This window comes from Cervus elaphus, chromosome 27 (assembly GCF_910594005.1).
Source record: "Cervus elaphus chromosome 27, mCerEla1.1, whole genome shotgun sequence".
Taxonomy (NCBI): domain Eukaryota; kingdom Metazoa; phylum Chordata; class Mammalia; order Artiodactyla; family Cervidae; genus Cervus; species Cervus elaphus.
The window spans coordinates 32,902,603-32,974,691 of NC_057841.1; the positions used below are offsets into that span (position 1 = coordinate 32,902,603).

Sequence of the window (72,089 nt, forward strand, 5' to 3'; positions counted from 1 at the left end):
TTCTAAACAACAACTCATATTTTTTAAACAGAATTTATTTTTTATTTACAATCATTTTACTTCCTCATTTCACTGCCTAGAACATATGATATAATGTTGAATAAAAGTGGTGAGAATGAACTTCCTTCTCTTGTTCTTTATAGGAAGAAAAAAGTGGTAAATATTCCACCATTTAGTTTGATGTTGGCTGTGTGTATTTCGTAGATGGTCTTCGTCAGGTTGACAGATTCACCTCCAAACTTAGCTTGCTGTCTTTTAGGAATAAATCTTGAATTTTGTCAGACCCTTTTCCTTTATCTATTGAGGAAATCACAGACTCTCCTTTTCCTGTTAATAGGGATAGTGAAAATGTAGTGAACAATTTTTTTAAATAAATAAATCAGTTTTAGATTCCTGTGACAAGCTTCAACTAGACGTAATGAATTATTCTATTTTCAGATATTTTAGTATTCAAGTTAAGAATATTTTGTTAATATTTGCTTCTGTGCTTATGAATAATATTGACCTATAATCATGATGACCATATAACATAAGTTGGGAAAAACTCCCATCACTTCTAATTTCTGAAAGATTTTTTGTAACATTAGCATTATTTCTGTCTTAAATGCCTGATAAATTCACCAGTGAACCCAGCAAGGCATGAAGTTTTCTTCTCAACCAGTTTTTTCTTTATTATTATAAATTAAATTTCTTTAATATGTAAAGAACTATTCTGTTTTCAATTTATATGCTCGGTTTAAGAAGTTACGTTTTTATTTTATTTATTTATGTATTTATTTTTGGCTATGCTGAGTCTTTGTTGCTGCATGGGCTTTTCTCTAGCATGGCAAGCAGGGGCTATTTTCTGGTTGTGGTGCTCAGGCTTCTCACTGCAGTGGCTTCTCTTGGGGAGCCCATGCTGTAGAGAACCTGAGCTTCAGTAGTTGCAGCAGATGGGCTCCGCAGTTGTGGCTCTGGGCTGTAGGGGACAGGCTCAGTAGTTGTGGCCTAGGGGCTTAATTCTCCAGGGCATGTGGGATTTTCCCAGACCAGGGATCAAACCCATAACACTTGCATTGGCAGGCAGATTCTTTAGCACTGAGCCACCAGGCAAGCCTGAGAATGTATATTTTTAAATAAATTTTCCAATTCACCTAAATTCTTGAATTCACTGCCATAAATCTCTTAATATTTTCAATGTCTATAGGATCTGTATTGATGTTCATATTGTTAATAAGTATTTGCCCTTTATTCTTCTTAGTTTGGCAAAAGGTTTATAAATTCTGTTACACTGCTCAATAATCAGATCTTAAGTTTTTTTGCTTTTTATTTCTACTCTTTATTTTTAACTTAGGGTTTAGTTTGCTCTTCTTTTTTTCTAGATTCTCCGTGAATAAACAGATTTTTTTACTTCATAAATTTGTGTTATATTTTTATTATCAGGATATTTTCTAGCTCTCTTAATTTTTTCTTTTGTTTATGAATTATTTAGAAGTTTCTTGTTTCATTTTCAAAAAATGTAGGAATTTTCTGGATAATTTATTATCTTTGTTCGCTAATATTATTCTGCTTTAGTCAGATAAAATATTCTGTAGTATTTCATTCATTTAAACTTATCGATACTTATTTTATAGCCCACTGTAAGTTCTATCTTGAAAACAGTAAATGTGAACTCAGCAATTATTGGGTGTGTGTGTGCATGTTGTCGTTTCACTCGTGTCCAACTCTTTTGCGACCCTACGGACTGTAGCCCGCCAGACTCCTCGGTCCATTGGATCCTCTAGGCAAGAATACTGAAGTGGATTTCCATGCCCTCCTCCAGGTGATCTTCCTGACCCAGGGATAGAACCCATGTCTCTTATGTCTCCTGTATTAACAGGCAGGTTCTTTACCACTAGCACCAACTGCGAAGCCCAATTATTGAGTGTATCTTATAAATATCCTCTAGGTCAAGGTAGTTTATTGTATTTGCAAATATTCTATGTCCTTATGTTATGGGCGGAGTCTGATTTTTTTTATTAATTACTATAAAAAGATTATGAAATTTCTAACTATAATTATGGATTTGTGTATTTGTCTCTTTTTTAAAGTTATCTAGTGATGGCATTTTATTTAATCTTTCATTTATTTTATTTCACTTATTTATTTAGATTGTGCGGGATTTTTGCAGTGCATGTTTTTTGTTGCAGTATATGGGCATTTCATTCCCTGACCAGGGATTGAATCCAGACCCCTTGAATTGGGAGCATGGACTTGTAACCACTGAACTACCAGGGAAATCTCTATTTCTCTTTTTAGTTCTGTCAGTGTTACATATTTTAGAGTGCTGTTATTAGGTAATACACATTTGGATTATAGTGTCTTTCTAATGAATTAACCATTTTATCAATATAAAATGACATTTTTTATCACTAGTAATACTCTTTTTCTTGATATCTACTTTATCTGACATTAAACACTGACTTTTTTATGCTTACCATTTATATTTACCATTCACATTCTAAACCTCTTTTATTCTTTTATTTTCAACCTATCAGTGTCATTAAAGCACATCTCTTATAGTAAGGGTACAGTTAGGTAATGCTGTTTAAATTGGAGTTTCTACTCCACTTACATTAAATGTGATTTTGCTATGCTTGGATTAATTTTGCCAAAGTTTTGTCTGCTTTTTTATTTGTCCTATCTCTTTTTGGCTCTTTTGTTCTGCCCCTTTCTTTTGTTTGTTTGTTTAAGATATATATTTTTGTGAACTGTATATTTTTATCTTTTAAGTTTTAATTGGAATATACTTGTTTTACAATGTTTTGTGTTTCTGCTGGACAGCAAAGTGAATCAGTTATACTGATATATACACATATATACAGATGTATACACATATATACAGATATATACACATATCTGCTCTTTTATAGATTTCCTTCCCATTTAGATCACCAAGGATCATTGAAGAGAGTTCCTTGTGCAATACAGTAGGTTCTCAATTGTTATCTATTTTATATATAGTAGTATATATGTGTCAATCCCAGTCTCCCAACTTGTCCACCCCTTCCCCCATCTTGGTAACCATAAGATGTTTTCTACATCTGTGACTCTGTTTCTGCTTTGGCAACAAGTTCATCTGTACTATTTTATTCTTCAGTTTGTTAATATGATATAAATAGTGGCGCAATGAACATCAGGGTGCATGCATGCTTTTGAATTATGATTTTCTCCAGATATATGCTTAGGAATGGGATTGCTGGAGCATGTGGTAGCTCATTAAGGAAACTGCACACTGTTCTCTGTAGTGGCTGTACTAGTTTGCATTCCCACCAACAGTGTAAGAGGATTCTCTTTTCTCCACACCCTCTCCAGCATTTATTGTTTGTGGATTTTTTTTGATGATGACCATTCTGACTTGTGTGAGGTGATGTGTCATTATAGTTTTGATGTGCATTTCTCTAATAGTTAGTGATGTTCAGCATCTTTTCATGAGCTTTCTGGCTATCTGTGTGTCTTCTTCGGAGAAATGTCTACTTAGATCTTTCCCTCATTTTTTATTAATATGGGGTAAAATATAACACACCTCCCTGTAACTAGGTAGGACAAAAGGAAAAAGAAGGAATTACGTTGGGGCCTGTGCCCCTGGGAGAAAGCTGTGCAGGGGGAAATGTTCACATGATTTTTATGATTTCTCTCCATTTTACATTTTATGGGAGACCTTCTGTTGGCACTCAGTAGCTGTTCAGTGTGAATCGTTCCACTTGAAGAAGTATTTTCAATGTTTCTGTGCATTCTGCTTTCTGCTCCTCTGCCATATTGATCCCGACTCTCACCCCTGCTTTCTTTTCTCTCTCTCTCTCTCTATATATATATATGTGTGTGTGTGTGTATTATATTTGCTACTTCCATCGTGTTTTAGTTTTATACACACACACACACACACACACACACACACATATATATATATATTAGTGCTACTAGGGATTATAAAGTGCATCCTGAAATTTTCATTGTCTACTTAAAATTAATGTTGGATTAGTTTATGCAAAACATAAGAACCTCATAACAGTTTAATTTCATCTATTCCTTATCCTTTGTGCTTTTGTTGCCAAAATTTTATTTCTATATAGATGTAATAAATGCTATTATTCTTACTTGAAATAGTCTTTCAGCCTTTAAGGAAATAGAGTCCTTTTTATTTGCCACATATTGACCATTTCTCTTAGTTTCTTACCTAATTATAACTTAATCTAATTCTTAACAGTGATAAGTTTCCATCTGCCAATATTTGCCTTCAGCTTGAAGAATTTCCTTCAGCATTTCCTTTGGTACAGCTTTGCTGGCAGTCGATTTTCTGAGAAATTAGTTAACTGAATATCTTTGGATGATACCTTCATTATGGAAGGTGAGATTTCTGACCCTAGAATTTTTTTCCAGCACGTTACGTGTGCTGTTCATAGGCTTCTGGCAGCCATAACATCTATTGGAAGTTAGCCATCACTTGTAGTATTGTTCATCTGGACATAATGTGTGTTTTCTCTCTGGCTACATTTAAGATTTTCTGTTCAGCTCTAGTTTTCCGCAGTTTGACTATAATGTGCTTAATGTGGTTTTGTTTGGCTACTGGACATTCACCTGAGTTCCAGAAAGGCCGTGTGATGAGAATGTGTGTGTGTGCTAAGTCGCTTTGGTTGTGTCTGACTTTGCAACGCTATGGACCATAGCCTACCAGCCTCCTCTGTCTATGGGATTCTCCAGGCAAGAATACTGGAGTGGGTTGCCATGCCCTCCTCCAGGGAATCTCCCTGACCCAGGGATTGAACCCATGTCTCTTATGTCTCCTGCATTGGTAAGCAGATTCTTTACCACTAGTGCCAGTTGGGAGGCCCCGTGATGAGAGTAAGGACCATATTTTAGGACAGAGGAAAGAAAACGCTGTAGACCTAGATTGACTGAAGACAACACCAAGCCTGACTAGTTCAGTAGGATACACCAACAACCTAACCAGCTTCCAGAGCACAATTCACCACTTCTCCAGGTGGGCCAGACCACTAGCCTCTCCCAGCAGTGTCTGGCCTCCCGTGTTTCTGGGCAGCTCTCACCCTGTGGCACATGTTGTCCACCGAGCCTTCCAGGCTCCCCCTGCACAGGCAGACAGCAACTTTCAGCTGGGGTTTGACAGGGAAACCCTGCACCATCTTTTGTACCACCATCTTCACAATTCCTTCCTTCTCCAGTTGCTCCAGCAGGTCCCAAACTGCCCTCTGGATCTTCTCTCTTCAACTCAGAGAGAGAGATCTCTCTGCTTAGACTCGACTTCCCTGTTCTGAGACTGGGAAAGGAGTGCCAGGCAAAAACTTGGGCAAAATGAATCACATCCCTTGTGTTTTTATACTCTGAAATATCACAGTCCTTTGATTCTGATTGTCCAATACACAGAAATGGTTCTCTCATATGCTCGGTCCCATTTTATACTTATTCACAAACAGTATAATAAGTTAGATACCAATTTTTCCATCGTGGCCAGAAATGGGAATCCTCTTTTGTTTTTAGACAACCCCTTAAGAGCTTTTTTACCTACGGCTGATTCAGGTTGAGGTTTCACAGAAAACAACAAAATTCTGTAAAGCAATTATCCTTCAATAAAAAAATATTTTCTTTTAAAGATTTACTTATTTATTTATTCTTTATTTTATTTTTTGGTTGTGGCGGGTCTTCATTGTTGCACACAGGCTTTCTCTGGTTATGGAGAGCGGGGGCTACCCTCTAGTTGCAGTGTGTGGGCTTCTCATTGCGGTGCCTTCTCGTGTTGCAGAGCACATGCTCTAGGCGCTGCAGGCTCAGTATTTGTGACTCACAGGCTTAGTTGCTTTGCCTCATGAGGGATCTTTTGGATCAGGGATGGAACCAGTGTCCCCTAATTGCAAGGCAGATTCTTAACCACTGGACCACTAGGGAAGGCCTCCATTGATTTTTAATGTGTAGACTAGAAAGAGGAGTGACAGCTCCTGGATGAGGGAGAGGCTGTCAATCTCTTTGTGAGCTGGGCATGCCGGGGTACTGGGGGACCAGGGCAGGAGGAAAGGTTATTAGAGAAGAGAGTCCAGTGGGAGAGGATCCAGTCTGCCTTTCCTGGAAGTCTCTTTCCATGTTACACATTTCTGAGATGGCACGGTATAGTGGATATGTGTGCTCAGTCAGTCATGTCTGACTCTCCGCGGCCCCATGGACCCCATAGCCTGCCACGTTCCTCAGTGCATGGGATTTCCAGGCAACAATGCTGCAGCGGGTTGCCATTGCCTTCTCCAGGAGATCTTCCTGACCCAGGGATCAAACCCGCATGTCTTGCATCTCCTGCATTGGCAGGCAGGTTCTTTACAATTCTCCGAGTGAAGAAGCTTGGATTTTAGTTCTGGTTCAGCAGACAGCGGCTGGATGCCCATCGTTGACCTTGTCTTTCCTCATCTGCAGAATCAGGAAGTCAGATTTAGAATGCTTACATTTCCCCTCTCATCTAGAGTCTGAGAACCATAAAATATTAGGCTATAAAGACTTCTATAACCAAATTACACAAGGGAAGGCATACAAAAATCAGGTTCTTGTTACAAAAAAACTCAAAAAAAAAAACCTCAAAAAAAAAAAAAAAAAAAAACCAAAACCTTTCATGGAAGGAATCCCTGTACCACTAAGGAAATGAAATGATAAGATATAAATTAAAACTGACCATAAGAGGCTACAAGGGGTTTTGATATATTGTCGGGAACTCATTGCCGAATTTCAAGGTTTTCTGAAGCAGACACCAACTGAATCCTTAGTAATTAAGATGATAGATACTTTAAATTCCTGTTTTCTCCTTCAAATCTGCTCTATTGTTAAGAGGGCAAGTGAATCCATTTTTAACTGATGATAGCTGAATGCAACCATGGCCAATGAAGAAAAGGGGCATATGCAGGATGATTTTTAAACCTTACATGAATTAATTATTTTAAAAAAGCACAACCAGAATACCTAATGGTCAGTCCAAACTCATCACACTCACGTGCTTTGGTACTGAACTTGTATGTTGAAATATTAATAATAAACATTTTTTCCCTCTTCAGATTTGTATTTCTCACATTTCTGAAGGGCTAAGGAAATCTCTTCCAAAAGCATTTGAACTGGTTTCTGGGCTCAGCATTCTGATACTCATAACAAACATCCCAAGATAAAATAATCTGGAAATCTACAGTTAGGTAAAATTTTTGGCATATGTTAAGTTGAAAAAACAAGACATATTTGTCTTTTAGGGCATGTCTTTGATGACAAGACTGATGTTCTAACAAAGTTTAGGTTCTGTGCATCCTTGTCCCTTAAAAATCTTAATTTCCAGGGGGAGATTTCCCTGGTAGTCCAGTGGCTAAAACTGCATGCTCTCAATGCAGGGGACTGAGGTTTGATCCCTAGTCAGAAAACTAGAGTTTGCTTGCCACAATTAAGACCCAGGGCAGCCAATTAAATAAATAAGCAAAAAGAAATATTTCAAGAAAATCTTGATTTCCAGCTTTTCTTCTAACATACTTGTATACTTTCTCTACTATTCCAACTTTCTGAGACTCTAATTTTGCCTTTGCTTAGATTATATTTCCTGAATCAGTAAGAAACGCATTCAATTGTAAAGAAAATTCAGCTGGGCTTTCATGTCTTTCAAGAATTAAGACAACACAAAGGGAAATATTTATGGAAATATATTTTGAGGCTCATCTTAGTCTGTCTTTAGAAAGCACTTTGTGTATAAGGTGAAGGAGGCCTAAACGTGGCAGAAACTCAGTAAACTCATACACTTTTAAAGAAAGGCATAGGTGTTAGGGTTAATGACAATTTCCAATCAATATCTGGCAGCATGCTATTTACAATAATAATATATCATGAGAACTTGTAGTTTCATTTTAAGAAATGAAAATTGATGTCAGTAGCATATAGAAGCAAATTATGCTCTAATGATTTCCTAATAAAGTAATTTGCTCATAGGTCACAAGGGATACAAGCCAAAAGAACTGCCTATACTGAGGCCAAAGTAATTATTTTTCAGCCTTTAAATAAATATTAGGCAAGTTGCCTAAGGCTTCTCCTGGCATGCTAAATGACGTTTTCCTGTCCCACCTAGCTCTTGGGGAGTCAGAATAGGTCAAAGACAGAACTTCAGAGATAATTGAATGCACTTAAAATGCAAATGTTTACCAAGAATGAGCAGGTTAAGTTTGTTCTTTTCCTGTGACTAAGTCAGTTTTCCACCTGCAGCCCAATGCTTAACCAAAGAGAAAAAAAGATCACTTGGCAGAATCTTTATTTGGTAGAACTTTTACCAAATAAAATCGACTCACCACTCCCTCAACTACAACCTAATTTAATTCCAGGGTTGGTAAACATGAAGATTACATTAAATGATATATATGAAAGTGCTTTGACAGTTACAAGATAGTGTATAAATCAAAGCTAGTAAGACATATTTGGCTAGAAAAGACAAACTATTATCAACACCTAATTACATTTCCCTCTGCATTTCTAAAAGTAAGCCCTCTTGCGATTGTGTATTAAGGAATAGTGACTAATGGTGTTTGCATTCAATCAATATGGTGGAAATTATGTTTCCATTTAATGGACTTTCAATCAAGCAACCAAACTGACAAATAATTGAAGCCACTACAAATGGACATGTGTAGCAGTAAAGCATTTTTGCATGTTTTTCTTCATTATTGTTTTTTTTTCCTTACTTTGGGTTGCTTCTAGAGTTTATTTTAAAAGGCAAAAAAAAAAAAATTAAGAAAGGAAGGAAAACTAAGAAGGCAGATGGCTTGTCAAATCAGAAACAGGAAACCTTTCCAAAAACAGACTAAAGAATATGGTGAATTATAAGATCTAAATGTTTGTGGTGTGTCTACTGTAATTCCTTTGGATGCTAAAGCAGGATGTTGTTCTCCTATGGAGATTTGTAAAGTGCATTCTCCTGGTCACCATACTACTGTTCTTAAAGCTCTGGCCAGAGAAAGAGAGAGAGCAATGAATATATACACTGATTTATGTAGACCATGAAAAGTGAAAGTTTTAGTCTCTCAGTTGTATCTAACTCTTTACAACCCCATGGACTGTGTCCCTCCAGGCTTCTCTGTCCTTGGGATTTTCCAGACAAGAATACTGAAGTGGGTTACCATTTCCTTCTCCAGGGGATCTTCCCGACCAGGGATTGAACCTATGTCTCTTGCATTGCAGGTAGATTCTTTACCATCTGAACCACCAGGGAAGCCCAAAGTAGACCTTACTTTTTGAGAAAAGGACTTGGAATATGTAAGTAAAATAGCCCCATGGGCTATTTACTATTTTAGAGATCTGCACCAAGAATTACATTTAGATCTCCATTTGCTAAGCTAGTGAACATGAGACATAGTTTTCAGAAAGAAAATAGAGTTATTCACAAACTAATGGTAAGAAGTATTGTGCATATTTCCAATAAACGTCAGCAACAATCATCACCACTCCTGTATTTTCATCTAAAGAGATATTTGTCTGATTGCTAAATTTCTCTTACTATGGGCATGAATACAACAACCACAGGAGCCAGAAAACACAGTAGTTGGAAAATTTTTTCTTTTATATGAACAGTAGTTTTAAAGCTGTATAGAAATCACCTAAGAGAAAAAAATAAACACTGAGGATTATGTTGAGTCTTGTCGATTTTGAACTAGACCAGTCAGAGTTAAGTGTAAAGTGTAATAGCTATTGCTGAGCATAATACTTAACTAAATGAAAGTATTCTGTATTTCATACCTTCCCTTTACTCAGAATGCCCAGGCCATTCAGAAAGACTGAGAAATCCAGAGAAAATTGTCTCCTGGCATCATCGACTTTTCCCTGAGATTAATGCATGTGTTTGTGTAAAGCAGTAGTTTATTCTTGACTCACTGATCTACACAGTTCCTGCAGCTGTTGTATTTAGAAATTGGTTGTTGAACCCCTAAAGCTACCATAACAGAATGGGTGTGCCTACAATTGTGAATCATGGAATCTAGTGTAAGAGTTTAAAGCAAATTCTGTAGATCTCTCAGGAGTTCATATTTGGTGTTCAAGTAGCTGATGATCCCTTCAAAATTCTCCTTAAAATTTGTGTCAAGTTAAATGCATTTTTCTGGGGGAGAAAAGCCATTTCTTTTATCAGGTATATTAATACGTTTGTAACTCAAAAGATGGAGTTTCTGGTGTGGTAAGTCTATCTCAACAAGATTCCAGCAGACTTTCTGTGGTTTTGCTTCTTCCAGCAAATCCAAACCCTAAGCCTTTAGTTTGCTTAAACTGTTCCCATTGTCTTACCCTCTGACCAGAACAGTGGGATTTCCAAGACAAATACAGAAAGAATGATTGAGAAAGGTAGTAGGTATAAATGAAGCAGGTCAGACAAAGAAAGGCAAATATCATGTGATATCACTTATACACAGAATCTAAAAGATAATACAAATGAACTTATTTACAAAACAGAAAGAGACTCACAGACATAGAAAATAAAATTATGGGAACCAAAGGGAGTCCCTTGGACTGCAAGGAGATCAAACCAGTCAATCCTAAAGGAAATCAACCCTGAAGAGTCATTGGAAGGACTGATGCTGAAGCTGAAGCTCCAGTACTTTGGCTACCTGATGTGATGAGTTGACTCATTAGAAAAGACCCTGATGCTGGAAAAGATAGAAGGCAGGAGGAGAAGGGGATAACAGAGGATGAGATGGTTGGATGGCAACATCGACTCAATGGATGTGAGTTTGAGCAAGCTCTGGGAGTTGGTGAAGGACAGCAAAGCCTGGCAAGCTGCAGTCCATGGGGTCACAAAGAGTCGGACATGACTGAGCGACTGAACAACTCCAAAGGGAAAAGTGGGAGGAGGAATAATTTAGGAGTTGGGGGGTTAACAGATACACACTAATATATACAAAATAGATAAACAGTAAGGACCTACTGTATAGCACAGGGAACTATATTCAATATCTTGTAATAACTTGTAATGGAAAAGAACCTGAAAAGAATATATATATATATATATATATATATATATATATATATATAAAACTTGATACTCACCTGAATGTGTTCAATCTCTTCTCATCCAGCACTGAAAATGAATTTAACAAATGGACTCTTTTCATCATTTGAATTTTTACCTTTTTGGAATATTTGCATTTTAACAGGAGTATGTCTGAAAATTAAGTCTTTGCTAGAGGGAATGTATTACTAATGTGAAAATGTTAGGCGTCTGTTACAATTTAGTCGAAGAGGGATTTAAGATGAGTAAGCTTTCCTGTCCCACTGTCACACGGAGGTGCCCAAATCACGTTGTCGTCTCCGTAGGCCTCATAAAATTCTCTACTTGTCTGACTGAAAAAGTTGCTCTTTGGAACAAAACGGCGGCACACACAGTTGCCACTTGGTGTGGTGACAAGGACCCCTAACACAGCCTTCCAAGACTATAGTCCAAATCACAGGTCTGCACACAGTCTGCTGTGATCTTGGGCACAGTGGTTAATCTCCCAGAGATCAAGTCTGCTTATGGATAATGCTTAGATCATGATGCTGGCATAAACACTTTAGCAAGTGAAAGGTGTTTTACAAACTTAGATGGTATTATGTCATAAACACGCCCCGATCACCCCATGTGACCTCATCTAAACCTCATCTGCGGTTTACAAAAACATTTCTTGAACACTCAAAATGGCAATGATACTGAGATGACAGTTTTGAAACGAAGTCCTGTTGGACTTTGGAATGAAAGAGGAGGAAAAAGGAGTTGATGAAAAGAGATTCTGCTATTTTAAACATTTTTGTAAGAGTATAGCTGATTTATAATGTCATGTTGATTTCTACTGTAAAGCAAAGTGAATCAGCATATATATACATATATCTGCTTTTTTTTTTAGATTCTTTTTGCATATAGGTCATTACAGAGTATTGAGTTCCCTATGCTATAAAGTTGGTCCTTGTTAGCTATCTGTTTTATGTATAAGCACTGTGTGTGTTAATCCCAATCTCCCAACTTATTCTTTGATCCCTCCCTTTCCCCCAGTAACCTTAAGTTTGTTTTCTCTTGTATTATTGTTACCCAGTGTATTATCAATATATCTGTGACTCTAAGAGTCTGCTGTATTGTGAATGTGCAAGAGTTGCTCTCCTTGTAAGCATGACAGTTAGCCAGTGACTCTGCAGTTTGCTGGTGAACCCATAACATAAAGGTTTGGGGCTCTGTTATTAACCAACAATGTGTTGCTAACCAGTGTTATTAATAGCAAGCATTTCAAGTGTCTCTTCATCAGTCAGGAGTAGGGAGAGATCAACAATTTAGTCCAAAGATTCAGGAAGCCTGTATCTTAATACTGTAGCCTCATAGGCAAGTGAGTGATAGCGATTCTGTGGATTGACAAGTGTGTTGTAGGTCATCTACATCCTCATAAATTTGGTAGTGTTAAAAGCAATCAAACACATTCACTGCCATACAAAACAGAGCAAGTGTATCATAGACAGTATTAAGACTGAATGATGCCTGAACTCTGCATCCCTGTTGGTTCCAAATTTGTAATAATATCTGGGGAAAGGTGGAGAACAATAGTGAAATGTAATGACTCATATTCCGTGGCTTAGGACAATGCCAGGTAGGGCAATCAGTGTTGTCCATCTTTGTCCAGAGAAACTGCCATTTTAACTCACTACTCTTCATAGCTTTTCATCTGCAATTTTTTTCTCAGTGGAGAATCCTTCCTGTGTTTCTGGATGAGGATGAGAACAGTAGCATAATGTCCATTACTTTTTAGGAAGCTAGAACAAATAGTCTAAAGGTAGACATGAGGGAGTGACTAGAAAAAGCACACTGGCATTTGGCCATAAAGAAAAGTAAACTTAAGGATAAGGGGAGAACTTAACTAAGTCGTTTTTTCTTTACTTCCCCATTCCTGCCAAATCTTGTACATTTAAGAAAAAAGTGGAAAAGAGATGTGCCACTTCTTATAGCTAATACTCCATCATAAACGAGCGACAGTCAAATCTGAGAATGAATGTCTTTTGGTACTTCAGAAACACAAATCCAAGTAAAGAGTTTCATGTTTTCAAATAGGATGAATTCTATAACTTCCGATTTCTCTCTTCCATGGTCTATAATTTCCAATTTCTCTCTTCCATGGTCACTTTTTTTTTCCCTCTAAAGATGATCTAATTTATTTTCTCTAGAAGCTTAACATCCTTACAGTAGGCTTGAAATTCTGACATATTGACATCACAAGAAAAGATCAAGAACCTAAGTGTCAAATCATGAAGTCTTTATTAGAAAGTGCAAAGTCAACAGAAGACCATTACTTGGAGATTTACTTCTCCGAAAGGAAGTAATATATCAGTTTGCTCTCAGATATGGCCCAAGTGATACCTGCTTGGGAAACAAAAAGTCTCCAGCTAGTGGGCTTTTTAACCTTCCCTTTATATCTGTAAAGCCAGAAGTTAATATGCAGAGTTTTAAGTAATAATGCTACACACATCATTTTACCTTGACTTCTGAGAGTTCATTGTTCTATGAGAAGAAAAGTACTGTCCTCATATGATGCTTTACTGTAATTCCCCAAAACTGCAATGGTACTATTTTATTCTATAGATGTTAATTTCCTTTTGTTTGTATGGGAATTGGAAAAAGATTAACCTAGCATTCAAACTGAATTTACTCTTCTAGTCTCTTCTGCCAAAGATAGAATCTGGACAGTCAGAAAACGTGTCCACCAGCCCAGTGAGTGGTGTGGCTTTGTGATTTTCAAATCACTTTGTAGACCAGGTCATGTTTCTAAGTGTTCTTGGTTGGAGGCATCTAATATGTAAAGTTTGTAAAGCTTAATGTACAAATCTTTGTTTCCTGCTTCAGTGGGTTAAGAAGTTTCCTTCCAGCCCTTAATTTTATGCAGTGTTATTTTTTTTTAATTAATATAGGTATTTTTCACTATTTGTCTCTTAAGAATCATTGAGATAAAGAGCTTCTAGAGGGTTTATTTTTAATCTCTATATCCATTCTTCAATAAATTATGTATATAGTAATGTAGATATTTCATAAACTTTCTGAAACTTACTCATACACCAATAGATCCATGGTTGCCAAGTTTAAAACCACAATTGTAAAGGAATTGGAATTGTATCAGTGTAAATAGATAAATGGGCTTCTCAGGTGGCCCTGTGGTAAAGAATCCGCCTGCCAATTCAGGAAACACAGGAGATGTGTGTTCAATCCCTGGGTCAGGAAGATCCCCTGGAGTAGGAAATAGCAAGCCACTCCAGTATTCTTGCCTGGAAATTCCGTGGACAGAGAAGCCTGGTGGGCTACAGTCCATAAGAATACACAGAGTTGGACATGACAGAACATGCATGCAAATAGATGACTATCATATCCTAGATTGGGACAGTGACTCAGTAAGCACTTCAGAATACCTTTTGGAGAAAATACCAGATAGAATTTTTTTTTTTTCATTTTCTGCTCTGAAATTACATTTCCTGAGCCTCTCAGAGACCCAATAAGGGTCATTTCCAAGATTCCTGCCTTTCATTGCTCAATTTCAAGTGATAAAAGGCAGGAAAGGAAATTCACAGCATTTCGTGAATGTGATCATTACGTGATCTTGGAAGGCACCCTTAAGTTCTTCTCTCTTGGCTTCCATTTGTGACACTGGATGAGTTTAGTGAAGGAAACTAAAGGAAATATGAATGATTTTGTAAAGGAGAGAGAAAGAAAAATTGCTTTCTTTAAACATTTTTATTCAATTGCCTGCCTGTGATCAATGCAAAAAACATAAAGGAAAACAATAGAATGGGAAAGACTACAGATCTCCACAAGAAAATTAGAGATACCAAGGGAAAATTTCATGCAAAGATGGGCACAATAAAGGACAGAAACGGTATGGCTCTAACAGAAGCACAAGCGATTATGAAGGGGTGAAAAGAATACACAGAAGAACTATACAAAAAATATCTTAATGATCCAGATAACCACAATGGTGTGATAACCCACCTAGAGCCAGACATCCTGGAGTGTGAAATCAAATGATTCTTAGGAGGTATCACTATGAACAAAGCTGGTGGAGGTGATGGAATTCCAGCTGAGCTGTTTAAAATCCTAAAAGATGATGCTGTGAAAGTTCTGCACTCAATGTGCCAGCAAATTTGGAAAACTTGGTAGTGGCCACAGGACTGGAAAAGGTCAGTTTTCATTCCAATCCCAAAGAAAGGCAATGCCAAAGAATGTTCAAACTACCAAACAATTGCACTCATCTCACATGCTAGCAAGTAATGCTCAAAATTCTCCAAGCCAGGCTTCAACAGTACGTGAACTGTGAACTTCCATATGTTTGGGCTGAATTTAGAAAAGGCAGAGGAATCAGAGATCAAATTGCCAACATCTGTTGGATCATAGAAAAAGCAAGAGAGTTTCAGAAAAACATCTACTTCTGTTTCATTGACTTCACCAAAGCCTTTGACTGTGTGGATCACAACAAATTGTGGAAAATTCTTCAAGAGCTGGGAAAACCAGACTGCCTTACCTGCCTCCTATGAAGCCTGTGTATCGGTTTCAAGAAGCAGCAGCTAGAACTGGACATGGAACAATGAACTGGTTACAGATTGGGAAAGGAGTACATCAAGGCTGTATATTGTCACCTGCTTATTAAACTTATATGCAGAGTACATCAGGTGAAATGCCAGGCTGGATGAAGCACAAGCTGGAATTAATATTGCCAGAAGAAATATCAATAACCTCAGATATGCGATAACACCACCCTTATGACCGAGAGCAAAGAGGAACTTAAGAGTCTCTTGATGAAGGTGAAAGAGGAGAGTGAAAAAGTTGGCTTAAAACTCAGCATTCAAAAAACAAAGATCATGGCATCCGGTCTCATCACTTCATGGCAAATAGATGGGGAAACAGTGGAAACAGAGACTTTATTTTCTTGGGCTCCAAAATCACTACAGATGGTGACTGCAGTCATGAAATTAAAGGATGCTTGCTTCTTGGAGGAAATCTATGACAAACCTAGACAGTGTATTAAAAAGCAATGACATTGCCAACAAAGGTCCGTCTAGTCAAGCTATGATTTTTCCAGTAGTCATGTATGGATGTGAGAGTTGGACTATAAAGAAAGCTGAGTGCAAAAAAACTGATGCTCTTGAACTGTGGTGTTGGAGAAGACTCTTGAGAGTCCCTTGGACTGCAAGAAGATCCAACCAGTCAAGCCTAAAGGAAACCAACCCTGAATATTCATTGGAAGGACTGATGCTGAAGTTGAAATTCCAATACTTTGGCCACCTGATGGGAAGAGTGGAGCCATTTGAAAAGACCCTGATGCTGGGAAAGACTGAGGGCAGGAGGAGAAGGGGACGACAGAGGATGAGATGGTTGGATGACATCCCTGACTCAATGGGCATGAATTTGAGAAAACTCCGGGAGATAGTGAAGCACAGGGAAGCCTAGTGTGCTGCAGTTTATAGGTTTGCAAAGAGTCAGACACGACTTAGTGACTGAACAACAACAACCACATCAAAATCCATCTGCTTGCTCAAACTCAACCATCAAAATTTACATCCCTTGTTACTTGTCATGAACTATTCTGGTTTTAAGTGAAATGAAAAATAATTTTAAAAAGTAAGAACAAAACAGGAAGTTTGTGCAAATCAGTTTTTACTGATTAAAGAATACATATACAAATTTACCTCCATAGTTGAAAACCTATACAAATAATAAATTTCATCTTTGATTGACTCTAATACTTTTTTTCATTAATATCAGAAATAGTCAATCAAGACGGGAAAAAAGAACATTTTATTTTCATGGTGAAACTTCAGCAGAATATTAAAGAGTTCTTGGGCTGTATGTAAGCTGAAAGTTTGATCTTTTATTAAATAATTTATAGGCTGAGTCTTTTAAAAATTTGCATTGAGAAAAATTTCAAATACATACAAAATTAGAGAGAATAGTATGGCTTTGTGACCAATCTTTAAATAGATTTTTGAAGTCACTGATTGAATTACAGTATTCTAGAAAAAGCATTAATGATTATTGCATTATTTCAGTCCCTTTCTTACTTTTTCTCACACCTTATTAGAATTGAAGCTAAGTAAATCAGTCCTGGGTGTTCATTGGAAAGACTGATGCTGAAGCTGAAACTTCAATACTTTGGCCACCTCATGCGAAGAGCTGACTCATTGGAAAAGACCCTGATGCTGGGAGGGATTGGGGGCAGGAGGAGAAGGGGATGACAGAGGATGAGATGACTGGATGGCATCACTGACTCGATGGACATGAGTTTGAGTAAACTCCGGGAGTTGGTGATGGACAGGGAGGCCTGGTGTGCTGCGATTCATGGGGTCACAAAGAGTTGGACACAACTAAGTGACTGAACTGAACTGAACTGAAATGCCATTTTATATAAAATTAATAGATGATCATTAAAGAAAGCCAAGCCATTCAGAAAAGTGCAAAGAAAAAAGTATTTAAAACTATATCAATTTCCACCAATTCTAAATTGACTCTCATTACTATTTTTTGAACAGCATTTCATGCATATTCTTATAAAGAGATCAATAGGTAATAGAGTAAAAAGTATTATCATGTTATACCCGGTATTTAAAATGAAAATTATGGAATTAAAAAAAAAGAAACTGAAGTAAAATGAAAATAATGGTTTCTTCAGGAGATACTCAATCCTTAAAATGTCTTCACATATTAATATAAAGAGTTTATTAACAAGTACATTTTACATACTGAATATAGCAGGCTTCCCTGGTGGGTTAGATGGTAAAGAATCTGCCTGTAATGCAGGAGACCCGGGTTAGATCCCTGGGTTGGGAAGATCCCCTGCAGAAGAAAATGGCAACCAACTCCTATATTCTACCCTGAAAAATTCCATGGACAGAGGAGCCTGGTGGGCTACAGTTCTTGGGGTCACAAAACAGTTGGACGTGACTGAGGGACTAAGAATGCATGCACGTTTCTCCATATCCAAGTTTTCATTATGCTTCATCTTTTTTCAGCCTGGCATTCATTCTGCTCAAGGATGCGCTGTTCCATATGTTGTTAACAAAGTTGCTAACCTCAAAGAAATATCTTTATCTGAAGACACTTTGGATAGTATAAGTTACTGGGTCACTTGGGCTTCGCTGGTGTCTCAGTTGGTAAAGAATCTGCCAGCATTGCAGGAGACCTGGGTTCGATCCCTGGGTTGGGAAGATCCCCTGAAGGAGGGCATGGCAACCCACTCCAGTATTCTTGCCTGGAGAATCCCATGGACAGAGGAGCCTGGTGGGCTGCAGTCCATGGGGTCTCAAAAGCTCAGACACAGCAAGTGACTAAGCACAGCACAGCAGCATTGGGTTTCCCTCCTAGAACTCTAGAAATATCATTAACTGTCTTTGGGAATTGAACATTGCCTTAGAGATATCCACAGTCAACCCTATTTTCACTCTTTGCATACCATTCACTTATCACAGGCTCCAATTTTTTCTGGATTGTTCAAGTATAGCCACTTTTACAAAACATGTCCAATGATTGTCTGAAGTTTTCAAAGGTAAAATGTTCCCTTTCAATTTTTTTTCTCAGTTTTGTGGCATTTTCACCGGTGATACTGTTTTATAATTTTAACTGTTTCACTTTTGCCATACTCTTCTTCAGCCATTATGGATATACTGGAACGTCTTTTCTTTCATATCCATCAATTGACAAACAGTAATTGTTTTTCCATTTCTTTATTATTATTATACTAATGTGACTTTCATCTTTATCATGGTTTAGTTTTCTGTTATAGTTTCTCTATGAGTTGTACTGGCTCAAGTTCTTCTTCATCTGTTACCTTATAATTTCTTCTTTGAATCCTTGTATCTATCCTATGACATCTTTTCAGGAGGTATTACGCTTTTTCAATTTCTTTGAAATCTAGCAGGTTGAATGCTTTTGTAATATAAACATAGCTGTTGCAGCATTTGTAGGTGGACTTGAAGTGTGAGTTTGTAAAAATGTCTGTTTCATTGGAGATGAAGAGCTCTTCTCTTCTATTTCTTTTTCATTGCTCACAGGATTTAAAAAAGGAGAGAGGAATTTTAGACAGGTCTTTGCTCAACCGTCTTTGACCGAAAGGGTTACAAAGAGGTTTAAGCCCGGAATTTTACGCTGTGTCACTGCTGTGAAGACTTCATAGACAGCCACTGAGTTGGAGTGCTTCCTTTCACTAGGAATGAGCAAGTTCTTAGGATGTATTGGTTGCAAGAGCTAAGAACACAGCAAGAGTTTTCCAATTCTTCCAATCACCTTCACCCCAGGAAACTGGAGAATACAATCCCTTGCCCTGATACCTGTGATGGAGACACTGGGTGAGACTTTGCAGGTATGGTTGGTAAAAGCCTTTTCTTCCCCCGCCATAGAAGAGAAATATATGGAGTGTTAGAGTCAGCAGCTTGACTGTGTTTCTGAAAGACTGGGCTGATTTTGGCCACACCTTGAATAAATTTTTACTGTGCAGAGAGTTGAGACATGAATATCACACCTTGGAGGTTCTTGTCCTCTTCAAAGGCAAAAAAGCAACTGAAAGCTTTGTCAGGAGTTTTTTTGTTTGTTTGTTTGATTTGTTTTACCAGAAATAGGAATAAAGTCTACCTGGAAATACTGATTAAATTATAAGTTTCCCAAGTCTAGCTGGAAATAGTCTAACTGGAAATACTAACTAAATTATGTTTCTCAAGTGGTCATGTCTTATTTATCTTTGCATTTTCAGTACCTTGCATACACAGTGTTTGGAAAATAGTAGGTGCATAATATTAACAATAATAACTAATATTCAGATGTATATTGATGATGGGCATTTTGCCAGTCACTTGCTATGAATCATCACATTCAATTCTCACATATAAAGAGCCACTTATTACCCTTCTTGATTAGGGAAGTGAGGCTCAAAAAGGTAAATGCCCTAGCTTATACTGCTATTAAATAGACAGAGCCAAAATTTGAATCCAGGCTAACTGACCAAACATGAACTTAACTAAGTCCACGAACTTAGCCACCAAGAAAGGGATAAAGGAGCCAAAAAAGAAAAAAAGGCATAGCAAGAAGAGTGATTGATATAAGCAAGGTTTTTAAGGTATTGAAGTGTTGTTCTACAAAAAGGAGAAAAACCTTTGAGCAGCCAAAGGGAAACATGATTTTACTGTGGGGAAAAAAAATCACATCTCAATGCACACACGAAATATCTATTACAAATCAAAGTCGGCCTCCTGGTGGTGAGAAGACAATTATGGACACGGGGATGGCAGAAACCAATATGGAGAGACTATAGTTGCCTTTGCAAGGTTCCATGCTGTTCTTAATTTCTGCCTTCCTATCCTCTGTTGTTTTCTTTAACATCTTGGGAACATGGAAACACCACTCCTGTAACCCACATGGACCATGTAACTCTTGAGAACACAGTCATCTTGACTGGCCAAGAGGAGGTAATTACAGAGGCCCTAACTGTATTAAGCAAAAGTTGGTGGGATGCATGTTTGATGGGAGGGAAGAACAAAGGACCTCTCTGTCTTTTCTTCAGTTGGTTTTCTTTATACCTTGAAGTTGGATATGTACGTGCAAGTGTGTGTCTATGTATGAACCTATAAAGCTGTCAAAAATTGAGTCTTGACAAGGAAGATATAAACCATCAATACTCAATGTCCTCCATCTAACCTCCATCTAATATTACTCAGAAGAATAAGCATTCTGTGGGTCTAGACAGTGTGATTCCAGCAAAGGGAAAAACAGTTTAGTGAGTCAAAGACATGTCCTCTGGGTCTGGCTTTTCCTCTCTGTAACTGAGTGACATGATTTTGCTTGGCTTCAACTCCCTACAATCTGAGGACAATTCTGCCCACCCCACCCACATTTACTTCACTGGTTCCAAAACCTATATAAAAATTTAAAAATTGCAGATACTCATCACAAGCCAGGGGGTTAGAATATGCAGTAAGCAGTTTAAGAGTCTTGAGTTCCACATGTCTTCTGTCTCCTGGTGTGAGCTTGGCCCTGCCCAGGCCTAACTCACTGTGGCTTTCCACTCCATTTTTAATACAGATCCTTCGATTCTTGGGAGGCATCTTGACACTTGAAGACAGCTATCACCTGTGTATTCTTTAAGAAAGCTCTCCTTTTATTTTTTCAGTTGTTCAGATCATTTTCAAGAATTGAATTCTTTATTTGTCTCATTTCTGAGTTTCTTCTTGCTCATAAACATCATTACAACTACCATGACAACAAGTTGCCACAGCCTTTCTTTTTGCTTTCAACAAGAAACTGTCTTTTGACCAAAATATCAAGAACACAAACCTACCCCAGTATCATTTTCAAACATCTGTGTATGTTTTGAACATTTTCTTCAACAATGAATGCCCAAGAGGCATATTGATCAAGTGATTTTTCAATATAAGATACAGCACCACTACTAATTATTACTGTGTCTTAGAGATAGTGCTAAAGCTATCTGAGTTCTTGGTTTATGTTTAAAATTCTTTGCTCTCTTTTATCATATCTCCTTTCCTCTCTCATAGACTATCAACAACTGTACATAACTCTTTATTCATTCCCAAATGCAGCCAGCTCTGAGATGAAAGAATAAAAGACATGCTAGTCCCCTAAATAAGTAAGCACTTTAGCTGTAAAGAAAAAAGGTATAGAAAGCATAAGAAAGTCAAGAGGAAGTTTTGAAAATAAGTATTCCAAAAGATATTGAAGGAAAAATCCACAAAACCTTTGATCTATCATGTCTGTCTCTAGACATAAACATTATAGAAATACTTATACAAGTGTACAAATAAATATATTTGTAGAAATTTATTTGTACAAATAAATATAAAAAAATATCTATATAAAAGCAAGACTATTCATTGCAGCTTTTTCTTAGTGACAATTAGAAGTAACAAATACCATCCATTGGGGAATAATTTTAAAAATTAGGATATGCCTAAGAAAAGACTTAGGCATTGAACTGTATTAATTAGATCTCCATATATGACAATGAAAGAAGTCCACAAGCAGGGTAATTTTTTAAAGCAAGTTGCAGGCATTAAGTAGAAACATAATTTTATTTTTCATCCTTCATGTTTTGTACCCAGGAAGGTGACTGTGGTCTTCAATTATTCAAGAGGATGAAGATGTTTTATGTATGTAAAAGATTCTTAAAATTCATTGTAGGTTTAGTGATTTGAGGATTTATTCAACTGTCTAAGTACATGCATAGACTCTGAAAGTTGATCTTGAAAATACTAATGGTGATTTTTGTAGGGAAGTGGGAAATTGGAAAAGGGAGGTGAGGAGACATTTCAATCTGAAAATTCTAGCCATCAAATGCATATAACTGATAAATAAATGATTAAAACAATCTCTGAAAAGAGCTACACTATCTCCTCCATAGATGACCCAGGCACTCACTGTATTTTGGCTCTTTTTCCTTCCCTGACTTGTGAAAACACGCATTATAAGACAAGTACAGAGATGATCTTATTTGCAAAACATAAATAAAGACACAAATGTACCGAACAAAGGTATGGATGACTGGAGAAGTAGCAGGTGGGAGGAACTGAGAGACTGGGATTAACACATATACACTATTGATACTTTGTTTAAAATAGATAATTAATGAGAACCTACTTTATAGCACAGAGAATTCTGCTCAATGCTCTGTGGTAACCTGACTGGGAAGGAAGTCCAAAAAGGAGGGGATATGTGCATATGTACGGCTGATTCATTTGGTTGTCAGTAGAAACTAGTTTATTGTAAAGCAACTATACTCCAATAAACCTTAATTTTTAAAAAGACAAATACAGAGAATAATGTAGGATTGGACTGCAATTTTACTTCTAAAATTCAGTTTATGCATTTGACAAATTATGGATGGAATAATGTATCTGAATTCTTTGTAGTTGCTTTCCATATGGTGGATGGAGCTGTGCAGGACATGTGAGGTGGCTGTATTTATGGCAGCAGTGACTTAGACCCCAGCTCTGTTTGGTCCCAGAAGAGGTGCTGTTATCCATATCAGTTAGAGTCTATCAACATGGCTTAACAACCCGGTGTTAAACCATTTCCATAAAGAGCAGCTGTTTCTTTCAATCTATCTCTCCCTTGTCCCTAAATACATGTACATACTCACGTTGGTCCTTGTGGTTTGATATCATGTAAGATGGACAAAGATGTTTTATAAATATAAAAGATATTTTCAAAGGTGGTTTTAAGGCTTACTATTTTAAACATGATTTAAACTGTAGAGGCTTAGGGTTTTCAATGGCTTAATGCAATAAAACCCACCTGTTATTTTTGGCTGCTTTATTTAGACCATCTGCTCCACAAAGAATGAAAAGCTCAACAGTGGATGGAGAATTGTCTACTCTTCATGTGTCAATAATTTATTTATTCTCTCCAACCAAGCCTTCAGGTCATTGCAAAAGTGTTTATCTATTCATTTTCCAGCACAAGGGAGGCAAATATTTGGTGTCTGGCTTTGTTAAAAATCATCACAGGGGATTGTATTTTTGTTAATTCATGGTTTCCTATTTTCCCTATCTTTAAATAGCCTGCTGGGTGCATGTATTTTAAGGACCTTGATTCTCTTTTCCTTCTGTGTCAAGTAAAGTAGCTGCAGAAGAGGTGTTCTTGTTGATGATGAATAAATAACACGTTTAGGTAGCATTCACAGTTCAGGTAGCGACGTGAGCATCACACAGACTTCTCTGAAATTATGGAATCTCAAATAGAGATGAGAATTACAAAGGTCAGGCACTTTGGTCACCAACTGTGTGCACTTGAATGAAATGGTCTTGCAGTCTTTGTCCTCATCTTTTTGCAGCATTGAATACTGGAGATCACCTCACTTTAACTTTTCTACTTTACTTGATGCTGTTATTTATTCTTTCTTGAGTTTAGTTTCACATCTTTCACCACCTCTAATCATAATCACGATCATAGCAATAATCACAGTTTGTATCTATTGAGTGCTTCAGCTGTTGTTTAGTCGCTAAGTGGTGTCAGACTCTTTGCAACCCCATAGACTGCACCCTGTCAGGCTGCCCTGTCCACGGGATTTCCCAGGCAAGAATACTGGAGTGGTTTGCCATTTCCTTCTCAGGGGTTCTAAGTTCTCAATACTATGCTAGGCACACCTCATATCTACTCCTAATCTTTATTCATCTCCTCCTTTTTCTCATCTTAGGCTTAAACTTAACTCATGGGTCTTTTCTTCTACTTATTTATTCATTTCTTCAATGAGAACATTTCACATAAGGTTCAAAATACCACCTCTATGTGGATGGGGTGTAGCTACATTTCCAGCCTGTCTCAGTCTCTGCAAGAAGCTATACATATAACAAAATATCATAAACTAGGTGGCTTATAGACAACAGAAATTTATTTCTCACAGTTCTGGGTGCTGGAAAGGCCAAGGTTATGATGCAGACAGATTCAGTTCCTGGTCAGAGCCAGCTTCCTTGATGATGGCCATCTTCTCATTGTAACCTCACATGACAAAAGGGATGAGGAAGGTCACTTTTAGGCTTCTTACAAAGGTTCTAATTCCATTCATGAAGATTTTGTTCTCATTACCTACTCATCTCTCAAAGGCCTCACCTCAAAGCACCATCACATTGGAGATTCGGATTTCAACATATACGTTGTGGGTCAGGGGGACACAAACATTCAGACCATAATACAGACAGAAATTGCTTGTGAAACTGACTTCCAATTTCTAGCCGCCTAAGTGGAATGAGTATCTGCTATTTCTTGAGTGTCTACCAAATGCTAGGCACTTGTTAGATATTTTACATATTATCTTTGATCTTTACATAAACAAAGTACATCTCACTTTAGATTCGGGAAAAATCTGGATACAAATAATTTAATAATTTTCCTGCAATCACACTGTTGCTAAGAAACAAGCTGGGATGTGAATGTAACTCTAAAACCCAAGACTCTTACAGCGTTTCATAGGATAAATCTCACGTGTAATACTTTCTCCATAAAACTGACTAAGCATTTGAAACTATCACCCCTGTACTGACAGATCTCCCTTTCTGCGTTTCTATTTATCCCCAGCCAACCTCCTGCAGGGACTTTCATCTAAGTCCTCAGCAACCTCAACCTTAGATCATCCCAGTTACCTCCCTCCCTACTCTTCATTTTTCTAACCCATCCTGAACAAAACTATCCAGTTTATTTTCCTATGGCATTGTTCTCCTCTTGTCATTTCTTGGCTAAAGAATCTGTAACATCACACATGATCTATACATCAAGGTCAATTATAGATTCAGAGTTTTTCTTCAAGTCCTCTAATCTACCTGTCCAAACTGATCATTATTTTATTAATTCTTCATTCACAACAATCATCTTGCTGGGTTCTTCACTTACTCTGCTCTTTGCCATTCATTTTCCACTTCCTCATATCTCTTTCCTTCTCTTCTTGACCAATGCAATCTTACCCTGGTTCAAAATTCCAAACCAAGTTCTTTTCTTCCAAGAAAGCCATCTGCTGTCTACAGCCCACTAGCATCTCCTTCTCTGAATTCCTAGAGTATTTGCAGAGTACTCCATGCCCTTATCTACTGTCTTTTTTTTTTTTTTTTTGCTTTTCATCATTTCAGCGTCCAAACATTAGACAGTAAACTTTTGAGGACAGAGGTCCTTGTATTACTTCTTGGATTTGATGTGAACTTGACACAGACTCTGTGCTCAGTAACCATTTTTAGATAGTTGGCTGCTATAAATTATGTACTTAGAAGTGACAATCACCCTGCCACACAGAGATTATAGCCTCCCCGAATACCTTTGCCATAATCTGTTTGTCCTACAAGTATTTGGAATTCCCCAACTCATATATGCCTAACAAGAAACATCAGACAATATTTATCTAGCTCCTTAAGTATATTTTATATCCAATAGTCTCTCATGCAAAAAGATAATCATACTTACACGCTGTTATCCTTCAGAACCCATCTATGGTAACTTTGAAACTGTAATGCCTATTACTTAAAGAGACAGGGTAACATAAGGTAAACAGTAGTACAGTAAGTCCCCTACATAGGAACAAGTTCTATTCCGAGAGCACATTCACAAGTCTAATCTGTTCATAAATCCAACACAGTTAGCCTAGGTACCCAACTAACACAACATATAATGCTGGGCTGTAATAGCTTTATAATACTTTTCAAAAAAATACATAAAAAACAAACACAAAAATAAAGGAAACATTTTAAACCTCATAGTACAGGACCTTGAAAAGTATAGTAGTACAGTGCAAGAGCTGGCATACAGGAGCTGGCGCTGAGTGAAAAGGAAAGAAGAATTACTGACTGAAGGAAGGAGCCAAAGCTGGAGATGACAGACCTGAAGGATCGTCCACAGTAGGAGATGAAGGGCAAGGTGCAATTTCACTCATGCTTTACGTGATTGGACATGCAAACTCAGGTTCACATCTTTGAAAGTCTGCAACTGGAAGGTTCATATGTAGGGGACTTACTGTATGTCAGCATGTTTCTTATCATCTAAGTCATGATTCTCTCTTCTTTCCAAAAGCCATGCTTACAAAGTATTAGGTGAAGAATTTTAAAAGTCGTCTCCATCCCTGAAATGTAATCTCTTCTGAAACAGGCGGGAAAGATTCTGAAGGGCAAAAAGGAAAGTATGATGTACTTTAAATTCTTTGAAGGTCAGAACCAACACTTGAACTAATTCCAAGTTAGTGATTCCTGCAGAAATATTTGCTGTCTTGTTGCAGATGGACAATGTGACAATAATAGGGTAAGTGGCTAGGAATTTATACCTCAGATAATCTGATGGCTCTTGAGATGCAAGCCAGGCAACTGAACTCACTGTATTATGAGAACAAAGGACAGGGTTTCTAATGAGATTTAGCTTCTCAGCAAGAGCACACACTGTGTATAGGAAGCACTGTTTTAACTTTCCGATATTTTAAAATACATTGGTTTCATTAGTGCAGGACCATTTAAAGGTTGATAGGATTCCAATAGAAAAATCAATGACCAGTATAGGATAACACTAAGGTCACTTTAAAAAGGGCATGAAATGGGCAGCTAATTCCCAGAGATTTGCTATGTGATTCCCAACACAGCATCTAATAGAAGGATGATTAAGTAGAATTAAAAACTATCAGCCATACTTCTGCTTTGTTAGTACATTAAAATTGACTCTATACTGTTGGTATGCCAAAGACATAACCTAAATGCCATGATAATGCAGAAACATAGTAACATAAACAAAACAGAACATGTTACCGTTATTGGTGTTTTATCTTATTGAATCCAATTCTGACCAATTCTGTGGGATGAGTATTTGTATCCTAATGGCTGAGTATACTGAACCTCAGAAAGATTAAATAACTTGCTCAAGGTCAATGTTAGTAAGAGGTCGAGTTAGGATTCAAATAAGTCTGAAAGCTAATTCACTTCCCTCACTCCCCTATTTGGGGGTTTTGAGAAATCCTGGAAAGAAATCTGTTCCACATGATTTAGGGCAAGCTCTGCCACACTCATTTGTCTCGGTAAACCTTTTCTCACAAAAGGCTTTCTGAAACCTAAGACACTGATGTTCAATAACACAGGCTTCAGGAATGCTGCACTAGGAAAATAAGTAGTTCAGCAGAGATAGATCTTGCTCAACTGACAAAAACTACCAAGGTTGTTGAGTACAAGTCAGTGTAGCCAAAGGGCATACCTTGATGGGTTCAAAAGTGACAAAGCCCACTGAACTTCCAAAATTAGAAACACACAGAGCTGCCCGGCCAAAATGACACCCTAAAGAAACGGTCAATCAAGTCAACACATCACCTGTTGGTCTCGTTCAGGATTCTGCTCAGATCTAGCAAGCAGAATCATGGATGATGCTTTGCTTCTTCAAGGTTACTCTAGATCTAAAGTAGATTCTCCCGTGAACTTTTCAACACTGTTTGCAAAAGGAGGCGGTGGTACTGCCCCTCTCCACTAGCTGAAAACCGCTAATCTTTCCTGGATAATCCAGATGACCTAGCTGGAAGCTTCTTATTCTATTGAAACCTGTGACTCTTAGGAGACCAAGAGATTTCCATTTGTTACATGCATTTAGATGTCTTCACAATGAAATAGGTATTTTTACCTGAGCTTAGAAATAAGTTATTACATTTTGTTGTTGTCCAGTCATGTCTGACTCTTTGAGACTGCATGCACTGCAGCATACCAGGCTTCCCTGTCTTTCAGTATCTCCCAGAGTTTGCTCAAACTCATGCCCAATGAGTCGGTGATGCCATCCAACCATCTCATCCTCTCTTGTCCCCTTCTCCTCCTGCCCTAATTCTTTCCCAGCATCAGGGTCTTTTCCAATGAGTCAGCTCTTCATATCAGGTGGCCAAAGTATTGAAGTTTCAACTTCAATGTGAGTCCTTCCAATCAATATGCAGGGTTTATTTCCTTTAGGATTGATTGGTTCGACCTCCTTGCAGTCCAAGGGACTCTCAAGAGTCTTATCCAGCACCACAATTCGAAAGCATCAGTTCTTTGGCACTCAGCCTTCTTTATGGTCCATCTCTCACATCCATACATGACTACTGGAAAAACCATAGCTTTGACTAGATGCACCTTTGTTGGCAGTGATGTCTCTGCTTTTATTTCACTGTCTAGGTTTGTCATAGATTTTCTTCCAAGGATAAATATATAAATCAATGTAAAATATGGCTAAATCATTTTCGTCTTGGGAAATCGTCAGAGAACCTTTTTGCCTAAACTCTTGACCTGCATTTATAATACAGATGCTATCTTCTTCTAACCATGACACTAAAAGCCTCAATTCAAAAACTTTCATGACCCAGGAAAAGAGACCGAAGTTTTCTTTCTCAACTGGATCTACTTTATCATGTTATTGACATGAAGACTCTCAGAGAGCATAATGTACACAACAAGCAATCAATTCAGGGGGCTGGCTAATTCCCAGATATTCTTGGGCTCAACCATGAAAACCTGGAGGCACCAACTTAGCTACAGATTGTGAATTCTCCCTGGAGTTCAGTCCCTCAGGAAGCCTGGCACCTGGCCTGCAGGCAGCAAGTCCGTCTACCTGATTCCTTCCAGCTGACTGCAATGCTCTATCACACTCCAGGTGGCGCTAGTGGTAAAGAACACTTCTGCCAAGGCAGGAGACATAAGAGACAGGAATCCAATCCCCGGGTCAGTAAGATCCCTTGCATGAGGGCGAGGCAACCTACTGCAGTATTCTTGCCTGGAGAATCCCATGGACGGAAGAGCCTGGCGGGCTGTGGTTCATAGGTTAGCACAGAGTTGGGCGTGACTGAAGCGACAGCGCGCACAAGAAGCTCACAACCGCATATTGCTGGTTTGGGAATTGGAGAATGCTTGGAAAACATTTAAGATTATTGAGGGGTTGTTTGTAAAGTGGACGTGGCAGAAAGTGTCAATGCACAATTTACGGGGAGGTATTTCTGTCTCCTATACCAGATCATTTAGAGGAAATACTTTGCTTCAGGTTATACTTTCCATAGATCTAGTCTACAAGAGTGTCACGTTTTTAATAAAGGCCATGCAATAAATAGTAACAGAGTATCTTAAATGACTCTTTCATACTGTTCATTCTGCGTGTGTGTATATATTTGTGTATGATTTGTTTTAATTGTGCAGCAGAAACTAACACAACTATACCCCAATTGTTGTTTGTTGTCGAATCACTCGATCGTGTCCGACTCTATTGTGACTCCATAAACTGTAGCTGCCAGGCTCTTCTGTCCATAGGATTTCCCAGGTAAGAGTACTGGAGTGGGTTGCCATTTCTTTCTCCAAGGGAATCTTCTGGACCCTGGGATTGAACCCACATATCCTGCATTGCAGGTAACTTCTTTTTCACTGAGCCACCAGGGAAGCCCTATACCCTAATAAATAGATTTTTTTAAAGAAAAATTTCTAAGATAATTCTTGTCCTTTAGCCTGTCTCCTCATTTTTGTAATAAGAAATAATCTTTTGAAATGTATGTACACTTGAGGATTTTCTTCTATAAGGAGAGTGCATATTTTACATATATATCATTTAGAGGAAGAACTTAAATTTATTCCATACTGTTACTTCCTTTTTGAAATATTAATATGTTTGCTGTGTTTAATTAAAATAGCTCTTTGAGGTTCAAAAATATCTTTTTGCAAGTTTCTGAGAAGGAGTTTAGAAAAAAGGGATGTAGTTTCTTGGGTGGAGAAAGGAGGTTTCTTCAAGGAGGAGACTCGTGGAACAAGGGTAGAGAATCATTAAGCAATTCTGCCAAGGTTAGCATTAGCTTCAGTTACTGGCTACATGTTTTAGAGTAAACAGTGCTCAAGTTAAACTTCCCTTTGATGGTTAAATGGTGGCATCAAATTATCCCCTCGCTGGGTTTATTTGGTAGAGATAACCAGAGAGGAGGCTGTGTGAGCATCTAGTTCATTCCTTTTCCCTCTTTCTCATACCCTTTATTTCTACTTTGAGTCTCAGCCTTGAAAATGGAGTCCTCTGAAATCAGCTTCATCAGTAGCTTCAATGAAGCCTTTAAACTTCACCTTTCTGCTCCCAAGTCTTTCATTTTTTTTTTTTTTTCGCTCATTAACTCAAGCTTTTGGATAGGGAAATTCATCCTAGTCTATTCCGTTGGGACTATTGTCTGGTCCTTTACCATTCAATTATTGATTGAGACTACATGTAACACAAACCACTTTATGGTGGGGTCAGATGTTCTCAGGCTGCTAGAGGTCACTCTCTGACCCTGTGCAGGACTTGGTTAAGACTTGCGGGGCCATTTCTCTTTCCAGGATCCAGTTCCCTGAAGTCAGACTAGCCAGGACACCTCCCTATTTATCTAGGTGTCCCACACCAAGGAGTGATAAATCAGGTGTTCCTTCTAAAGTTACTTTTGGTTCCCTAGTAAAGTCTAGGATCACAGTGTTCAGAGTGGGTCAAAGTATAGAGAGGCTGCCTGCTGAACAGGTTGACAGATGTGATAAGACAATTAGTTGCTGGAGAAGAAGAGTGGATATTGGCTATGTTTCTGTCTTCTTTGGTAATTCCTAAAAAATATGTGTATCTCAAGAGCTTAGTATCTGGGCAGGTCATATTTCAGGAATGAAAGTGAAAGTGAAAGTTGCTCAGTTTGTGTGTCCAACTCTTTGCCACCCCATGGACTGTTTAGTCCATGGAATTCTCCAGGCCAGAATACTGGAGTGGGTAGCCTTTCCTTTCTCCAGGGGATGTTCCCATCCCAGGGATCCAACCCAGATCTCCCACATCACAGGTGGATTCTTTTCCAGCTGAGCCACAAGGGAAGCCCAAGAATACTGGAGTGGGTAGCCTATCCCTTCTCCAGGGGATCTTCCCAACCCAGGAATCGAACCAGGGTCTCCTGCATTGCAGGCAGATTCTTTATCAACTGAGCTATGAGGGAAGCCCATTTCAGGAATAACTGATGGATAATGATCAACCTATTTTGTATTCTTAATCACTGGCTTAATGTGCATTCTTTTATTGCTCAGTTTTTCTGGTATTCTCATCTCTCCTCTGAGTCAGGTATCTGGGCTTATTTTTGCAGAGATCACAGGTCCATGAAGTGATAGCCATGCCCTTCACCCTCAACTCCTTTCTTTTTGGCTCCCTGTGTCAAGTTAAGAAATCTTCACTGCCCTCTATGGAGTTCTAGTTTCCAAGACATCACTCAGTGGTGCTCTGAGGTAACAGAGAGGTCCTTCTATCATCCTAGTGGTTCTTGGGCTCTGTGGGTCACCACCAGCTTATCTGCTTGTAGGGTGATCTCTACCAGTAAATACCATCATGCCGTAGTCTTCATAGAGTTAATTAACATTCTACCCTGATCGCTGTCAGATATTTTCTCAGTTTGAAAGTATCACAGTGTTATTGGAGTGGTAAATGATAGACCTGGGGTCCAATAATTATGGATATGAGTTCAAGCCAAGAGCCTGAATATAGAATATAGGACCTTTGCTCCTCTGGACCATGTTGTTCTTAGAAAAGTCAATGTTATACATCCATTTTAAGACTGTATTATCATTGTACTTTCTTAGTTTTTCATCACTCATCAAATGTTACTTTGTCTATGTGGATCACAGAAAAAAATGGCATCTTATGAAAAGATTACCAAAGGAGAAAAGCACAAATTCTTTGTATATATAGATCACAGAAAGATTGACATTTTGTTCAAGGAATGCCATAGAAAACTCAAACATGGGGCAACTTTTCATCACACACATATAGAAAAATAGGGCTTGATCGATAAGGCTATGTAGTTATTGACCTGTGAACACTTGGCTAAAGAGAATGCTTCTCTGACAAATCAAGAAAAAGAGCTGAACACCTCAAGTAAGAAGTCTAACAAGTAACCCCGCGGAGCCCCATCTGTATGTGTGAGTCGCTCAGGGGTCAGCGAGGGACAGGGGCGTACTGACCATATGACTGCCTGCCGTTCCCCTGATGCCTGTCTGCCTGCTCCTGCTCTCACTTGATCAGTCTTCTGAGAGAGTCAGTCCTCAGCTCCAAGAACCTGCCTTAATTTCCAAACAGCTGAGAAGCTGTGCTACCATCAGGAGTGGTGAAGCTTGAGCCCTATTGGCCACAACCTGAGTCCATTAACAGCTGGGAGCTTGCCCACCAACCCCCTGTGTTCTCTTTCTCTCTCAGAGTAGATGACAGAGGCTTTTTCCCTTGGTAACCAGAGTCTTTCTCCTCCCCCAATTCTCCACCAAAACCTATCCTGACAATCCAGGTCAGGATTGACTTGAACATTGATGGAGATCATGAGAAAATGTTTTCTCTTTAGATTCTACTCACCATGTAACTGATGGGATATTTTAATGCACAGGAACTTTCAATATGTTAAATGGCCATATGTTCATATTAGCTATTTTCCCTTGGAGTTATTAGTGCTTGAATTCTCTGTATATATGCATTTGTCTGGTGGGAGAGGAATTGGCCTTAAAGATTGTTGATGAACTCATGCTTTTGGTTGATGGTAACAGGTGTGACTTGAAAGTGAAAAGTATTAGTCACTCAGTCATGTCCGGCTCTTTGTGATCCCGTGGACTGTAGCCCACTGGGTTCTTCTGTCCATGGAATTCTCCAGGCAGGAATACTGGAGTGGGTAGCCAGTCCCTTCTTCAGGGGATCTTCTTGACCCAGGGATCGAACCTGGGTCTCCTGCTTTGGAGGAGGATTCTTTACCATCTGACCCACCGGGGAAACCCAACAGGTGTGACTTAGGAGCACATATTGGCTAAGTTCTGAGTTGACCTTGAGTGGAACGAAACACAAACCAGGAATCAGTCCTTGCAAATTTCCTAGAAGCAATAAGTACTGAATCAGATTTTAGAAAAGGACAATTGATTCTTTTGTTTAAAGGTAAAATTCCATAGACAGAGGAGCCTGGCGGGCTACAGTCCATGGGGTCACAAGGAGTCAAACAAGACTGAGCACATACACAATACACATAGCCTGCTACAACATGCAGGAGATCAAGTCAAACACCATTAAGTAGAAATTGACTGGAAATAGATAAACAAGCCTTTCAATTTTAGTCTTAAAAATACTTTCAAATACTTTTAAATTATTAGTTCTATTAGCATAGAACTGAATGAGCTACTGGTAGAAATGTATATGTTGCAAATTGGAATACAAAAAAGATCTGAAATTGGCAATGTCTTCTTTTTGATAAAATATCGGCTTTATGTTTTTGGAAGAGGAAGAAGAAGGCAATATCTTATTTAATGCAAATAATTAATTTGAAATGTAGCTAGCATTTGTTATGGAAGACACATTTGCAATGAGAAACAAAATAACATAATGTGCTAATTCAGAACAAGTAAAAGCAGATTTCTATCAAATCATCTTGTAATTTAATGAAAAAAATCCATATAGGAGAAAAATGGACAGGTCTTGAGATAGTATAAAATTCTTATTTCAAATAATAATAATATGCTGTGTAAATTATAAAAAGTAGATCCAGTCTACCAGAAACACCCTAAGAATTATACAGAAGAAGCAACACTGAATAATTGATGTGTAATGCAGTTTGTTTTTAAATCAAATACCAAGGCTGGCCTCATGCTACAGTGCAAAACCCTCACCTCCTCCTTAAATTTCCCTATCAAGTGTGATCTACAATTTGTTACGGAAAATGTTCCAGTGACCATTCACTGCATTCAGAATAAAATTCAAAGGCCTTATAATGCTCTTCAAAAGTCTCTGCAAAGTAAGCCTTAGGTAAGTGTTCAGCTTAATGCCCCATAAAAACTGGGAAGACTCAATGCTTCAATTAGAGGAACTGGCTTCACATTCAAGAAGCTGAATTGTGTACCCACATCCAGGCCTTGATTTGGTGAATTTGGGATTTGGGTTGCTTAGCCAGCTTCATCCTTGCTTTTCAATGCCTGTCTCTCAAAAGTTTCTCCCTTGTTCTCGGCCAAATTCAAACTCCCTTTGGTTTAAAGAACCTTTGCAGAATTTAGAGAAAAATGTCCTTTTTTCTTTTATTCTTCTAGAAGATTATTAACTACTCTGTTTGACAACTGATATATCCAATGGAACTCCATGTGCTATGGACTTTACCTTCTAAGGTAGAAAACACATAGTAAGCATTCACTAATTATCTGTTGCCTGTCTAACTCAATACTACTCAAGTCATGCTTTCCTCCTCAAAACTGACTTAGTCAGATCCCAATCTTCTTCAATCTAATCATAAAAATAGTTCCCCAAACAGGTCACTATACCTCTAGCCCAACTCTTTCCACACTGTTTTCATAAAGATCTCTTGAAAACAGAAACTGAAAAATGCCATGCTATTTTATTTATTTACTTATTTATTTTTTGGTCACATCTCGAGACATGTAGGATCTTCGTTCCCCAACCAGGGATCAAACTTCACTCCCTGCAATGGAAGCACAGAGTCTTAACCACTGGACCACCAGGGAAGTCCCATGCTAATTTAAAAACTGCAGTCCTCTCTTTCTCCCTCTCACTCTCTCAGAGGTTGAATTCCACAGGCTTTATATGACATACAAAGCCCTGGGATTTGTCCCTCCTCCTTCCCCAGTTTATTGTCTGAAACTTTCTTTCATGTGCTTTATATCCCAGCAACACTGGAGCTTTACATCTTATGCAAGTGATAGCTTCCAGAAGATCTACTGTAATTTAAAACTTGCATTAATACAAGTGTCCTCATGTGAATGAATATCAACTAAGAAGAACATTTTGGAGCAGTTATTTGAGTATATTTTAACCATAATATTTTTCCTTTCCTATTCTTTGGCCCAAAATGCCTTTATTATTATTTTACAGCATATTGTGTCTTAAATTTACAGAAGAACACATGGTAGTGGATTTTTGGAGTTCTTTGTGACTTTTTATTGCATTTAAATCTTGCTTCAAAGTTACGGATTTCCAGGCATTGTTTCAGGTCTGAATTTTAACCTTAGCTCTAGCAGTCCTATTTAATGAGGATTTCCGTTATATTATTATAGGGTAGGAGGAGATGATTTAAATTACAATCAACGAATGCTAAAATTACAAGATGAAAGTCACCCAGAAGCATTCACAGAAATTTGAATGCAAGTAAACAGCAGTGGTCACACATAGAAGAGGAGACATTTCTTTTCGCTAGCAAAAGTGGCTGCATGGCAGGAACAGAAACTGGTCTCTTCAAATGTTGGTCATTTCATCATATTTTTCCTGAATGTCATTCAAAACTGCACCCTAAAGTTACATTATCTGAGTATTCCAAACTTGTATGGGATCCAGTTAAAAAGGCATATCCCAAGACACTATCATTCTTTACAAGCTTGATTATATCACCTTCTTTCTTTAACTCTCTGCAACTGCCTCTAAATCACTGATTTCATTTTCCTTTCCTGAAATCAAGTGTCAGTCCATGAACTTGCTCTTTGTTCTTTATTTCTACTCTTCCTTTAAAGTAGTTCATATAAATCTTCTCAATTACACACCATAATTTCTCATTCATTCCCACTGTATGCAGCATGTTTATATTCTTTAACGATGTCATGTATGAAACTCTTGTGTTTTATAAAATCTAAGACATTGTCTCTTAGATACGTAAGGATATATGAGAATCATCAGGGGGGATAAAATGTGCAAACCAGCAATTATCTGATACAATAGGTTTCAGGTAGGGTTTGGAAATTTTCATCTTCACAAACATGGCAGGAGATTCTCTGTGCTGGTCTCTGTGCTGGTCTCTGTGATGTGCAAACCTTCTTCACTGCTTTGCAGTACTTTTGTTATTGAATCCAAGTTCGTGTGTCTGACACACAGTGTCCAAATAAACCAAAATGTTGGAGTTTGGAGCAGAGATTGTTTTATTGCAAGTGACAAGCAGGGAGAACTGGGTGGCTCATACTCAAGCCCAAACTCCTTGATGGTTTTAGGGGAAGAGTTCTTATAGGCAAAATTTGGAAGTAGGGCTGTAGGGTGTGTGACTTTCCACTGCTTGGTTGGTGGGAAGGTAACAGGGCAGTGTTCTAGGAGTCTCAGTCATCAGTCTTCTGGTTCCAACCAGTCTTGGGTCTAGTGCTTGTGTTCAGCCTGAAGTTACCATCCTCCACCTGGGTTCCTGTAGAAGAGTTCAGAGATGCGTATCAGATTGCTATGTGTATCCCTTGAGGAGGAACAAGGAGCCTGCTCCCCATCCTGCACTATTGTTCCTTTTTGTTGCTGTTGTTAGTTACACTATTGTTTCTTGGCTGCCTTTCCTCTATTTCTGCATTTCCTCACTCCTCTAATTAGTAACTATTTGAATATGCCCTTTGGACTCAGGGAAGGTCTAAGAGAAGGAACTATGCATTGTGCATGCTCAATTGCCCAGTTGTGTCTGACTCTTTGAGACCCTATTGACTGTAGCCCCCTCAAGGCTCCTCTGTCCTTGGGTTTTCCCAGGCGAGAGAACTGGAGTGGGTTGCCATTTCTTCTCCAGGGGATCTTTCTGATCCAGGGATCAAACCTGTGTCTCCTGCATTGGCAGGTGGGTTCTTTACTGCTGAGACATCAGGGAAGCCCTTAGAAGACTGAAAACTTCCTACAAACAAGAAATGGGCCCTTGGGAAGGGTTTTGTACCTGGGAAGGCCCTATGGGGTCCTGCTTGGTTTCACTTTTTAGCAGTTTCACCTGCTTCTTTATTCTTGGAATACTCTACATAAAACTTCCTCCCTGTTTGAGTGATGTTCATTATCTTTAGATTTTTTGCACATTTATTCTCCTTCCTGTCTGAAGTTGAAAATGTCTTTCAAAATATTAATTTTGTTCCTTTGCCTGAGGATTATATCCATATTATTATTTGATGACTAACCACTGATATTTGGAAAGTGACTTGATGAATATTTTTTCTTATATTTTGCTTAACACTCTATTCTATAAAGAAATTGATCATATCCCAATCTAATTTGCCTGATTTCAAAGAGAACTTGGGGGACTTCCCTGGTGGTCTAGGAGCTAAGACAGCACTCCCAATGCAGGGGACCCGAGTCCAATCCCTAGTCAAGGAACTAGATCCCACATGCCTCAACTATCAGTTCACATGCCAACACTAAAGATCCCACATGCTGCAAGTAAGACCTTGAAGAAGGAATTCATAGGGCCTGAACTCCATCTCAGGCCTGTCCATGCTGGCCGTGCTCGACTGCCTCTCCAGTGGACTCTGAACTCTCTGCTTAGTGCCTGTGAGGACGACAATGGAAGGATAAGACCCCCTCCAGAGAGAGGAATCTTGAAGATCACATCCAGGCTACTCATTGCCTAAGAGGAAGCATACCGTAATCACACCTGTCTCCGGACAGGTCATAAACTTTTTTCGTATCTGTCAGGATGTAATCACAGGCTTATCGATTATTAACTGGTTGGAATGTAACTGCGGGCTTATTGACTATTGACTGTTTAAGACACGTACACATGGGGTAGGTGGTGGGTTTAGACACGTACACATGGGGTAGGTGGTGGGTTTAGACACGTACACATGGGGTAGGTGTTAGGAAAAACGCCGTGGGAGGAAAAAAGCCGCCTCTAAGGACCGGTGGTAAAGGCCTTTTATTAAGCGTCGCTCTCGGGCAGAACTCCCGGGGGCTGGTGAGTGAGGAGACAAAGGGAGTCTGCAAGGTACGAGGGGTGGGGAGGGGTTTTATAGTCCGGGCAGGCATCCAGGCCAGGTCTTTTCATATAAGGAAGAAAGCGCGGGCTACAGCGGTGGTCAGTGTCCGAGGGCTTTATGTTGGTACCTGATTGGGCCAGGCTGCAGGGGGCCAGCCCGTGGAAGTTTAGCCAGCCTCCGGAATTTGCCTTGCAGCACTTTCCCGGGGGCATGCCCCGACCTTTCAGTAGGTGGTGGGTCTGGACACGTACACATGGGGTATAAAAGATTTTCACAAATGCTGGACGGGGTCCTTGGCTAAGAGGAGACTCTGCCTTGGGCCCGCCGGCGTAATAAACTGCACTCCACTATGTGCATTGTCCTTCTGAGTGAGTCTGTTTCCCGGAAAGCATGGCTATAACATTTGGTGCATTGGCCGGGAAACTCCTCACTTTGAGGAGACAGGTCTCATTTGAGGCCACCCCGAGGCTTTGTAGCTTGAATCTCCTAGAGGGGGGAAGGCGCCTCGCCCCTCTGGAAGGATTCTGCTTCTCAACGCCCGGACCTTTCACGTCAGCAGGTAGTGGACGGCAGCAGGGGAACTGAGCGCTCAGGTGAGGAGGAGCCCACCCGGCAGGGTGGAAGAGGGGGCCTGATCACCCCCCTGGGAGGGACTAGAAGGAGCGGGGACCCACAGGAGCCTGGAATAGGCAGGTGGCGATTGCTTGGTACACAGGTCGACGAGCGTGCTAGGGTTTAGGAAGGAAATTTGTGAAGGACATTTAGGAGGTGCGTCCACGCCGTCTCGGGGAAAATTATTACCAAGCGATCGCCAGGGGATTTTTAGGATAGGAAACTGGTCCTTGTATGCTCGTATTCTGCCCTCCCCTAGGAGGTGTCCCGTCTGCTGTGAAATTCTTGACCCCCTCGGAATTGTTAGGCTAGAAGGAGGGGGAAACAGAAGTGAGTATGAATTGGCTTTTCCGGAGATGGCCTGGGACATGAGATATTTAACCCATCTGTGTTTTCATCCGCACCTGATCAAGCCCACCAAGGCAGAATGGACTTTAAGGGAGAAACAGTCTCAGACCATGTGATGTTCTGGTTCAGCTATGCTGACTGGCAGGTGAAGACATGCTGATCCCCCTTCTCCCTCTGGGATATGGCAGGTAAGGCTCTTCTCGCCCTAATTAGGAAGGAGGCAGAATGGCAATTTAAGTGTCACTGAGTGGAAATATCAGAAGTACATAGGGTACTGAGAACTTCGTAGACAGAACGAAAAGAAAAAGTAGAAGAAGGTCTGAGAAGGTAAGCAAGATGGGGGAAAGTGAATCTAAGGCAACTGTATTGGAGTGCATGATTAAAAATTTAAAGAAGGGATTAGGAGGAGACAATGGGGTGAAGATGAAGCCTAACTGCCTCTACATACTCTGTGAGGTCGAATGGACCCCTATGGGAGCAGGATGGCCACCAGAGAACACCGTGAACTTAAAAATAGTGGAAGCAATCTATACAATAGTCACAGGAGAGCCAGGACACCTGGATCAATATCCATCTATTGACTCATGGCTAGGGTTAGCTTGAGACCCTCCTACTTGGACAAGTTTCTGTATCCAGAAGGGAAAGGGAAAAATATTAATGGCACAAAAATTGACTGATGATAAAAAAAGAAATTCTACAGGATTTGGACGGGGATGACCTGACCCCTCCCCCATGCTGGATAATGACACGCCTGCCTCCCAGTGCTTCACCAGGACCGGAGGCCGCCTTAATGCCCGATCCAGGGCCAGGTGAAGTTTCTGCAACAGCCGCTACTCCTCCGCCAGCTTCCCTGGAGTTCGTAGAGCTGCCATTTGGGCAGGCTCCGATCCCGGTGACAGAAGCCTCTGGCCAACACTTCCAGGATCCGGCTCCAACCGAACCGCCCAAGCTATACCCGCCTCTCCCGGTGAGTACTGACATGAGGGGGAGGGAGATGTTGGAATTAAGCAGAGACCGCGCTCTGCCAGAGAGCCAGAGGGAATAAAAGAGAACAGACAAGAGACTTACAGTGCTAGCTGCTGCTCTGGAAAAGTCTATCTCGGGCCCTCCGGAAAACCTCATCTGCCCCAGGGACAGGATAGTCCTTCAGCCGGTCCCAAGGGAGGCCCTGGGCCTGTTACAGCCAAACCAGTGTGCCCGGTGCCGAGCTTTTGGCCACTGGAAGAATGAATGCCCTAAGACAAGGAAGAAAGAGAAAGCTCCCGCAGTTGTGGGGCTTGCTGACCTGGAAATTAACTAGGGCTGCCAGGGCTCAGAGATATCAGGTCCCTGAGAGCCCATGGTAACCGTAAAAGTGGGGGACCAAAACACTGACTTCATGGTGGATACAAGAGAACTGTCGGTAGTAACAAAACCTGTGGCACCTCTGTCCACAAAGACTACCGCTGTAACTGGGGTATCGGGAGAAGAGATGACTAAATCGTTTTGCCAGCCCAGAAAATGTCAGATGGGGGGGCGGGGCACCAAGTGATTCATGAATTCCTCTACATTCCTGAGTGCCCAGTACCCCTGTTGGGAAGAGACTTGCTCTCCAAACTAGGAGCACAAGTGACTTTCTCCCCTGAGGAGAGGCCCACCTTCTGGACGGACTCTATGACTTATTTGCCCTCTCTCAATACCAACCCAAGATGAGTGGAGGTTGCATGAGCCTCTGAAGGCAGAACCGGGTGGGCCAGAAGAGCATGAGGGAGTTAACTCAATTATTCCCTGAGGTCTGGGTGGAAGACAACCCCCCCTCCCCCCAGGCTGGCTAAACATCATGCCCCAGTGATAATGGAACTCAAACCAGGTACCATCCCGGTTAGAGGGCGCCGGTACCCACTATGGATGGAGCCTAAACCGGCATATTGCCCCACATCAATAGATTAAAACAAGCAGGCATTCTAGTAGAGTGCCAGTCGGCTTGGAATACGCCAATCCTGCCAGTCAAAAGGAAAGGAGGACAGGACTATAGGCCTGTACAAGATCTCAGGCTAGTCAACCAGGCTACTGTGACTTTACACCCCACTGTTCCAAACCCCTATACCTTGCTTAGCCTCCTCCCGCCGAGGACTAAAGTTTACACTTGCCTAGATCTCAAGGATGCCTTCTTCTGCATATACCTCGCCCCAGCATCACAGCCCATCATTGCCTTTGAATGGGAAGATCCAGTCGGGAGCACCAGATAACAAAGGCTAACTCCACAGCCATCTTTGGGGAAGCCTTGGCTTCTGATCTGGACTCATTCCATCCAGAAGAGTATGGATGTCAGCTCCTACAATACGGGGATGAACTGCTGCTGGCTGCCTGAGACCAAGGAAAAATGCTGGAAAGGGACAAATGCACTGCTCCAGCTGTTGATGGAAGCAGGTTACCGGGTGTTGAAAAAGAAGGCACAATCTACAAAGAGGAGGTAAGGTATCTGGGGTTTGTTTTAGAGAAGGACTCAAGGTTCCAGCCCCTAATTGGGTCCTATATACTGATGGCACCAGCCTGATAAAACAGGGACAACAGCTCTCGGGTATTCCAGAGCAGAAGGGGCCATCAAGACTGAAAAGAGAGGGTGGGAATTGCCAAGTGACAAATTATTGGTACCGGAGGAGCTGGCACACACTCTGGTAAGCCAGACACAGCAAGCGACCCACCTAGGCCATGCTGCCTGCTCACAGGTTAATGCTGCCTCTTGGATATTCAGACAAAAACCTCTGGGTATTCAACTGAAAGGCACACTGCCCCTTGAACACCTGGGAGTGGACTTCACTGAAATGAAACCTCACCGACACTACCGTTACCTGCTAGTCATGGCCCAGAGTTCTGAGATGGTGGAATGAACCAACCGGACACTTAAAGAGACTCTCCAAGTGGATCAGAGAGACTGACTGCTCCTGAGTGGACTTGCTTCCGATGGCTCTGCTCAGACTCAGGATGACCCCACAGTCCCAAGGCTATTCTCCATACGAAATTGTGTATGGGAGGCCTCCTCCCATAATAAAACAGGTATCAACAAATTTGCCTCAGGTAAGGGGGGATAGGATTTCACAGCAGATGGAACTGGGTAAGGTAATAAATCGGGTAACTAAGTTTGTACAAGAAAGGGTGCCTTTCCCCCTTGGGGAACAGATTCATGAGTTTACACTTGGTGACCAAGTATGGGTCAAAGATTGGGAACATGATTTGCTAGCCCTTTGGTGAAAGGGCCCTTATGTTATTCTAACTACCCCTACTGCAGTTAAAGTTGCAGGCATTGCCCCTTGGATCCATCACACCAGAGCGAAGAAGGCATACAACACTGACCCGGAAGACGCTGAGTGGACCACCCAGAAGGACCCCACCGACCCACGGGGAACCAAGATCATTCTGAAGAGGAAGAAGAGAACGAGATCCCGGACGAGCCCTCTACAGGATGGAGCTGGGTAAATGACTCCTGCTGCTCGGCCTCATCAACGCAATTCTGAACCTGACCAGTGTTCCTGCACAGAACAACGTCTTCATCTCATGGGCACATTCTTACGCGAACTTCCACAACTCCTCCAACTGTTGGGTATGTGGGGCCATGCCCCTGTCAGTAATGGATGGACTCCCCTTGTGGGCATCGCCACTCTGTTATGGGGACTTTATACCACTGTGTTCCTTCTTAGAGCAACAGAAAGGAACTTTTCTCTCTCTCACCAACCATAACCTTTCTTTGCTCTCCTGGTGTAAGAAGAAGCCATCAATGGGCCAGGAACATAGGGTTACATTTAACATGAACACCAGCCTTACAGAAGTAACAAAGGCTTAAACCTCATATATGAAAAATAAAAAGGAGAAGGGTTCTTTTACAAAAGGGGGACAGGCCTCCCGGTACCTTGAGCAATACTACCAGGCCTGGGATGAATATTTCTGGATGACTCCTGAGAAAGGACAGTTGATTACCCCTGCTGCTATTTGCTGGGAACAAAAAGAACAGAAAGTTGGATTTGGAGACCACCCCCTAGACCCAAAAGAATTAAAATATATGGGTTATTTGCCCCCTGAACAATGTAAACAAATCTTGGAAGTTACCTATCACCCCAATCAGACTGTTCAGTGGCCCGGTTCCGACTGGAAATATAATCCTGGAATCCACTGGGTAGCCCCCAATGGGACCCAGTGGCTCTGTGGGCTTAACTTATGGCCATGGTTACCAGTTGGCTGGGTGGGGCGTTGCACATTAGGATTTGCTTTCGCCCATGGCAGTATTAAGCCTGGCCTACACCAGCCTCCAGTAAACCTGCCTTATCTGCATGCAAGATGGACACGGTCTGTGTTCCAATGGTATGACTATCTTGCTGCCTTGTTTGTACCCTCTGTAGGAACAACAGATATCATGGTTAAGGTAGAGGCCTTAACTAATTTCACTAAACAGGCCCTCTTAGACAGTACAAAAGCCATTCAAGCTTTGAATGAAGAACAAATTCAGATGAGGAAGGCAGTAATTCAAAATAGGATGGCATTAGACATACTCACAGCAGCCCAAGGAGGGACTTGCACCATAATTAAAGTCGAATGTTGCGTGTACATCCCTGACCTGTCTGGAAATGTATCTACTGCCTTGAAGGATATGCAAAATCAAGTGAAAGCCATGTCTAATGAAAATATTCCCTTTTGGACTTCAGTTCTCTCCTGGGTAAAGGGAGACTGGTGGAAAACCATTGTAACTGTTGTTATAGTAATCTTAATCATACTGCTCTGTGGGCCCTGCTTCCTACAATGTCTTGTGAATTTTGTAACCCAGAGGTTGATAGCATTCTCTCATGTGGGTGACAGGAGGGCTAAGGTACAATATATCTCAATGAGTGATGCTCGTTATGGAAACTAAGAGCATCAAGAGGAGGGAATGAAGAAGGAATTCATAGGGCCTGGACTCCATCTCAGGCCTGTCCGTGCTGGCTGTGCTCGACTGCCTCTCCAGTGGACTCTGAACTCTCTGCTTAGTGCCTGTGGGAACGATAATGGAAGGATAAGACCCCCTCCAGAGAGAGGAATCTTGAAGATCACATCCAGGCTACTCATTGCCTAAGAGGAAGCATACCGTAATCACACCTGTCTCCGGACAGGTCATAAACTTTTTTCGTATCTGTCAGGATGTAATCACAGGCTTATCGATTATTAACTGGTTGGAATGTAACTGCGGGCTTATTGACTATTGACTGTTTAAGACACGTACACATGGGGTAGGTGGTGGGTTTAGACACGTACACATGGGGTAGGTGATGGGTTTAGACACGTACACATGGGGTAGGTGGTGGGTCTGGACACGTACACATGGGGTATAAAAGATTTTCACAAATGCTGGACGGGGTCCTTGGCTAAGAGGAGACTCTGCCTTGGGCCCGCCGGTGTAATAAACTGCACTCCACTATCTGCATTGTCCTTCTGAGTGAGTTTGTTTCCCGGAAAGCGTGGCTATAACAACCTGATGCAGCCAAATAAATACATAAAAAATTTTTTAAAAATGATCTTAAGATAACTTCATCATCAGAAAAGGTGGTATCTTTCAATTTCCATATCACAGCTTTCCAGTTTCCTGTATGGAAATCACATTGTTTTGCAAGAACCATTTCTCTTCTTTAAATGTATTTTAGTATGTACAGGCAATTTGGTGCCCTGCAATCCTGATGATTTTGCAGGCTGGTTGTAAATATGTGTCCTCAGAGTGTGCAATGTCCCTGCTTATGCCTCTGCCACTGGAAATTCTGTTTTTACTGAGCACCTTTAACACTATACTGAGAAAAATAATCAAATTCTTTGTTTCCTTCTTAGTTTATTGGCTGAATGGGGCAGAGAATAGGCAGAACATGAGATTGGGTGCTGGATCAATGTCACTGATCATATATCATCCAACACAGATCTCAAACTTGCCTTCCTTTTCTCCTATAGAAGCTACTGAAATCTCAGCATATTGTGGGCGGTTGTCATGATTTGCATATTAACTCTTCCTTCCAGTGATTCTTTTTGTGATATCTTCCCAAATTTTTTGATTCTTTTTTGTTCCAGTGGTTGTGCATAATTCCAGTTGTACAAGAAGCATTTTTACACCGCTTCCCTCTGAATTATAAACCCCCTTCTGAATTTATTTTGTTGTTATCTGACACACCTTCACAACTCTGAGTATAACTGGAAAGAAGAGCTTTGAGAGCCAGATACATCTGGAAATGTCTGAAGTCCATTCTGTTTATCATTCAGTTTTTACATGCAGATGCTCCACAAACTTGAGAACTATTTTATTTAAATCAGTGACATTTAACCCACCACTTATGTTGCCTCGAGCAATATCCACATCTTGATGTAAATCCATCAGATCTCAAAAAATGTTCCACTGTTTTCATAGAGAATAGACTTTTGGTTGCCAAGAGAGTAGAGGGGAGGGAAGTACTGGGAGTTTGGGATTAGTAGATGCAAACTAGCATATATAAACAAGGTCCTACTGTATAGCATGGGGAACTATATTCAATATCCTGTGTTAAACCATAATGGAAAAGAAAATGAAAAACAATGTGTATATATATTATATATACACACACAAATATATATATATATATATATATATATATTTATATGTATGCATGTATGATGGTATCACTTTGCTATAGACTGGAAATTAATGCAACATTAAAAGTCAACTACACTTCAGTAAAATTTTTAAAAAATATTTCACTGTCTTAAGAGAAAATATATAGATATCTATGACTTAGTATATTTTTCTGTAGTTGCAATTCCACTTGACCCTCACATTGGACTTGCTTGTATACCTGAATAAGATTGCTAGCAAGAATCTCTTTAAATGTAAAAATCTTGGATTGAGTATTATGTGGTAGGTTTCACAATAAACATAAAAGCTAAAAAGCTACAGAACTTTTTATTAAAGCTGACATGTATCAAGTGATCTGATCCAAGTTCAAGGAAGCATCTTTGTTATCATAGTAATTAAAGTAGGAATCTAAAGGGTGATACTTTGCATTAAAATGTAAATGGTTTTTGCCTGTTCCGATTCTGTAACTTAAAAGTTATTAGACTTGTATGAGCGTCCCAGGTGGTGCTAGTGGTATAGAACCTGCCTGCCAATGCAGGAGACATAAGAGATGCAGGTTTGATCCCTGGGTCAGGAAAGTCCCCTGGAGTAGGAAATGGCAACCCACTCCAGTATTCTTGCCTGAAAAATCCCATGGACAGAGGAGCCTGTCAGGCCACAGTCCATGGGGTCGCAAAGAGTCAGACACAATTGACATGCAGATGTGTCTAACCCTCAATTTCCTCTTCTATGAAAGAAGAGGATTCATTGACAAATGGTTCTGATTTGGCTACCAACAAATCACTTAAATTATTCCCATTCCAGTATTGATGCTGAAAACTCAGCTTCTCTGTGCACCAGTGCTGAATCAAATTTTGGAGAGAAAGTTTTAGTTGAAGTAGAAAAGAATAACTTAATTATTTTGCCAGGCAAAGAGGGCCACAGTGGGCCAATGTCTTCAAAATTGTATGTCCTAACTTGGAGAAGATAGTGAGAAGTTTTATAGCAATGGTTCAAAGAGAGTGATCAATTCATTGACAGTCTTCTGACGGGTTGGTGGTGAGGTGAGCGGGAGTCAACATCATCAATATTCATGTCCAGCTGGTCTGGGGTCTGCATGCTTGTGGGCAGCATGCCATTATTAATTGTTAACTTCTCCACCTGGAGGGGGTTTCAGTATCTGCAGACTAGCTCAAAGATACTGTTGTGTATATCCCTTGATGGGGAAACAGCACCTTGTCCCAAGGCTGCTCTTGACAGTTTGTTTCTCCCTGGTCTAGTATCCCCTCCTTTCCCTAGTTAACAGTTCCTTGAATCTACCCATTGAAACTCAGGGAAGGTCATGGAGGCTGAATGAAGGCTGTTACTTTTAATCAAAGCAATGGAAGACACAGAAAGGCTTTGTGCCCAAGAGCCTCGCAGGGCCCTGCTGGGTATCAATACTTTTGTTATGAGTTGAAATATGTCCCTCCCAAAAGGTATATAAAGGTACTAAATCCAGGACTTGCAAATCTGAACTTCGCTGGAAATAGTCATTGCAAATATAATTTGGCAAGATGAAGTCAACCTGGAGTAGAGTGGAGTCTAATCCAATATAACTAGTCAATATAAGAGGAGAAGTGCCCCAGAGGATACTCATGGAAGGAAGAGGCCTTGTGATGATGGAGACAGAGACTGGAATCATGCTCCTGCAAACCAAAGAAAGTCAGCACAACCACCAGAAGCTGGTGGAAGAGACATGAACATATTTCTCCTACATGTTTCAGAGGGAGCGTGGCCCTGCTGACACCATGATTTCAGATTTCTGGCCTCCACAGCTGTGAGATAACAAATTCCTACTATTTTAAACTGCCCCATTTGTGGTACTTTGTTATGGCTGCCCAAGGAAACTAAGAATCTTTAGGAATGAGACAAGAAAATCTGTGTTTTGAAAGCTACGCCCTCCCTGGTGGTGATTCTGCTATGAGCAAGGTGTGGGACCACTAGACAGATGACGTCTGAGTTTCTATCTTGATCTCAAATTTTATGATTCAAGGATACATGTATCGTAAACAGAAGGGGAAAAAACAAAAAGGTAGACTACGTATTCAATGCTGAAATAAGGTTGAGAACTACTAGTACACACTGACAATGCAAAAATTCTCCCTCCCACTTATGACAATGACACCCTAAATGGTGCTGTTCTATAAGCTGCTATCCTAGAAGTACCAGGCACTTGAAGGTCAATTCAATTTCATCTTGACAAACACATCTGTTTGAACTTGCTTGCTCTTTGAGATATTATGCTGATTCAGTTTTCCTTCAGTAAGTGTTGGGGTACGGTTTGTGATAGATTTGCTTCCTAATGGGTAATACATCTTCTATGTATGAACATCCAGTTCTTTGCAATTGTCTGTGATGATTGATCTTAAACTATCATTTCTTGGTCTGTGGCATCAAGTGCAAACTTATCTTTCATATTGCCAACTCCAGACACTTCTCTCTCCTGCCTGGGTCTGCCCTTGAGACACAATAAAGTGGATGCACGACACTGCAGCAGCATCAGAGATATGCAAGATGCCTGGAGCTGACAGGGTGCCCTGAGTAATGGCTGCAACCTTCCAGAACACACCAGTGGGGCCTCCTTTCATAGATGCCCCAGACAATAATGACCCTTTACTCCACAATACGTCTTTTTTCATCACTCATGGAAAGTATTCTTCTACATTTTCCGCTTTATCTTGTGTCTTCGCCATGGACTGCTGATGGGAATGCTGTGGGAAATGCAGTTCTTAGAAGGGAAAAAATGCAGAGAAAGAAGAGAAACACTCCAGCATTTTTCTGTTCTATAGTATCTCACTGCATTGAAAAGGATTGAGAATATTAGTCAAAAGTAATCAGGCACTTGGGGAACAGAAAGAGAAGCAGTCTTGCGTAGCCCTGTTTAATAAGTGGTTTCAGCACACTGGTGAGGGCTCCTGACTTCTGTCTCCATCATATGTATGCATAATTGTGTTTGCGCTTATTATCCCCAAACTTGCATGATCTCTGCCCACTCTAATAGGAATGCTAAAGTAAGAGAAATCCATCATGTTGGTATAATAACTGTGCTTCCTCCATCCTCTGCCTCACAGATGAAGACGGTTGTTTATTTATAGACCATTGTAGCAAATACATTACCTTTTATCTCTTCTATCAGGATTGACATGATTAATGCATGGGAAGTATTCATATATTCAGCTGGCCAGTTTATGAATAGATGACCTCCAGAATGTTATAAAGTTTCTAAGATTAGGACCCACAGGGACTTCCCTGGCTGTCCAGTGGTTAATACTACGCACTTCCACTGCAGGGGGTGCAGGTTCAATCCCTGGTCAGGCAAGTAAGAGGCCACATACTTTGCAGAGCAGCCAAAATAAATAAATAAACTATTCTACTTAAGATTAGGACCTATGTCTAAACTTCTATTTGTACCCCTCATCTTTTATTTTTGTATCTGGCACATAATAGGAACTCAATCTATTATTTAATCAGCATTGCTTTATTATGAAGTGAAGTCAGTCATGTCTGAATCTTTGCGACCCCATGGACTATACAGTCCATGGAATTCTCCAGGCCAGAATACTGGAGTGGGTAGCCTTTCCCTTCTCCAGGGGATCTTCCCAACCCAGGGATCCAACCCAGGTCTCCCGCATTGCAGGTGGATTGTTTACCAGCTGAGCCACAAGGGAAGCCCAAGAATACTGGAGTGGGTAGCCTATCCCTTCTCCAGCAGATCTTCCCAACCTAGGGATCGAACCGGGGTCTCCTACATTGCAGGAAGATTCTTTACCAAGTGAGCTATGAGAGAAGGCCATAGACATAGCCATTTCTGTTTCTAATAATAAAGTGAAGGAGAAGCAGACAAAATCTGGTACCATGAGGGTGCTCATTCCAAAATAGTTGAGAACCAAGTATCAGATGGGAATAAAGACATCAAATACTTTCTTGGGCTGCTTTATAGGCGTGGGAATTTATAGGTAGACTACAAACATTTTGGAGAACTGAGGCTAAGAATGAAGAAGGGCTATAAATCACATATGTGCTTGAATTGAAGCAATGGTTTTGGAGTATGCTGATATTTCTACTTAATGGACACAATTTAAAACAAATGTTCATTGATATTATGGTATACCTGTTCATCTATATCAAGGCTCTTCATATTCAAAGGGTCAGTTATTGCAAGCCAAAGAAGGGTTTCATATGAATGTGAAAAATCACCAATGTGGTGCCTTAAATATAAAAAACTCAGCCCTTATTGAATAACAACAGGATCAAGATATGGGAATTAGCACTGTGCAATATTTTAAGACACTCAAAGATCGGATAGATTCAGCATTCATTTGGCTAAGTACTTGCAAATGTTATGTAGAATAATTACTTAATCACAGAATATCTGCTTACAAAAGCAAAAAGCTATTAGCAGCAACATTAAGATGAATAATTATGATTTTTACTAGTGCTTTATGGGAGTATAATTTTTATACCGTTAAATGTCAGATCCCAAGTGATCAGCTTAATGACTTTGTTCACGTGTATACTTCTATGGAGTCATCACTTCTTCAAAAATATAGAATATTTCCACTATATCAAAAATATGTTTTGATTTAAACATGATGCTAAGCTGCAAATATTGGGAAGAAGAGGTGGGATTACATGCCCTCAAATTTAAGTTAGTCTGAAAGCAGAATTCGGTTGACAAATATTTGTTTTACACATAGAGTTCAGGTATGTTTCCAGTATACATCATGATGATTTCCCATGTATCTCAAAGTTACTCAACTATATGCTCACCATGATCCATTAAAATATTTTTAAATGTTTGTATGATTCTAAACAATAAATAGTATTTGCTGAAGGAACACTTTCCCATTGTTTCTATTTTTCTTTCTCAGTCTCCCTTAAAGTTGCTTTCTCTGAAGGTTTAGATAATTGTAGTTAAGAGGCTACTAGTGACACCTAGTGCTTATCCACTAAAAACGTCTGCATTTAGGAGAACATTTATTTTCTAATGGTTAGCTACTGTTAATCAAGTTCTTGTTTATGTGCAGAAAACTGACAGTAATAATCTCAGTGCTATTTCATGCTGTTAAAGACTAAGTGGGTAACCTTCCAACATAACCTCTTAACATAATTAAAGCAAACAGACTTGACATTAACACTGTGCATTAAGAGCTAGCGTGGAGGATGAGAGGACCTCAGAATGAGGAAGCATGAGCTTGAATCAGAATTTTTTTATTCATAAGCAGGAAGAGATGCTTGAAAGTTGTGGCAGATCGGCTTATTCTGTTTATTAGGAACTGGTAGGTGACACAGAGGGGACAGAGATGGGACCTCTGACCACAGTGAAAAAAGACATAAAGAAAGCTCCTTATGATTAACAAGTTGGTTCTGAGATTTTCTAAATCTTAGGTTAGATGCTGAAATACCATGAGCCAAGTAGGCAATCAGAGCAAGGCTTGGACTGTAGAGCTGGTCACTGATATCAGAGTGTCAGCATCCTCTCCCTCCCTCCCGTCTAGGAAGAAAATCTCAACTCTTAGTCTGTGTGTGGAGATCATTGAAACCAAAACATTTTCCCATCTGCCTATCATTCCTTATGCCACTGTCAGACTCCAATCTCACAATCTATCAAAATCTTGCTATTGTTTCAGTCTGTGTGAAAGTCACTCAGTTGTGTCCGATTCTTTGCAACCCCATCAACTACACAGTCCATGAAATTCTCCAGGCCAGAATACTGGCATGGGTAGCCTTTCCTTTCTCCAGGGGATCTTCCCAACCCAGGGATTAAGGGTCTCCTGCATTGCAAGCACATTCTTTACCAGCTGAGCCACAAGGCAAGCTTGAGAATACTGGAGTGGGTAGCCTATTCCTTCTCCAGGGGATCTTCCCGACCCAGGAATCGAACCCAAGTTCTCCTGCATGGCAGGCGGATTCTTTGCCAGCTGATCTATTGGAGGTGAGTTCGTAGTTAATCTTTGGTTGATAGTGATAGGGCAAAGGTAACCCTAGAGAAGGAAGGACCATATTGAAGGTGAAGAAAGAGACTGCTAATTTTTTTTTTAAAAAATTGTACAATTTTTACCAAAGATAAATCATCAAAGAAAGAAAGAATAGAGCTACTTTCACTCTTCTTAGAATTGTCATCATCATCAAATATTATTATTAAGCCTCAAGAATGCTGGGGCTTCCCTGGTGGAAGGCCTTGCATGGGGTACTGAAATATTTTGCATATATGTTAATATATGTAATGTATGTGTGTATATATACATATATAGTGCTGTAATATATAAATAGTGCTGACATATAATGTGTGTGAAAGTCTTATTTACTCGGTCATGTCTGACTGCGACCCCATGAACTGTATGTAGCACACCAGGTTCCTCTGTTGACAGGATTTTCCAGGCAAGAATACTGGAGTGGGTAGCCATTCCCTTCTCCAAGGGATCTTCCCCAGTCAGGGATCAAACCTGGGTCTCCTGCACTTCAGGCATATTCTTTACCGTCTGACCACCAAGGAAGCCCATATGTGTGTGCTTAATCACTCAGTCATGTCTGACTCTTTGAGAACCCATGGACTGCAGCCCACCAGACCCCTCTGTCCATAGGGATTCTTCAGGCAAGAATACTGGAGTGGGTTGTCATGCCCTCCTCCAGAGCATCTTCCCCACCCAGGGATCGAACCCAGGTCTCCCTCATTGCAGGCAGATTCTTTACCATCTGACCCACTAGAGAAGCCCCAGAATACTGGAGTGGGTAACTATCCCTTCTCCAGGGAATCTTCCCAACCCAGGGCTCAAACCAGGATCTCCTGCTTTGCAGGCAGATTCTTTACCAGCTGAGTTACCAGGGAAGCCCTATATATCATATATCATATGCTAGATTATAAATTCTGGAGATAAAGTTATATACAATATAGATAAGCTTTCTCATGAAGCTTATACTCTAGTACAATTCATAGATAATAGCTGTAACATAATTGAGATAATTTCAGATAGAGATAAGTAGTGATAAGGGAGAAAATGAGATAATGTAGAATAGAGGGATGACAGAGGACTAAAGAAATAAATTTTGCTAAGTTATCCAGGAAACCTCTCAGAGGAGGTGATTCATAAACAGAGAGTTGAAAGAGAAGGCCTGTGGAGACATGGGAGAAAATCTGATACCAGCAAGTGCAAAGGTCTAGGGGTAGGAAGAATCTTGACTTATTTAAAGAACAGAAAGAAGCCCAATGTGGCAGGAGCTGTATGTGGAGAAGATCAGGTCTGAGGGATAGACTAGAATGAGACTTTGCAGGTTGTTATGGGCTCACTGGTTGTATTCCCCCAAAATTAATATGTTGAGACCTCAGCCCCCATTGCAACAGTGTTTGGAAGTGATGCCCTTGGGAGGTAATTGTGTTTACATTAGGAAAGAGGGTAAGGCCCTCATGATGGGATTAGTGCTCTACAAGAAGAGAGAGACAGACAAAGTCTCTCCACTCCATAGACCAAGGAAAGACCATGTGAGCACAGAGCAAGAAGTCAGCTGTCTGTAAGACAGGAAGCAGGTTCTCACCAGACACTGAATCTGTTGGCAACTTGATCTTGGACTTAGCTTGCAGAACCGTGAGAAATAAGGATCAATTGTTTAAGCCACCAGTCTATGATAGTTTGGGCTTCCCAGGTAGTGTTAGTGGTAAAGAACTGGCCTGCCAATTCAGGAGACGTGAGATGGGGATGCCATCCCAAGGTTGGGAAGATCCCCTGGTGGCAACCCACTGCAGTATTCTTACCTGGAGAATCCCATGGACAGAGGAGCCTGGTTGGCTATAGTCCATAGGGTCACAAAAAGTCAGGCACATCTGAAGCGGCTTAGCATGCAAGCATACTATGATAGTTTATTATAGCAGTCTGAGCAGACTAAGACACAAGTGAGGACACGGCATATGGAATCTAAGGACAAAGGGAAAATGATTTGAAAATTTGAATTTTATGAATATATATATTCATTCTATTTAAGGATTCTGTGACTACTATGTACATAATAGATAGCATAAATATTGGGAGTGAGAGGACCTCATGTAATTTATAATCTACTTAGGAAGTAAAGACACATACATAACAGAAGCTTAAATTCATAAGGAATGCAGCCTACATTATGAACATACACTGCTCCACAGCCCTGATACTAATAAACATCTCTCCTCATGGGAACATGTATTGCGTGTGCGGAATGCCTTTAAGAAGTGAGCCCTGGTAATTTAGTGGACTTGGAAAAGCTGTGTCGTACGGTTCTCCTGTCTTTGGGGACTTCACACTATTACATTCCCTCTGGTCTCATACATCAAGTCACTTGAGGTGTCACCTTACATGATTTAAGGTGGCAAAAGATAAACCCACTCTGTCTCTGGGCTCCTTGTACTGGGTGTTTGAAGGGCAGGCCAATGATTGTTTATTTCCCTGAAAACCTCCACAGCTGGAGACATAATGAGAAATTCTTCTATCAACTTTGTTGAAACGCTAACAAAAACTCCCATGCAACATCAAAACTGTGATTTGAATTTTTATGTTTTTTTTTTTTTTGTATGCCTCAAGTTGAACTTTACTTAAGGACACAAAGTCTAGTTTTTGTCTGGCTCTTGCTTTTGTTTTTATATAGTATATCATTTTACAGTGTTCTGGAGCACAACCATAACTTCCCCTTATTCCACTTGGTTTAAATGCAGCATTTTAACAATTGCCGCTGCTTTCTAAACATACATGCATGCAATTGTACACACATACACACACACATATAGTCACACTTATGCAGATTTCAGATAGTACCTCATCATCCTGTCATTTATTAGCCGATTTTTCTTATTCTGCTGTCTAATTAATGTGATTCCACTCTGGCATCAATGTTAGATTGTAAACTCCTATTTGAAATTCTAGATAGCAAGAACTCTTTCTGATGAGCACTCTTTTGTTTATTGATTTACTCAATATTGAGTGTCTAATATGTGACAGATATTTCACTTTGCATGGATGGAAAAATCTAATAAAACGTGGTCCCTGTCCTCACAGATGACACATTCTCATGGAGAAGTTTACCAGACTGAGACAAAGGACAGCTCCCCACTTCCCTCCACACAGGAGATAGAGGAGGGTTGTTGTAGTGATGGTGGATGGTGGTGATGGCAAGTGGTGATGGATTGTGGTGATGGATTGTGATGGTGGATGGTGGTGATGGTTGGTGGTGATGGATAGTGATGGTGGAGTGTCTGATATTATTTAAGTAGGAATTTTGGGGAGATTTGGTCACATAATCTGTCACATATTCCACCCATCTTCATTCATTCTTTTGATACTTTGTATGTCCATTGACTCCAAAAATGTTTGTTCCAAGACTACGCTGGGAGAAAAATAAACAGAATGATGAGCATCATAGAGACATATTCATGTGGTTTCCTCTGGCAGAATGCCTCCAAATATCCTTAGCAGACACCTCAAATGTCATTTCATCTGCAAAGCATTTCTTGACCAACTAAAGAAGCCTATGTGGACCTCTATGGTATGCTTTCATAAAGCTCTTTGTAAAGGACTGTCCATGGCCTAATTAGTAGGCTTTGTCATTGACTTTCTCTGTGTATTTCTGTCTCCTTATGAGATTTTCAAACCATTTTCAAATGAATATTGCTTTCCTTCCTCCCCTACACCTCAAAAACAAAGCATGTTTATGGTGCATACTCAATACACATAGTGTTTATTAAGTGAGATGCAAGTCTTCTCATAGGAGTCAGTATCCAGGTAGATGGGGCTTCCCTGGTGGCTCAGATGGTAAAGAATCTGCCTGAAATACAGGAGACCTGGGTTGGATCCCTGATTCAGGAAGACCCCCTGGAGAAGGGAATGGTTGCTGACAGTATTCTTGTCTGGAGAATTCCAAGGACAGAGGAGTGTGGTGGGCTATAGCCCATGGGCTTGCAAGACTCAGACATGACTGAGCGACAAACACTTACACACACACACATCCAAGTAGATGTTTGAATGATACTTCAATTATTTCATGTTTTTTAATAGAAGGTATAGAAATTATTTGTCAAAAAACATTTAATTGACTTTTTTCTTGAGTTATTTAACAAATATGTATATCAAGCTAACCACGTGCTATACTCTATTCCACAAGCTTTAGAATATAAGGTCATTTAGTGTTCACAGAAACCCAGTGATACTGGGCAATCATCACTGTTACTGAACCAAACACGGGTCCACTTGCCTGCATGTGGTAAATCCAATCTACTGACATTGGGTTGTGGTGAAGGACAGTGAGCGTTTATTGTAAATGCCAGATGAGAATTTTGGGACAGCTAATGCTTAAAACACCCAACTCCCTGCTGCATTTCAGTGAAACAGTTTTAAAGGTGAGATAAGGAAGAGGAGTTGCAGAGTGTATGATCAGTTGCTACACAATTCTCTGATTGATTGATGATAAGGTCACAGGGTGGTGTCACAGGGGTTAACATTATCAATCCTCGGGCTCCAGCTGGTCTGGAGGCTCTATGCTCATGGTCATCATGTAGTTAATTTCTTCCATTTGATAGGGATTTTAGTATCTATAAAGCAACTCAAGAATGTGGATCAAATATTATTATCTATGTACGTCAGTGAGGAACTAAAGATTCTGTGACTACCATTCATTTATTCAGCAAGCATATTTCTTTCTGTGACTACTACTTCATTTAGCCCTCACCCTCAAGTGCTCATGTTTATGGAATAGCTTTACTTTCCTTCCTCTTAGGCTAATTGTGGGAATCACTCAGAGTGGTTGCTTGGACCTCTGCTTTTATCGCTTTACATTCTCTTCCTTGGAGCTCCCCCTGCCTTTCTAGTACATATTGCTTTCATGATACCATTTTGTTTTTCAATTCTTCCCCTTCAAAGTGCTCCATCTTCTAGTTCAAAACTACCTTTGCAAACTTACCTTTCCATTTGCCTTTTCAAATATTCTGCCCCCAGTAAAATTTGCAAACACAGCATAGAACTTGCTAATCTGGACTCCATGTTCTTGCTTCTGCTTTGTCTGCTCCCAACCAGCCTCACCTCTCCCCCTATGAACATGTTAACTATGTGTCTAAGGAGATGAGACAGTCTCCAAGATGCCTCTGCTGCAGCCCTCAGCTCTATGTGATCCTTCCATCTCTCCCATCTGTGTTTCTGTAATTGCCTGATCCCTACACCTCTTTCCAGGTGGCTCAGTGGGTAAAGAATCCAGCTGCAATGAAAAGATGCCGGAGACTCAGGTTCCATCTCTGAGTCAGGAAAATCCCATGGAGAAGGACATGACAACTCACTCGAGAATTCTTGCCTGGAGAATCCCATGGACAGAGGAGCCTAGTGGGCTACAGTTCATGGGGTCTCAAAGAGTCAGACAGGACTGGAGAATGAGCACACATTAACCTCTTATTTGGTGTCTGGGCAGGACTTTGTAGTGGTTGGGTATACAAACTTTGCAATCAGAACGCCAGACTTGTGGCCCAGCTTCACAACTTACCTGCTTGGGTAAATTCTTCTGTCTCATCAACAAAAATGGGTATAATATTAGCAAATTCATGAAACAGACAGCAGGATGGGGAGATTAGCTCATAACATAATAGCTTAAAATTAAAATGAAAATCAAAAGTTGCCCGGCACATTGCATTTAACATGTTAGCAACCATTACTAGTTAATCGCGTAGAGAAACGTGTAGCATATCTGACAATGATATTTAACTTCTAAGGTGTTTCCTATGTATTATGAGTCCCCATCTCACTTTCCGTAACTTTGTCTCCTACAACCTGCTATCGCCTTGTTCTTAGCTTTTCCCCTTACGCTGTACTAGCTGATCCTAATACCTGAACCAGATTTAAAATTAGACCCAATGAGTTGGACTATCTGTCTGTCTTTTATGAGGTTTTCATTTGTCCTATACTCAAACCAAGTTCTTACCTAATTCTATTCCTGTGTACTTTCCCATAGATACAAACTGATTCCTTCTCTGCAATATCCTCTAAAGTCTTGACTGCCTGCAAGTCCCTCTCTATGAACTCCTGGACTCTATCCAACTAGGTTTAAGGATATTAAAAAGCAGAATCATAAATTTTCCTTCTTTGTATTCCCCACAGTGCTACGTACATACTAGATGCTCCAAAAATATTCATTAAATAAATTTATACCACAAAAATAAAGATGTTCATGGCTTATTATTATTTCTCAGATTCCAGAGAAGACAACTTTATCAGTGAAATTTGACAGACATCTGTGACAGTCATATTTTAAGCTGGTTCAAAGAGATAATCAGAACATTTCATTTGATTTGACAAATTATTGAGAACTTTTCCCTCCTACCAGCAATAATACTTAAAAGAGACTTTATTTCATTAGTGGGGAGAGGTTTATTTGCTTATGGCTGAAGGAGGACAGGAATTTGGTATTTATTCTCAGTCAATTGGAAAATTGATTTGACCCATTTAGGAGTTTAACAACGGATTCATAACAACTCTTCTTAAAGAGTATAAAAGAACAAGTACATCAATTGATCAATAGTACATTTAAGAAGAAAAAAAACTCAAGATCAAGGGAATTTAAAGAGACTGCTGAAGACTACCCCCTATTCAGAGAATTAAATCATAGAGTATTGCAAAGGGTACAAAATGAATACATTAGGAAGTGTTTCCTTAACTCTGGGACACCAATTTCAGGGAGCAGCCTCAAAACTCCTTCTTATCGGTGTAAAATCAAAATGAAAATCCCACATAAAATATATGGGTCATTGAAAACATTTAATTGTATTCTGTAGTCAGCCTCTGATGTCTGTTTATAGCAGTTCTGGATTCCCACGAAGTACATGTGCTCAGCCTTCTCTTGGGGCTAACTAGATTCACAGACGGGAAGATAAACCCCAGGAAGACCTTGATGAAAAGGCTGATGGGTGGAAAACCTGAGTGGCTGTTACCCAGTTAACTGCCACCCAGGGAAAAAACAAGAAGTATGTCTCCACTCTGGTTTCCTTCAGAAGAAACCCTAGATATCTGGGAGAGATTCTTATCAGGACTTAGCTCTGATCAATACCCAGAAAATTACAATTCTAACAGGTCCCGATTTTGTCCAGTTACACCCCCTATTTCCCTGCATTCAATGGGTAACTTTAGTTTTCCAGTAGTGTAGTCCACCTGAATAAGACCTCAGGTAATTAATGGGTAATTTCAGAAAATAAATGAATGAATTAGTTTTTTTTCTGGCACAGATGAGATGGGATGAAATAAGAGAAAAGGAAAAACAAAACAGGTTAAATTTTCAAATCTTTGTAGAGACAAAACTCTCTTTCTAACGTTCACTTGGCAATAGAAACAGGGGAAATATACAATTAAAAAGAAATCTTTGAAAACACACATAAATTCTTTACTAGAGTTGCAGGTGCCTACTCTAAAAGAATTTAAGTTGTACATACAGTAACCAAAATAGCTGAAATAGCTATTTTAGAAATCTATGGAAATGTAATGATAATGATCAAGCTTTAGAAATACAATACAGGAAAAATTCCTCCTCTTTTATTTTTTTCCTGCTCTCTGTTAAAAGAAATTATATAGATATGAATCCAGTTAAGCTATACTTGATTAGAAACTGATTTTAGAAGGTTTCTTTTCCTAAACTTAATAAGACTATGATCACTAACCCAGACATAAGGATAATAGGATTATTAACTATGAAGTTCACTAATTAAAAAAAAATTCTAAATATAACTCCCTTGGAAAATGATTTCAACTTTCACCCACTATTGCCATTCATTCGTTTATTTCCCAATATTTGTTCCAAGCTCTTCTAGAGAAATATAGCCTGAGTATTCATTTTAGAAACAAGATCGTGTTCCTCCTCCCTGCTGAACACTTTCCAATGGTTTCCCATTCCTCTTAGGATAGAAAAGACATGGTCCATGACCCTTCACATGTCCTTTAAGTTTATGCAGGATTGGGCTGCCTCCTACCTTCCTTGCCTTTGCCTGTTCTTCTCTACACACTCCTATTATTGGTCTTTAAAAAAATTTTTTTTCTCTGATGGGCCATTCTCTTTCTTGCCCCAGGGCCGATATATACTGTGTCATATAGTTTTTCTCTCTCCCACTTACTCTGTCTTTACTTCTCTAGTCCCTCCTTTATGGTCAACACAAATTTCATTTCCTTAGGGAAGTATTTCTGGACTCTCCAGTACAATTTCCTCTCATAGACTTCCACAGAACATTTCTCCTACATACAACTCAATAAAATTGTTTGATGACTCTCTTCCCAACCAGCCTGCAATCTGTCTTGTTCAGTGCTGTGTATCTAGCACGTTTTCTGGAAGGGAAAGTGAATGAATGAATAAATGGCTTGAGAGAAATGATTGCTGGCTTGACTTACAATTTCAAATCTACTTTTTTTCTCTTCTGGCAGAATAGGAATTATCATCAAATAATAGCTCAGCTCAGGTTTAGTTATCAGATCAGCAGAAAGCAAGGCATTGGAAAAAAGTAGCACAACAGATAAGTGGGTTTTCTATGGCAGAGCAGAAGATAAATGTTAGAAATATAAGACTATGCTGAAAGGGAACCAGGGAATTGTAGACTCCTGAATAAGAAAGTGAAGCAAAAGAGAACACTTAAAGTGGGAGGACAGAAATCAACTTTATAGCATCTTCACAATATCTGGGGCTTTAGAGTCAAAAAGACCTGAAGCTGAACCCCAGTTCTGCCATTCACAAGCCAGTTAATTAATCTGTCTGCATCTCTATTTCTTTACTGTGATTTAGGGATGATAATACTTATTGCATAAAAAGGGTGTGAGGATTGCTTTTTTAAAAGCAGGAAAATTCTTGGTGCTTAGCAAGAGTTTGAATTGCTAGTTTCATTCTTCTACTCTGACTCAAGGATTTTCCACCTACATTTATTTATCTTACATTCAGTTTATCAACCAGTAAACTTTGTAGGGTATAAATTTAATGTCAATTGTGTTTCCCACAATATGCAATTTTGTGTAGGTCCCATGGGGATACATAAGCCATGCCATATCATTCAAGAAAGTATTCTGTGCATTGTTGAACAGTATTAAGAGCACTGGAAATATAAACAGAGAAGGTGAGATGGCCAGAAGATTAGCAAAGACAGGAAGATGCCAGCACTGTTCAGGCTGCAGAATCAAAAAAAGAGAGTGACTCTGAAATTTAACTGCTGGGGCAAGGGAATGGGAGCTGGGGTTTCAGGTGAGTCTGCCAGCGAGGAAATTGTCACCACCCTGAGATGCCACTCAAAGCAGAGAAAAGGGGTGAAGTATTCTGACTTGCCTCCTCCTCCATCTTTCCAACCCCCTGCCGATATCTCCCACTGGCCAGACCTAACCAAAGTCTCCGGGCAATGACTTCCTGGGAAATGTCATTTGTGGAGTCTGATCTCTGGGGTTGAGGGCAGAGAGGGGAAAACAGGGAGTGGATCTGAGGGACATCATGCAAATGGCTGGCATAAAGAGCAAAAAAAAAGGGAATCAAATGTCAGAGAGAGAAAAACTGATATCGTATATTAACACATATATGTGAAATCTAGAAAACTGGTACAGATGAAGTTAGTTCCAAGGTAGGAATAGAGACATAGACATAGAGAATGGACATGTGGATATGGGGCGGGGCGGGGCGGGGGGGGTGGGGTGGGGGAGAGTTGGATAAATTGGGAGATTAGGTTTGACAAAAATACACCACTGCGTGTACAATAGATAGCTAGTGGGGACCCGGGGCAGAGCGCAGAGAGCTCAGCTTGGCGCCCTGTGATGACGTAGAGGGGTGGGGTCAGGGGGTGGGAGGGAGGTCAGGAGGGAGGAGCTGTGTGTATACGTAGAGCTGACTCACTTTGTTGTAGGGCAGAAACTAGCAACATTGTCAACAAGTATCTGCTCAGTTCAGTCACTCACTTGTGTGCAGCTCTTTGCCACCCCATGGACGGCAGCGCTCCGGGCTTCCCTGTCCATCACCAAAACCCAGAGCGTGCTCAGACTCAAGTCCAACTCTAATAAAAACTAATTTAACAAAAAAACAAACATGATTTAATAGAACTCTGTTACCAAAAAGAACCATACTGTGATGGTAAAGCCCCATCAGACTGATACAGAAAAAGATTAAGATGAGAGTCCTTTCACTCTCTGTGCTCCACAAAGCGTTTTCAGAGGGTAATATGGTGTAATGGAAAGAATACAAGATCGGAGGAGGATAGCTTTGGTGCATAAACAATCCAAATATGAAGGAGATGGGAACAGAGAACAAGTCATTCACACCCTTCTTTCTGCTCCTCCCTCTCAAAAAAAACAACCACTGTCACTAAATTAATGAAAGTCTTCTACAAATTGTTGATGTATATGCCAAATAGATATGTTTACCCAGATATAGACACCTTCTTAAAAAGCAAAATGATAAACATATTGTTATGAGACTTTTTTCCACTTTAAAAAGTAATTGTCATCTTTCCATAACACATATATAATGTTATCTTACTACTTTTAGTAGCATAATATCCACTGTATGCTCAGATCGTTTTCCATATTGGGAGTCATTTGCAGTGTTTTGAATTGTTTTCTACTAAAAATCGTCTTGGGAATAATATATTGGTACAAATACCTGCAGGATAAAATTCAAAAAGTGGAATTGCTGGGTCAGAGGTAAGATGTTATACATTTTAATCCAGAATTATATAGGCAATCCAGAATTTGTTTGTATTTACATCCTCAGTAACAATGGAGACCCTTTCTCCCATACCTGTGACAACAGTGTTTCATTTTTCATTTTTGACTGTACAAAACACACACACACACACAAATGCACAAAACAATTTCTGTAGGTCTCTAATTATTGGTTATGTTTATTTGTACATCTTTAATTATTGGTTAGGTTTAGCATCTAAGAGTACTTTAGTACTTTTTTTCCTGTGAAATGCTAGCAGCTCATATTCTACGTCAAAGTTTCTTTTAGTAGATTTTTTAATCTGCTCGCTGTTTTGCAAAATATAATAAACTTTATCCTAAGTCATCAGGTGTTATGACGTCTTCCTAATTTGTCTTTAGTCTTTTGGATTTTTTGGTTGTTTGCCATGCAGAAATTTGCCACTTACAAATGGTTGTCTTGAGCAAGTAACTTTAATTTGCCTCAAATTTATTTATTCATTTGAAAAAGAGGGATAGCAATATGTTCCTTAATTGTTTACTTTGAGGATCTCTGAGATTATGTATTTATTTTTTTGCCTAAAACAGGAACAGCCACTTTTATTGTTAAATGTTCTTTCAAGTTACATCATCTCATTTGAAATATGTAACAACTTTTTGAATTGGGTCTGGCAGATTTTAACATTCTTGTTTTACAGATATGAAGCTAAGGCTGAGGAAGTTTTCCTGAATTCAGTACAGAAACTATAAAGATTTAGAGTCAGTTCTTGGTCTATGATAACAAATATAAACACATTAATCACTTTGCCATTCTGCTTTCTAGTGGTTGTATGTTTAGGCCAAAAGGACAGATCCTCTACTTTTTTATGAAAAGAAAATGTTCTAGCATTTATTAAAGCTCTAGGACTCTCTTTGTAAGTGATTGAGATGAAAGCAAAATAGACTTTGTGGGGCTCTCTTCAAATTTGTTTCAAATTTACATACTAACTAAGGGACAAAGACATATCTTTGTGGCTGTGAGTGTATTGAAGGTGGAGGAAATGGCTAGGAACTCTTCCTAAATACATCTTATAGCACTGTCTTCCACTCAACTTTTGCTACTTCTTCAAGCAAAAGCAAGTCTGCATAAAAACAAGACAATTTTCTATTGTGCACAAATCTATTCAACCAAACTTTATGCACACATATAACTCTAAGAAACAGGATATTTGAATATAAAGGGAAAAAGTTATTTTCCAAAAATATCATGTCGGACAGTGCAGTTATACTTTCATAGCTTTTCATCTGCTATTCGGGGAAAGTTACCTGTGACATAAAAGAAAATTTAGCAATGAAAGTTGATCACAGAGAAAAAACTAATGTGTATATAAGAAGGGAAATGCCCAGCATATAAGGCAGATGGAAGTTTAAGCATTTCAAATATCCTAGGGATACATCAGTTGCTCAAACAAAACAGAAATGCTTCCAGACATACACGCTTAGAGAGATTGTTGTTGTTCAGTCGCTAAGTCATGCCCAACTTTTTGCAGCTCCATGGACTGCAGCATGCCAGACTTCGCTGTACTTCACTGTCTCCCAGAGTTTGCTCAAATTCATGTCCATTGAGTCGGTGATGGTATCTAACCATCTCATCCTTTGCCGCTCCCTTCTCCTTTTGCCTTCAATCTTTCCTAGCATCAGGGTCTTTTCCAATGATTTGGCTCTCTGCATTAGGTAGCCAAAGTATTGGAGCTTCAGCTTCAGCATCATTCATTCCAGTGATTATTCAAGATTGATTTCCTTTAGGATTGATTGGTTTGATCTCTTTGCAGTCCAAGGGACTCTTGAGAATTTCTCCAGCACCACAATTCAAAAGCATCAATTCTTTGGGGCTCAGCCTTCGTTATGGTTCAGCTCTCACACCTGTACATGACTAGTGGGAAAACCATAGCTTTGAGTATTCAGAAATTTGTCAGTAGAGTGATGTCTCTGCTTTTTAATATGCTGTCTAGGTTTGTCATAGCTATTCTTCCAAGAAGCAAGTGTCTTTTAATTTCATGGCTGCAGTCACTGTCCACAGTGATTTTGGAGCCCAAGAAAATAAAATCTGCCCCTGTTTCCACTTTCCCTCCTTCTATTTGTCATGAAGTGGTGGGACTGGATGCCATGATCTGTGTCTTTTGAATGTTGAGTTTTAAGCCAAAGACATTGTTGAAAGATTTATATAGATACGAAGCATTTTGGTTTTAGAGGCAAAGATGGGAGCCTAAATCAGATGAGACTAATAGCAAGTTCATCAGTTCTGAAACCTCACACAGACATTAAAGATTTTTCATATAATTTTAGAAGACCGTCAGCACTGTAGCTCAGTGCTGGAAAGAGACACAGCTGTCTAAGAATTTTGGAGGTAGGACAATATATGGTTTTTAAAATAGCAGTCATAGCCAAGGTGCTAATATCATTCTCAGCTCATCTTTGCTGACATGAGTACATCTCCATAATGGTCCATTGCCCTGGAAGACCATCCTGCTTGGTAGACTTTAAATTCAAAATGTTATTGAATTTGCAAGAGCCAAAACATGGAAGCAACCTAAATGTCCATCAACAAATTAAGGGATAAAGAAGATGTGGTATATATACATATAGTATAATATTACTCAGACATAAAAAAAGAATGAAATAATGCCATCTGCAGCAACATGGGTTGCTGCAAGAGAGGGTCATACTAAATGAAGTGAGTCAGACAGAGAAAGACAAATAGCTACTTATATATGGAATCTGGGGGAAAAAAAAGGCAGACAGAAAACAAAGCTATGATTACCAAAGAGGGTAGGGGGTGGTGTGGGGATGGATAAATTAGAAGTTTTGGATTAATCAATACACGTTACTATATATAAGGGCTTCCCTGGTGGCTCAGATGGTTAAGAATCCACCTGCAATGTGGGAGACCTGGGTTCTATCCCTGGGAAGATCCCCTGGAGGAGGGCATGGCAACCCACTCCAGTATTTTTGCCTGGAGAATCCCCCTGGAGAGTTAGAGTTCATGGGGTTGCAAAGAGTCAGACACAACTGGGCAACTAATCACACAGCACTATATATATAAAATAGATTTTAAAAACAAGGATCTATTGTATAGTATAGGGAACTATGCACAGTATCTCGTGTATTCATATTTGCTGTATACCTAAAACTAACACTACATTGTAAATTAACTATACCTCAGTTTTTAAAAACATTTAAAAATTTTGGAACTTTATTGGAAATAGATTACAGCACTATTTTTTTTCTTTTTCTTTCTTTCTATTTTTTGGGGGGGCCATGGCCTTGCATATGGAACCCTTCTTCCCTGACCATGGATTGAACCTGTGCCCTGCCCTCCCCAGCACTGGAAGCACAGAGTCCTAACCACTGGACCACCAGGGAAGTTCCAGAAATAGACTTTAAACAATAAACATCTTGAGGTCCTTTAGTCAAGGAATGTGTTAATATATTTTTAAAACACATTCCTTTGGCCAAGCTACAGGTTGAGTTTGCCGAGATGCAGGAATATGTGTAAGACAGAGTAAAATGAGGTGTTTCAACATTGACTTGGCCTTAGGAGATCTTGAACTGGGTGTATTCTGTGGACACAAGTCCCCAACACTTCCCCTTCCACATTATTACCATCCTTCTAGGTAATCATGGGCCTTCTGGCTCTGGGGGATCATTAGTGTCCTGAACTGCTGCAAGGACAGTTATTCTCATATGTTAAATTTGAGGGCAAAGTCTCTGGGCACAGATGGGACCAGTTTTCTGGATGGCAAGCTGTCAAATATTGGTGGGAGGTAGGTCCTTCTTTGATACCAATGGGAACTATGTTTAACTCACCAGTTTGATACAAATAATGCAGCAAGCTCCCTGGACTGGAAATGTGATGATTTGTGGGTGATTTCTTGGCTTCCACGTGGCTTTCAGAAATTGTTGACAAATATGACTCTTCAGCTGGAGGTGAGAAAGGTTCTTGAAGCTGACACCCCTCCTGGTCTGGGTCACTGGTCACTAGTCTCGGTCCCACTGATGTCTGCTCAGAGCATCATCTTCTGCCTTCTTCCTTCCTCCTCCAGAATCTTCATCTAGACAATTGTCAAGATAGCCAAGATCTTTAGCTATTCTTCAAGATCTAAACTTTGTATCCTGGCCTCAGTACTGGATCCAAAAGATGATAATTTGATTGATTTTTTTTAAAGATTTCTCCCATGTTCTTTTCCCTAACACAGTAGTTAGAGGACATGGAATTTATGGGATGGAATAGGGCCAGAAACATCACAAGAAACAGAAAAATACAAGGACTGACAAACAATGGCTAATATATAAAAATATTATCCTGCCCATTTTCAGAATTTGATAGTGTTTTTGAAATTAAAACTTAGAGGAAATGGGAGACTACAGCCCCTCCCAGTTTAGCATTGAGCTTCTAACAGATTCTGCCTCGAAAGTAGCATGTACTAATAGTCTCGCTACAAACCTATAAGCATCCTCCAGTGGACATTATATCAGGGAGAGTTGGATGAAATGAGTTTTGTCATGTGGTTCTTGTTACAATAAAGCAGTCAGAGGAGAGAGAATTCTATACTCTGGATGCATTGTGCTTTAGAAATGAAAAAGGAAGGTTCTCCATAATAGGCATTTCCACCAGAGAATAATCACAATGCCCGGTTGGTTCTCATGCTTTTGATAGTTCTTAACTGTCTAACTCTCCTGATGAGTTCCTGTCTCAAGCTCACAGGTTAGTATTAACTCGGGCTGCAAGGAGGCAGATTCCTCTTGTTGAGAGAGTTATTTTGATCTGTACACTTTATCATTAAAACGTTTTCTGAAAGCCTATCTTGCAGCATTTTCCAAATCATGTTCCATGGAATCCTGGTATCCAGTGAGATGTAAAAAGGTTTTGCACAGATAAAAGCAATCTGTAGTCAAAGTATTCAGTGATATTCTGCAAGTTTTACCTCTTATCATAAAGATTCAGAATTCAATTAACATATAAAAGGCTCAGAGAAAACCTACATGAAAGAAATCTGCCTAACTTTGATAAACCCAGTATTTTCCAAACTTTGCAAATATAATCTTGGTTTTATTCATCTAGTATCAATGGGTATTACATGATCCACATTTTGAAAAAGGCTACTGTATACAGATGACATAATTCACTCAGATATTTGATTCCACATATCCCTTAATAAATAAAGAAGGAATTCACTTCCATTTAGGACAAAAACCATACCATTTTCAGAAGTATGAAAACTCCTTTTAATTGGGGAAAATTTTGCATACTTAATTCATAATTTCAAGTGCTCTTTGAACAAACTGGAGAACCGAAGTTGGAAGACTGTGGCCCAGCTAAAATCCCATTGTGTGAACACAGCTGTCATTAAGTCATCAACTCTCTTTAAGGTAAGACACCCAGATAATAGATGCAAGAAAGTCAGGAGCAGAGGAGTCGCATACAATTGGGTTGCATGTTACTCTGTGCTCAGAGCAAGACTGTGAGGGGCTGACCCATGAAGCCCAGGGGCAAGTCAAGCCAATTGACATATCAATCAGGCCATCAGGAGCCAGGAAAATTCAATGGCTAGAAAGCTAGTTAACACATTGGATCAAATTTCCAGAATCCTGACAGAGAACAAATACTAGAACATTAGACACAGAGAGGGCAAAAGACAGACAGAAGCAAGGGTTCAGGAACTAGACAAGCAAACTGAAGAGGAGGCATGAAGTCCTAACAAAAATTGCAAGACTGGATTGACATGTATACACCATTGATACTATGGATAAAATAAATGGGCTTCCCTGGTGGCTCAGATCATGACATCTGGTCCCATCACTTCATGGCAAATAGATGGGGCAACAGTGGAAACAGTCACAGACTTCATTTTTGGGGGCTCCAAAATCACTGCAGATGCTGACTGCAGCCATGAAATTAAAAGACATTTGCCCCTTGGAAGAAAAGGTATGACCAACCTAGACAGCTTATTAAAAAGCAGAGACATTACTTTGCCAACAAAGGTCCATCTTCAAAGCTATGGTTTTTCCAGTGGTCATGTATGGATATAAGAGCTGGACTATAAAGAAAGCTGAGCACCAAAGAATTAATGCTTTGAACTGTGGTGTTGGAGAAGACTCTTAGAGTCCCTTGGATAGCAAGGAGATCCAACCAGTCAATCCTAAAGGAAATCATTCCTGAATATTCTTTGGAAGGACTGATGCTGAAGCTGAAACTCCAATATTGTGGCCACCTGATGCGAAGAATGGACTCGTTTGAAAAGACCCTGATGCTGGGAAAGATTGAAGGCAGGAGGAGAAGGAACCGACAGAGGATTAGATGGTTGGATGGCATCATTGACTCAATGGACATGAGTTTGAGTAAACGCTGGGCATTGGTGATGGACAGGGAGGCCTGGCATGCTGCAGCAGTCCATGGCCTGAGTCAGACATGACTGAGTGACTGAACTCAACTGAGCCCAATCCACTCTTCTTGCCTGTAGAATTCATGGACAGAGGAGCCTGGGGGTCTACAATCCATGGGGTCGCAAAGAGCCAGACACAACTGAGTGACTAACACACACATGCACATAAAATAGATGACTAATGAGAACCTAGTGTAGAGCACAGGGAAATGTATTCAGTGGTGACCTAAATGGGAAGGATATCCAAAAAAGAAGGGATATATGTAAACATATAGCTTATTCACTTTGCTGTATAGTAGAATCTAACACAACACTATAAAGCAACTATACTCCAATAAAAATTGAAAAACACAAATAACCCTGAAGTAACATCTGCTATAATAAATACCTTACAAAAGAAAACATTTCTGATGGGACCAATGACAGGAAGAGTGATTCTAAAGTCTAAGGGCTATAACCAGTTAGTGGTTCATTTGAGCCCAGAAGGAAAAAGAAATGAAAATTAGGACCACAAAGATATGGTAAGGCAGAAATTATCTGGATGTTCAAATGAGTTGGGAGGAAGAAGGATTCGACCACTTTTCATGACTGAGTTGTCAGTTTTGTAGAAATCTTCTCAGATAGTTTATGATAATTCCATTTTGAACTCTTTTTCACTTACAAAGTAATAATCAGTTACATAGTAGGAATACCATATCAATGCCCAAGCACACCCAACATGTGTCCTTCATAAGAGATGAAAAATTAAGCATGAACACATTAATAAATACCAAAAGCCAGTCAATGGATGAACATTCCAATAAATATGAAGAGCCAACTTTTGAGCTGACATTACTATGCACAGGAATTAAACATAAAATAGGAAGAATTTATTGTATATTTATAAATGTAATATAACTGGTTTCAGTGAGTTGAGTAATGCTTTCTTGGTTTTTTAAATTTTATTTTTATTTTAGAAAAGTTTATTCTCACTTTAGGAAAGCCTTTGATTCTAACCCATGGATGGCTATTAACACAAATTAAGAAAATTTGAAATGGACTTCCCTGGTGGTTCAGTGGTTAAGACTCTGAGCTCCCAAGGCAGGGAGTTCTGGTTGGGCAACTAAAATCCCACATGCAGCACATGGTATGGCCAATTAAAAAATAATGAAATAAAATTGAATTTAAAAAAAGAAAGCATGGTACTCACCATGTTACTCTATTCAAGGAATTTTAAAGCTACACATGGCAGGTCATTTTGATCACTTTGTGTTAGCCCAAGCAGATATACTGAATAGTATTTGGCAGAAGTTCATGCTAAGATATCTCCTGATTAATAACTTTATTGATGACCTGATCAAAAAGTTTACAGTATGTTAATCATATTACTAGAGAGCTTGTATTAGGTGAGTGTCTAAGATTTTGAAATTAAGCCCAATATGATTTTTTTTTTTAGTAACTAAACAATTTGTTTATTTATTTTTCTTTTTTTTTTAATTTAAATTATTTATTTATTTTACTTTACAACATTGTATTGGTTTTGCCACACATTGACTTGAATCCACCATAGGTGTACATGTATTCCCCATCCTGAACCCCCCTCCTACCTCCCTCCCCATCCCATCCCTCTGGGTCATCCCAGTGCACCAGCCCTGAGCACCCTGTCTCATGCATCCAACCTGGACTGGCGATTTGTTTCACATATGATAATTTATATGTTTCAATGCCATTCTCCCATATCATCCCGCCCTCGCCCTCTCCCACAGAGTCCAAAAGGCTGTTAAATACATCTGTGTCTCTCTTGCTGTCTCGCATACAGGGTTATCGTTGCCATCTTTCTAAATTCCATATATATGCGTTAGTATACTGTACTGGTGTTTTTCTTTCTGGCTTACTTCACTCTGTATAATAGGCTCCAGTTTCATCCACCTCTCAGTATGATTTTTTTAAGAAAAGAATGTATCACATTTGCCAAAACACAACGAAATTCAACAAAAACGTGCAGGTTAATTTAGGCAAGGAAAAGAATCTGAAAAGGAATATGGAGTGTGGAAATAGTAATCGATCATATGTATAGAAAAGTGACCCCTGCCAGCATACTACAGATATAGTAATATGATTAACTTCTGAAGATAATTTCAGAGTATCTCATAAGAGGACTCTCAGAATTTGTTATGAGCAGACTTTGAAGAGAGTGTGTTCACACATATGGATCCATGTGAAAGTGACAACCTTAAAGGGGTGGAGACCGAGGACAATCTGAGAGTGTCTTGATTGGCACATCAGCTGGTGTCTACGGACGATGTGGCTGTCAGGATTTGGTCAGGAAGACAGAGGCCACATGGTGCATCCCAGGCATAAAGGTTTTTAAATGAAGGAAATGTGGGTTTAAATAACTATTGAAAGAGCAGGGAGAGTAAGATCAGGGAAGCCACTCTGGTGATCGCAGCCTGGAGCACTGAGTCCTGCGATCCTCCACACCAAGAAGGCAGATGTAGGGAGCCTCTAGTCCAAACACCCCTTTGCTTGCAGCTGCCTTCAGAGATTAACCGCCATTCTTTTACTTCCACCTTTCAAAACTTACAAGAGAACTCACTGCTAAACTCTGTTCCAGCTTCATATGATGAATGGGATTCTGGGGAAGATACGTCTTGATCTAGAAAAAGCTGCTGGTGGGGCTTCCCAGGTGGCTCAATGGTAAAGAATCTGCCTGCCAATGCAGGAGACATGGGTTCAATCCCTGAGCCAGGAAGATCCCACATGCTGCAGAGCCACTAAGCTTCTGCACCACAACTAAGGAGCCTGTACCCTAGAGCCCATGAGCTGCAACAACTGAAGCCCAAGAGCCTCAGAGCCTGTGCTCTGCAACAAGAGAAGCCACCACAAAGAGAAGCCCATGCACCGAAACTAGAGAATAGCCCCCATTCGCCCCAACTAGAGAAAAGCCTGTGCAGCAGTGAGGACCCAGCACAGCCATAAAGATTAATTATATAAAAAAAGAAAAAGCTGATACAGCAATCCAGCACAACTAATGAATGAAGATCCGACAAAGAAAGGATAAAATAATGTATATGTTTCACCTGAGGAAGACAGGGTATGACAGCTTTTCATGACATTTTTGACATGTTGTGAAACCAGGTTAAAATTCTTAGCTGATTTCTGTTTGTTAATGACTGAGTCAACTACTATCACAACAGTAACAAACAACCTCAACACTTCAGAGGCTGCAGTCACAAGTATTATGTTTTACTCATGTGTGGATGTGTCTGCTGATCTCATCTGAGCCTGATAATTATTTCCAGG

General features: G+C 39.8%; 1 protein-coding gene across 1 annotated transcript; it reads left to right on the forward strand.

Annotated features, from left to right (window-relative positions):
* Nucleotides 1-39,853: 39,853 nt before the first annotated feature.
* Nucleotides 39,854-43,067, forward strand: LOC122684998 (lysine-rich arabinogalactan protein 19-like). The gene is made up of 2 exons (XM_043889622.1): nucleotides 39,854-40,090; nucleotides 42,392-43,067. The coding sequence occupies exons 1-2, from the start codon at nucleotides 39,866-39,868 to the stop codon at nucleotides 42,521-42,523; spliced, it is 357 nt and encodes a 118-aa protein (XP_043745557.1). The 5' UTR covers nucleotides 39,854-39,865; the 3' UTR covers nucleotides 42,524-43,067.
* The last annotated feature ends 29,022 nt before the right edge of the window (nucleotides 43,068-72,089 follow it).

Excerpts from the sequence above, each read along its gene's own strand:
- LOC122684998 (XM_043889622.1), top strand. The coding sequence starts at position 39,866 with ATGACACGCCTGCCTCCCAGTGCTTCACCAGGACCGGAGGCCGCCTTA. Across the intron at positions 40,091-42,391 it reads AGCTATACCCGCCTCTCCCG|TTAAAGTTGCAGGCATTGCC; the intron begins GTGAGTACTGAC and ends CCCCTACTGCAG.